The sequence below is a fragment of the Rhinolophus ferrumequinum genome, chromosome 2 (genome assembly GCF_004115265.2).
Source record: "Rhinolophus ferrumequinum isolate MPI-CBG mRhiFer1 chromosome 2, mRhiFer1_v1.p, whole genome shotgun sequence".
Classification (NCBI taxonomy): Eukaryota; Metazoa; Chordata; class Mammalia; order Chiroptera; family Rhinolophidae; genus Rhinolophus; species Rhinolophus ferrumequinum.
Window position 1 is genome coordinate 32414599 of NC_046285.1, and position 72089 is coordinate 32486687.

A 72089-nucleotide genomic window follows, 5' to 3' on the forward strand; every position below is an offset into this window, starting at 1 on the left:
TAAATCCTTTTAGTATTAGAATACAAAAGACTGCTTTAAAAATTATATATAAATATATACGTATATATATGCATATATTCACATATATTTTTATATATGTATATATTTATACATATATTATATATATTATATATAATATATGTATATATATATATACACATATAATTTGTTTGCATACTGTGAAATTAATTTCATTCAATTGTCACATACTACCTTGCCAATTCTAAATTTGGGTTTTTCCAAATTCATACTATTAATCATAAAAGGAGATAGTAAAATAACTGCTTATTTGGTAAACCTTTAGTTTATTCATGGATTTGCTGATGTTGCCTATAATTTGTGTTTGTAAGGAATCTTGCATGAGTCCGACTGCTGCAAAAATTATTACTGAATTATAAAATACAAATCATTTCCCACTGATCAGGAAAAGAAGAATGTTAGAGATAAATTGGGATTAGGTTTGAGTAAAGACACAACTCTAATTAGGTTAATTTTATTGGGAAATAATTTATTTTTCTATCTCTTAAATATCATGTTTATAAAATTATGGAAATTAAATCTAAGTATATGCAACTAAAGCATTCCAGGATTATATAACTATAGCTCTGAAAGAATGCATATCTCAGAAAACGTACAACAGCAAAAATTATTAAATGTAAATTATAGTATTTTGTGAGCGATTTTTAATTTTTTTGCCAATATATCCACTTATCATAATAGACTTGTCTGTTTCAATATCAAATTATATAAAGAGAAATCTCATTAACAATTCTTCTACACTAATTTCATTATAAAATACCAAAAATATGCTACCATTTTTCTTATTTTTTATTATAACAATTCCACTTCCTGTTTATGTGTGAATTCCCTTGTTTCAGAAAACACTGTGCGGTTTTGTAATATCCTTAAGCATCCAGGGATTCCTGATGCACTTAAGAAATGGATTGAATTCCCATTACAGTACTTTATGACAAATCTTATAAAGTTCACTGCAACATATTCTTATTAAAATCATACTAAAGGTAGCATAGCATAATACTTGAAAGTTTTGTTAAAGCAGTGTGAAAATTTTAATATAGATATTGAAACATTTTTAGGGGGCAAATTAAAATGTCAATGAGCTCCTTTATTTTTTAGCTGTATGACTTTGAATTAGTTATTTAAAATCTCTTTGGGTCTCAATTTCTGACCTTTAAAAAAAGAAACTAAAAGAAATAGCATTATATTGTTGTTTTGAATATTCAATAGAATATATGCATATTAAAACATCTCATATAGTGCCTGTAAAAATGCAGATGCTCGGTTATCAATGGATAATATCATGTTTTTCTTTTACATTTCAAAAACTGCAAATAACAGAAAAATCAAGGTGCAGAGAATGAGATTACCTGTGTGTGTGTGTGTGTGTGTGTGTGTGTGTCTGCATGTCTGTGTGTGTGTGTGTATAATCCTTAGAAGAATAAAAACATTTTGGAAATTTTAGGAGCAATCAAATTTGGGAAATAAACAATCTGTACAATGAGCCATGGGCTTTGTCTTCAGCAGATTTTAATTCGAGCACATTCTGCACATTTTAGGTTTAGTATAAAAACAAATAATGAACTTGAGTGCATTCATGAAATAAGAGATATTGGTGTTGAATTCTATGCTTGACTAATTAGCATTCCTATCCTCTCGTATTTTTATTTACCTAAACAAATGGGACTGAGAAAAAAATCAGCATGTATTAATAATATCTCATTGGTGTTTGCTCTGGAGCATTTAATAGTTTTACTGCCCCAAATTCTTAGTATTTGAGACAAGTGCCACATTATACTAAAGTCAGCAAGAATGTAGAATGTAGAATTCTACAGAATGTAGAATTTCAGAAATTTGGTTAAAATAATTTGGTTTTTAATACATTTGTGTTTGAATTATATGGACTTTTTGTATTTCGTCTATAGGAAAAATATATTTTTTTTTCTATTTTATTTTTTTTGTGCTAACCATAATTATGAAATATATGTTATACTCACCAGAAAGGAAAAACTCAGGGGTAACAAACATCAGAAATCCATGATCCTATATTCTGTTAAAATTAAGCATTGTTTACCCATCATATTTACCATAGTTGGCAAGAATTTAAATTTTTAGAGAGGGCAAAAGTCATTTTCCAAATAGTCCCTGTTCAAATCTTAATGATTACGCCATTCAAAAATCATTAAATATACCATGGACTAATTAATTGTCTATAAAGTATCAGAGTTAAATTGCAGCTTGTATTTAATTGTGTGAAAAAAAAAAAAACAAGACTCAAAACACTTTTTAATAAAGTAGTTTTTTGACAATGACTTATGTCATCATTAATGCTAGACTAACTAGAGTTAGACATGGTTGGTAACATTTCTAAGAATTTACTTTTATTAGATTTAATTTATATCAATATTCTACTAGTGTGAAGATAAACCTATTGAGAAGGAAAATCTTTACCAACCTGCTACATTCTAATATGACCCTGTTTTCACCTGACCATAAAGGTTCTGCATCAAAAGGACTGTGGGAAAAAAGGGGACAAATTGGCAAGTTATCAGTTTAAAGCTCTATATTTTGAGAACTAGCAAATATGTTTGAGGACTGATTCTGATTAGCTGGTGGTCTTGGGCAATATACCTGAACTTTTTATGTGGCACTTCCACAGTGAAATGAACAGAATAGTTTCAACTAAAAGCATGTGGGGAGAATTAAAGGAGAAAATGTTTGTAAAGCATTTAGAACATTAGATAGGCATTGTAAACAATAAATGCAAGTTACTGAAACTCATAACACACACACCTTTCTTAGACTCTCTTTAAATTATACGATCCTTGTTTTCTCCTGACAAAAGACAAAAGGCACAGATTAGAGCACTACTTCTAAAATGTTCATGGGTATCTCATTAATAATGCAGATTCTGACTGAGGTGGGATGTGAGTTTCCTCACTTCTAACAAGCCTCCTGGTGATGCTGACACTTCCAGTCCTGGGACCACACCGTGAGGAGCAAGGCAATGGAGCTTCTCCTGGTCTATAAAGTGCAGTAGTCACAGGAAGCTCCACAGATCACAGGCAAATACCTGCACTTCCTCTAAAATCATCAATTTGAAGGATGCTTACAGATTAGGAAAGGTATAAAAAGTTGTAGAAAGCAAAAGGCTCATTTGTGCTTTATCCTCTGTTCCAATGGACTCCTTTTAAGGCAGCTGTGGGAATGATAATCCAAGAGCTGTCCCCTATGGGTGGATGGCAGTGCGTCATATGGCAAAGATTTTTCACTACATTTCCTCCCATGCTGTGTAGACATGCCAAACTAAAGAAAACAAAAACCACTCTGAATTGACAGTCTGGCTTACATATGGAAAATGTTTTAGAACGTATTTCAGCCTCTTAAAACACTCATATCCAAAAACATTTTATCCAAAAATCATAGCTATATGAAGGAGCTGTCAATTGTTTCATCACAGATAAAATCATTCTACATAGAACAACAAAACACATTTCCTAGCATATACATTCAAGTATGTTTATTTACTTTGTATGTGAACAGGCACACTTTCATTCCTGGTGGTGGGGGGAACTTGCCTCTTTAACAAAAGACATTTTAACAACATTTGTTTTAAAATGCTATTTTTAAAAAATATTCTTTCTTGTGGTGTTTCTATAATCTTACTCACAGAACCTTGCAGTTAGATGTAGCCTAAGGAGGTAAGCCTTCCCATTCACCTCTTTTGTCCAGAAAGCAGCACAAACACATACACAGATCAAGGCATCAAGAATCTCGAGGTTTAGGCAGTTGTTTCACTTTCATCCACTATGGTTAGAGCATTTCGCTTCATTTACCACGTCAGAAGGAAAATAAAGGAAACAATGATGACAAAACCACCCCCAGAAAAACAGAGCAACATTCCATAAGCTTTCGTTGTCAGGAATAGAATTCTGCCTTCCCCCTGCAGAGAATTCTTCACTGCACCTGACATTGACTAGCTGTCCCCCTAACATCTGAGTTTTATGTCTACTGATAAATTATTAAAACAACACAGTGCCTAGCAACCAATATTGGGTGAATGAATAAATGTTCATTCAGAGATGGGATGATCAGTACATAGTTTGAAAACTCAGTAACATTTGGAATAAATAAAAGTTTACAAACATTTATTTAGAGGAAATTATTATCCTGAAGTAAAACCATTTATTTATAGTTCTCACTCAGTGGTTTTAGTGTGTAAACTATCTTTCCCAAATGAGAGCCATTCACACATTTGTCAAACATTTGACAAAAGTCTTCTCATAATCTTTACATTTGCAATTTTTCTTCATCATATGGCTTAGTTTGAAGGTACAAGTCTTTGCATACATGCTAACTTTCTATGGGCTTGTGCCAAGTTTAACCATTTCTTACTATTCATGAATTCAGGCCATGTTTTATTTAATCTTTTCCTGTGTTACCTACCTAGCTTCTACCAATAATAATGCAGAAAATTTAGACTATATGGAATCTTTTACTTTGAACTTATAGAAATGGTTCCAGTTTTGAGACCAATGAAAACTTTGTTAATATGGCATTTGTAATGAAGCATATGGATTTGCCCTGCAAGTTTTATCCATAATTATTGTGAGCATGAATTTTATTTCATTCAAACCACCGAGAGAAATTTAGAGCTCTTTAAGTACAGGATCATAAAGCCCCATATCTGAAATTGATTCTAATGATGTTTCAGTATTCTATTACAGTAAATAATTCCATTATAAAAAAAATTGAATGTGCCAAATGTACTCATAACACTGTAAGAACACTAAAAATACTGGGCTGTCATTTCTTAAAAATACTTTTATCAAACTTTTTCACAAAAGAAAACTCTAGTTTCCCATATTTTGTTGTAGTGCTGATTGATGTACACTAACATATAAGCTTTATGTTCACTGATAAATTATTAAGAGATAACATAGTGCCTAGCAACTGATATTTGTTGAATGAATAAATATTGATTGTACTGAATCATGCACACACATTCTATGTAGATACACCTTGTGTTCAACTGCAAGATAGTTAGTTGTCAGGTCAAGACTGCAGTCCCCGAGAAATTTATGCTTTACAAGCTGACTTAGATCCACAAGTGTAGCTCCATTAGTATTAAGGTATTACCAACTTTAATAAATGGTTAGACAGAATGCTTAACACAGGATCAGAGATAGGCTATAAGATTAATAATCTTATATTAATCAAGATCATGACCATCATCGTCATCCTGATCAGGCCTGGGATGGTTATGAGTGAGTCATTTAGTTACGACTTAAATCTTTAATCTTAATTCATAATGGTGTAACTATCTGTTCTATAAAAGACAAGGAGAAGCTGACCTCCATTGTCTTTCCTATCAGAGAATTTCTAACGACCCATATGTATTACAGAGACATAATTGTAGGAGAATAACTCAATGTTTGACAGTTTCCATGGCAAATTTCCTGGATTTTTAGACTTAATTTTTCTCCACACTGTTCTATCATAAAAATTCCTTCATTTTTATTCCATAACTACTGCAGAACATCAGTGAAACCCAATGTCTATATTGTTAATACTTTGCTTTCTTCACAAAAGGGACCAATTTGCAATACATGTATAATTTTAATCTTGGTGTCTGTGGTTGTGAAAGTTATGTTTGTATTGATCAATATGTAAAATAGATAAAAAATAAGTGAGAAGCTGAACATATCAATGTCTAACCTTAAATATGTATGCCAATTTCCAACAATTGCAACCTTTACACCAGTCCTTATTTTCTCCATATCTCCTTCTCAGTGGATTTCTTTGCTTCTTTTCTTTTCTAACCTCAGTGAGCCATTATTTATTTAGTGCTATCATTTCATTTCATTTCTATTTGTAAAAAAATTAGCTCTATTTATCACACACAAGCTTTTCATGTTCCTAGTCTATCCTATCCATAACTTATTGAACAAACTGAAAAATTTTAAAACCAGAAACATATACAGTGATATAAACATTAATATTATATTATATTGTACTATAAGATACAAGTGAGGGTAGATAAACAGTTTGTGGCATTTATTATCTCAGAAGCATTAACCACAAATTGTAATTCATTGATTATAAATAAATACAATAAGTTGAAATAAGTGTAAAGAAAATTCGATTTTTTTTCAGCCAAATGTTACGTTTATTACAAAAGACTACAAAAAAAATCAGTATACTACATTTTTATTTTCATCAGAAAAATTATTATTAGTTTCAGGAGTACAAAACAACACAATGCATAGGCATTTAAACACCTAACAAAGTGATAACCTACTAAGTCCACTACCCATCTGACACCATACATAGCTATTACAGTACCACTAACTATATTCCCTATTCTGTACCTTACATCCCATGACTATATATATATATGCATGAGGTCAGACAATTAAGCTCATGAGCTCATCCTAGAAAAAGTGCTACCATGTTTCCCCGAAAATAAGACCAGGTCTTATATTAATTTTTGCTCCAAAAGATGTATTAGGGCTTATGTTCAGGGGATGTCATCCTGAAAAATCAGGCTAGGGCTCATTTTCCGGTTAGGTCTTATTTTCAGGGAAACATGATACATAACTCATGGCTGAATATCACTATGGTCAACTTTGAAGTACTTCCCTTGGGAATCTATGCAACAAAGCCAGCTCCTTCAAAGCAATTTTGGAACTCTTTTTCTGGAATGGTCATCAGAGCTGTCATCATGTTACCCTTGATGTGCTGAATGTCATCAAAATGTTCTCCTTTCAATATTCCCTTTATCTTCCGGTAAAGAAAGAAGTCATTGGGGGCCAGATAAGGTGAGTAGTGAGGGTTTTCTAATACAGTTATAAATTTACTGGCTAAAAACTCCCTCACAGACAGTGTTCTGTGAGCTGGTGCATTGTCATGATTCAAGAGCCATGAATTGTTGGCAAAAAGTTCAGGTTGTCTAACTTTTTCACAAAGCTTTCTCAGCACTTTCAAATAGTTAACTTGGTTACCTGTTTGTCCAGTTGGTACAAATTCATAATGAATAATCCCTTTGAGATATATATGTGTGTGTGTGTGTATATATATATATATATATATATATATAAGGTTAGCAATATCGTTGCAACAAGTTTGTGAACTTAATTGTCAGACCTCATGTGTGCATGTGTGTGTGCATTTTTTTTAATTTTAGTTCACATTTAGTATTATTTTATATTAGTTTCAGGTGTACAGCCCAGTGGTTTGGCATTTATATAATTTATGAAGTGATTCCCCCGATAAATCTAGAACCCATCTGTCACCATATGTAGTTTTTACAACATTATTGACTATATTCCCCTACTATATTTCACATCCCCGTGACTATTTTGTGACTACTAATCTGTATATCCTAATTCTTTCATCTTTGTCATCCATCCCCCAAGTACCCTCCCATCTAGCAACCATTGTTTTGTTGTCTGTATCTATGAGTTTATTTCTATTTTATTCATTTATTTATTTTGTTCTTTAGATTCTACATATGAGTGAAATCATATGGTATCGGTCTTTCTTAGTCTAAGTTATTTCACTTAGCAGAATATCTTCTAGGGGCAACCATCTGTTGCAAATGGTAAGATTTCATTTTTTATGACAGAGTAATATTCCATTATATAAATGTACCACAATTTCTTTATCCAATCATCTCTTGATGGGCATTTTGGTTGTTTCCGTATCTTGGCTATTGTGAGTAGCACTGCAGTAAACATAGGGGTGCACAACATATTTTTTTTCTGAAATAGTGTTTGTATTCCTTTGAATAAATACCCAGGAGTGGAGTTGCTGGATCATCAGGTAGTTCCATCTTTAATTTTTTGAGGAAACTGCATACTGTTTTCCATAGTGGCCCCACCAACAGTGCACAAGGGATCCCTTTTTTCCACTTCCACACCAACACTTGCTATTGTTTGATTTATTCATGATAGCCATTCTGACAGGAGTGAGGTGATGTCTCATTGTGGTTTTTATTTGCATTTCTCTGATGATTAGTGAGGTTGGGCATCTTTTCACATGTCTATTGGCCATTTATATGTCCTCTTGGGAGAAATGTCTATTCAGGTCCTCCATCCAATTTTTTAATTGAATTGCTCGTTTTCTTTTTGATGTTGAGTTGTATGAATATTTTATAAATTTTGGCTATTAACCCCTTATCAGAGGTATCATTAGCAAATATCTTTTCCCATTTAACAGGATGTCTATCATTTTGTTGAGGGTTTCCTTTGTTGTGCAAAAACTTTTTACTTCGATGTAGTCCCATTTATTTATTTATTTATTTTAAATTTTGTTTCCCTTGTCTGAGGAGGTATATTAGTAAAAATATTATTATGGGTAATGTCTGAGATTTTACTGCCTATGTTTTCTTCTTGGAGTTTTATGATTTTAGGTCTTACATTTAAGTCTTTAACACATTTTGAGTTTATTCTTATATATGGCGTAAGAAGGTGGTCCACTTTTATTTATTTTTTTGCATGTATCTGTCCAGTTTGAACAGCACCAGATATTGAATATACTGTCTTTACCTCATTTAAAAATTTGGCTTCCTTTGTCACAGATTAAATTACTATTATGCAAGGGTTTATTTCTGGGCTCTTTATTCTATTCCATTGATCTACGAGTGTGTGTCTGTTTTTATGCCAGTACCATGCTGTTTTGATTATTATAACCTTGTAGTATAATTTGATATCAGGTAGTGTGATACCTCTAGCTTTGTTCTCCTTTCTCAGGATTGTCATGGCTATTCATGGTGTTTTATGATTCCATATAAATGTTAAGGTTATTTCCTCTAGCTCTGTGAAAAATGCTAACATTTTAATTTTTACTTAGGTATATAAAACAACATAATGATTAGACATTTACACCGCCTCACAAAGTGATAACACCCCTCCCAGTCTACTACCCTTCTGTCATCCTATATATCTGTTATTATACCATTGACTATATTCCTTAGGCTATTCTTTACATCCCAAACAGGCCCACACCAAGACATATCATAGTTAAAAAGTCAAAGGTTAAAGACAAAGAGAGAATCCTAAAAGCAGCAAGAGAAAGACAACTATTTACACACAAGGGAGCTCCTATAAGACTGTCATTTGAATTTTTCTACAGAAACTTTGCAGGTTAGAAGGGAGTGGCAGGAAATATTCAAAATGATGAAGAATAAGGGCCTTTAACCAAGATTACTCTACACTTAAATTTAAAATTTAAGGAGCGATAAAGAGCTTCCCAGATAAGAAAAAGCTAAAAGAATTCATTACCACTAAGGCAGTATTACAGGAAATGTTAACCAACATTTTAACTTTTAAACAAATGCTACTTTTACCACTAACATTAAGGATAATAAACTATTACTATGAACTAATGCATGTCCCCAAATTTGATAACATAGGTGGAATGGACCAATTTCTTGAAAGAAACAATATGCCACTCACACCAGAAGAAACAGATAATCTGAATAGTCCTACATCTATTAAAGGAATTGAGTCAATAATTAACAAACCATCTAAAACAGAAAGTACCAATCCCAGATGGATTCATTGGTGAGTTTTATTAAAATTTAAGGAAGAAATTATACCAATTATCTATAATCTCAGAAAACAGAAGCACAGAGAGTACTTCCTAACTCATCCTATGAAGTCAGCATTATCCTAATACCAAAAATCGGTCAAAGGAATTATAAGAAAAGTATCCACCAACATCCCTCTCAAATATAAGGGGGTGCCAAAAAATGTATACAAGTGGATACTTTGGTCAACGTTGCTCAAGCAGTAGTTTGCCGTAATCAAAAGTGTCTGGATGTTGATGACAACCACTTTGAGCACCTCTTGTAATTGCAGAAGTCAAACGTGACTTGTATTCATCTTTGGCTATCAGTATATATTGAGTAGTATAATTTTAATTTTTTTTTCCTTCTTTCTTAAAATATGTATACATTTTTATGGCACCCTCTGTAGATGTAAAAATCCTCAACAAAATATTAGGAAATTGAATCCAACAATGCGTAAAAATAATCATACACCACAAGTAGATGAGATTTATACCAGGTTTGCAAGGCTGGTTCAACATTTGAAAATCAATTAATGTATATATCACACCAACAGGTTAAAGAATAAAAATCACAAGATTACATCAATAGTGCAGAAAAGCATTTTGACAAGATTCAACACTCATTCATGATAGAAAAAAAAAATCCTCAGAATACTAGAAATAGAGAAAATAGTCTTATCTAAGAGGCTGGAAAAAATTAAATAACAACACAAACAAATCTAGAATTCTGAAATGTTACTTTTAGATGTGTTCACAGAAAAATGCTCCTAAATATATACAAGGATATATGCAGAAGAATGTTTATTACAGTATTGTTTGAGGACAATATTAAGAGCAATCTAAATGTCTATAAGATGGATAAATGGTGATATTTCCATGTGATGGAGAGCCACGCGGCAGTGAAAATACTGAAATAAAATCACATGTATCAATACATATATATCCTCAAAACAAAATGTCCACTGAAAGAAGTGTTACCTAGCAAGATATGCACAATAAAATATTATATGTTTATATTATAAAAGCTCTAGATCTTTAGTATGTAATGCTTGTGGTTATAGCAACATACTATAATTAAATTAAAAGATCATTTGAATTTTCATCACCAAATATTTGTTAATGATTCCTTTTTGAGGGTGAAGTAGAAGACTAGAATGATGAAGGTCTGCATAGGAGGCCTCAATTTTGATTTCATTTATTTTTAAAAACACTTTGTAAACTAACATGGCAGCCATGGATATGCACCTTTCAGATCTGCTGACTCAGCTGCTGTAATCTGAATCCTACCTGTGAGTTTATGCTAATGTGGCACTTCGTAAAGGCCGCCCCTCCCACCAATGATTGAGCATAATAAGGAATAGTAAGGCAAATCTATATGTGGGATATGTGCCAATTCTCTTGTAGGTAACTTGGTTCCTGTCAGACTTGGCAAAGCTTAGAACTGTAATGTAGTCTATGACATTTTGTCCTTCTTTCCTTCTATCTGCTTCTTTTGCACAGAGTTCAAAGTGCATCATGGTCCAATGGCACTCCTGACCTCCTCTTGCTTGCTTCACACATTTTCTCAACACTGTTTTTTCCAACAAATCTCTTACAGGTCTAATTTTATCTTGACATCCTTCTCAGAGGATCCAGATTAACATAAGCAAATATGGCAGAGTTAAGATTTAATTAACCTCTATACTGCATACACTGGTAAATGAGTATTTATTATGTGAAATATTCATAATTTTATAGTTTAATTGTGTAGCTGTTTTATGGGTAATTTATATTTTTCTTTGTAATTTTCTACATATTCCAAACTTTTTTCATTATAAATGCATTACTTGTGATCTGGAAAATAATATTTAAAAAGATGTCCCATATCAAAATAAACCAAAATAAAAATGCAACAGAACCCTATCTTCATCATAACATTATCTTGCTAAAATTTTACAATGTGACATGAATATTTAACATTTTTGTACTCAATTTTAATACTCCTATGCTTTTCCACATATATACTATATATCTGCTGACAGTGGACATTTATTCCAAAAGTTAGAAATTTGGGGCAGAAACACTTTTGTCTCCTGATGTCAAAAAATACTTTCAAATATGTGTACATCTGTGCATATTCTGGGAAGCACTACAGAGACAGCTTATTTGATCCAGGAAACTCAACCAGTGAGTTTGCTTTTCCGGCAAAGTTTATGAGCAATTGCCAGGATGGAAGACTTGTTCTGTTGCCATAGTGCCTCTGGAAGTACAGGTTCTTTTCATATATGAAAATAACTCAACAGTATTTTTCAATTTGTCATTGTTGATTTTTGGAGCCAGAAGATTCTTTGTTGGGGGTGAGGGGGATGTGCTGTCCTGTGCATTGCAGGATCTTTGGCAGCATTGGCCACTGAATGCCAGAAGCAAAACTAAAGCAAAAATCAAAAGTCTTCAGACATTGACAATGTCCTCTGGGGACTAATTGCCCCCAGTTTAGAACCACTGAGCTAAGGGAAATTACAAAAAAACAAACAAAACAAAACAAAAAAAACTAAAACACAAACAAGTAATTTCAAGAAAGATGGATAGGCCTGAATTTGTATCTCAATCCTACTGTAGTTACTAAAACTTATGCTTTCTGATTATAAGTTTCTACATCTGTAATATTTGAGTAATATTGTTCATATGTACATCACTGACTACCACGCATCTAACACTTTTTGTGCCTCTCAGTGTGAATACTTTCATCCTCCAAAAAGAGTAGGAATTCATATCAGGAAAAATGTGAGAAGATAAGAGTGATGGGTGGTCTCCTCCTGCTGCAAACATCTAATGTTACCTGGTGGGGATTTGCACGCATGTTAAGGCATGTTTGCCTTCAAAGACCCCTAAAGGAATGTTTTTTTCCATGAATCAGTGATGTCTCTATAGTTTAAGATTGCCTCCAGTTCAACTGAAGTTGAAAATTTATGAAAACAACATAGCAACTGTTTGTTAGCTCATAAGTAAGCAAAAAAAAAAAAAAAAAAAAAGGAAGAAGAAGAAAAAAAAGTTACATTTCACCCAACTCTATGTAAAAAATGGAGGCTTGTCCTACTGGAGAAAGAATTTCAGTTCATAACCATGACTAAATGTTATAACACTTGTATTTAAAGAAAATTAAAGCAAATAAAAATATATTTAAATACATAGTTCAGATGCAGTTTGTCTTTTTTATACCCAGATGGACTTTGAAACACTGTACAATTTTTCAAAACTTCTAGTCTCAGGAATTTCCTTCTTTTTTTTTTTTTTTTTAAGAGATGTAAGCCTGTATTTCCTTGTTTCACAAATAAAGCTGGCTGAGTCTCAGGGATTTTTCATACCTATTTGTCCATTCTAGGTCTTCAGAGAAAAAGATTTCTCTTTGGCATATAAATAAGTTAACCACCATGTGTAAATAGTTCAGTTTGTGTTATAGTAGTATTCAGGCAGATATCAACAAAATATTATGAACTGCTACCCTGACTTATTACAGTGGAAAAAGGGAGACTAAGAGTAATCCTCAATGAATGAGAAACAGGGATTAGTGGAACAGCAGCTCTATTTTTTTCTATAGATGAAGCCTAAGAGTTTAAAATCTCAGGATACAAAGCAGAGCAAAGAGATAGCAGTAGCAAGTATAGGAGAGAGCACAACAGAAGTTAGAGGACATGTGTCTTTGTTGTTATATCAGACACAGAGAAAGCCTGGAGGACTTGCTGTGAGCGGTAATCTGCATATAAAGTTAAAGATATTGGGAATTAGAAGGTAGAATAGAGGTTGTTTACCTTATATAGAATGCCTTTTCTGCTCTTTTCCATAGGTTTTTTTTTTTTTTTTTGTCTTTCTCTCTTAAGGGTTAATGGAAAAGTTTATCACAGGAGAGTAGATATTCGCTATTTAATCAATTATTTTGCCTGACTTAGGTGGCACTAGTATGATTGCTATGTTACTAACACATACAGTCAGAAGACCTTCATGTAAAGGAAGCATAGTTGTACAGGTGACACATAACTCTTAACATTTAAACTGGTTGGCCATACTTCATGTGTGACTGGCCCTTTAAGTTAATTTTAGCTTTGAGGCTTGTGAGATCTGAGTCTGGAAAAGTGTTTCTTTTTAGGAAATGCAGTGATAGTAAAAAATAATTGAGGAGCATAATTGAGATCTTGCTTCCTGTAAATTGTCATCAATTTTGCCCACATAAACTCTTATTTTTTTTTTTTTAAATTGACTGAGAAGGCACACATGGCAAATATCTCTGAAATCAGTTAACAATTGGTGGTGGAACTGATGTTTAACACTTAGTTTTATTAGAGGGAGAGAGGATATTTGGACAAACTGGATTAGAAACTTTGGCTAGATGAGTGAGAAGTATATGCATAATGTGAAATTGGGCTTATGGTTTAATAAACTACCCAAAACAACTTCAATTGATCATCGCTGTGGAAAATCCTGGGGCATTTTATAATCATCTGAAAAAACTCAACCTTTGAAATGATGTATTCTGGTAACGCAATTTCATGACAAGTTCCAGTCTCTAGCTTTCTCAGTTACTCACAACACCACTGCTCTTTGACCTCATAAAGCTGTTCAAACCATTTAGTTACGCTTTTTTGGTTAGTCCTAAAACAGTCCCATCCTTTCAACTTAGGTTTTTCTGTCCAATGTTATCAACTCCCTTATTGATTATATTGCCTTTTCAGGGCAATCAGGGAAAATTCCAACCCCAGATAAATTTTTCTATCTCCTTTGAAACTAAGCTCTATCCAGAGAGTAATCTACCCACACTCACAGATGGGCACTTTTATATCTTCTTAGTCTTTACCATAAACTGCATCTTGGCAATCCTACTATGTTTATTTTTCTTCTCTATTACATAGTAGATATTTAAAACTTTTCCATTCTTATCAAAACATTTTTTTTACACCCTGTACATCCAGTTTCAGTTTTAGCAGATGTTTTTGCACAATGTTCATAGAGAGAGTTGAGCAATGCAGTGAGAGTGTGAACAAATCTACAATGGATGGACTTACCCCCTTTACTGCTTCTCTGCTAAGGCATACGAGTACTCTTTCTCCCCATTACTCATTTCTAACCTACCCTTCCCCACCACAGCCTTGACTCATCCTGCAATCTTTCTAGCTCATTCAATATGCTACCTCTTCTTTCACCCTATGCATAACCACTTTTTATTCCTCTGTATCAAAAAACTGAAAAGAAAATATGTATTAATAGTCAATTGTTCTACACCTATACATTCTCCCACACTCTGCTGAGGAGTATAACTCACTCCATTTTATATTCAACATCACTAGTCCACAGAACACTGAATGAAATTCCTGCTGCAAACAAACAAACAAACAAACAAACAAACAAACAAGCTGACCTTGGAAAAACAAGTGAAGTGATAAATACTCAAACCACCAGTGGACAAGTAAAGAAAAGCTTGAGAGAAAAAGGTCAAGGGTGAGGATAAGGGTGTCTACATTTAACACCAGAGTAAATATCCATGGACTGTGGATTACTTTTGGATAAAACTATTTTAGTTAATAGACTGCAAGGACAATGCAGACACCATGGAAGTAATGAATTTGAAATTTCAGTTGTTTAAAGATCTTAATTGGATGTTTCATGGAGAAAACAAGACTTATGTGACATTTTTTATTTCATAGAACTTAAGAAATTTAAAATATATTTTCCATTTGCAAAATGAAGTGTTTTGGGTTTTGCTTTTGTGTGTGTGTGTGTGTCAATTAAATTATATAGCAAAGAATTCAATGTCAGCTCTGTCTGAGTGGGTTTAATAATGTCATTTTACACTACCAGTGTAGACTGAATTCCTAGAATAATGTTATTAATTGTGGTACTATAATCAGGAAAGCTTTAAAATTAGTGAAAGAAATATCACTACCAAAACATGTATATCTGTTTATATCATAGCCTCCAATTTTTGTTTGTACAATAACTTCTCAATTATCTGAGAAGAGTAACTTAAATTTTTTAGACTTTCTCTTCTGTTCCTTGTTTTATCTTTTTTAACTTCCTTGCCATGATATTAAGTAAATGAGGTAAAAAGTCACCAATATTTCTGATGATTTTGTTTTCCTTTTTACATCCAATCATTATTAAAGTCATGCCTTAAGATTAATGAGGAAGAGCATACCCCATCCAATCTTAGATAATATTCTTGTTTTTCCTACAAGCAATTATTTTCTGAGTCAAAATATAACCTATATGTTTATAAGGAACATTATAAAGGAAAAAATAAAGCAGCCTATTACTGTATTATCAATTGTTGTCTAAAATCAACAGCTACATTTAGATTGTATATTTGAATTTATCTCGTTCTGACTTCTTAGTGCCATAGTTTTTACCAACTACAAGGTACATGCATTTATGTACACATGTAAACATATATACATATATACACATACACACTCTTTCTAAAATACTGAGCCAAAATTAACTATTATAATATTTTCTTCCATTTAAATTTGTTTACATATTATTAAATCATTAATAATTTTATTTTCACATTTCAATTCAGCTAACAGTTACTGAATGCATTCTATTAATCAAATATTGATATTGTAACAAAAAGGATAAAGATGAATTTTTGTACATGGCCTCCTCGGGAGATAAAAAACAAAGGGAGATAAAGAACTGAAGGAGTAAAGTGGAGGAGATACAAGATGGCAGAGTAGATAAGCACTGTGCCTGTTTCCTTCCGTAAACACATTAAAATTACAACTAAATTAGAGCAACCAACCTGGAGAACCATGTGAAGTCTGGCTAAACAGAAGTTTTGTAACTAAGGATATAAAGAAGCCACATTAAGACTGGTAGGAGGGGTGAAGAGGTGGAACTGGCTAACCCCAAACCTCTGTGTGGCAGTTGAGAACCAGGAAGGATATCTTGGCCATGGAGGTTCCCCACAGAGAAGCGAGGGACCCCAACCCTAGAGTGGACTCCTCACCCAGAGTACTGGTGCTAGAAGAGAAACCCCCACAATATCTGGCTGTGAAAAACAGTTGAGATTCTGACCATCCGGGAGGGATGGTGAGACAACAGGCATCGGGAAACCCAAGCATTCTCTTAAAGGGCCTGTGCACAGATTCTCTCACTCCTAGACACTCACCTTGGGCTCCAGCTGAGGGACAGTAACTCGCGGGGTGTCGTAGACATACAGGAGACAGACTGAGTTGTGTTGCCTTGGGTTGAGGGCTAGAGGAGAGATGCCATTCCCCTGTGAGGAGGCCTTCCTCCCGTGCAGCTGGCAGGCCAGCACCAACTTTTCTGTGTTGAGCTGCCCCACAGACCAAATCTGAATCTAGTTGGCCTGGTAAGCCTCAGAGCTTCAGGCTGCTGACTCCCTGGGACCCTGCCCCACCCAATTCCCCCAAAGCCAGAGGCACTTTCTTAGTGAGCAGCCAGCGCCACCCTCATGGCACTCCTTTATGGAAAACTATTGGAGCTGCAGGCCCCTGGCAGGTGGAGACTGGCCTCGGTGTGCTCTGAGACTTTTGCTGAGTAGCTCCAGGCTCAGCACTGGCACCAAACCAGAGTCTACATTAACCTGGTGACCACAACTCTTCCCACTCTAGTGACTCCCTGAGACCCTCCCTTAACCAGCTCAATTACCGCATGAGGCTTTATCAGTGGCTGAACCTTAAAGACTGCTGGCAGTTGACAACAGGTCTCAGGGTGTCCTGGCTTTTTGCAAAGCTACCTCAGGCCTGGTACTGGTGGTAGCCGTCCTTGGTTCACAGTGTGGCCTTTCCCACACACCTCCACATACCTCCAACTTTAGCACAGGCAGTGAACAACTGTGAATTGCTTTTAGCTCCTACCAGGTAGTCCCCAGCCAGTCACAGGCAGTGGGTGGCCTGGGCTTGCACAGGGGCTCCTCCCAAAAGGCCCCAGGACAAACATACTGGGAGTTTGACTTCAGACCACAGCAGAACACTGCCCAATTAGCCCCACAAATGGTACACACAAAGGGTGGACTCAACAAGCACCAGAGCCAACTAGGGTGAATCCCACTCAGGCGGGTAAGCCCCCCACACAGCAGTCCATAAGCTGTTGACATGGCCAAGCCCCACATCCAATCACCTGAGGGCCAATCCCACCTCTTGAAGTGACAATAGCAATCAAGGCTTGACTCTAACATGAGGGTACACGCAACCTATACAAGAGAAACTCCTGGAGCAACCAGAGCAGGTGACCAGCGAGACTGTGACAGGGTGCCACAGGGCACTTACTACATAAGCCCACCTGGCCAAGATGGGGAGACATAGCAGATCTATCTAATATATAGAAACATCCAGAGAGGCAGCCAACATGAGGAAACAAAGCAATGTGTCCCAAATGAAACAACAGGAGAAAATGCCAGAAAAATAACTAAATGAATGGAGGCAAACGACCTACCAGAGACAGTGTTCAAAATAATAGTTATAAAGATGCTCAAGGAACTTAGTGAGAACTGCAGTAAAGAGATAATAAGCATGACAAAGGACATAGAAACCATACAAAAGAACCAGTCAGAAGTGAAAACTACAATAACTGACATGAAGAATGCACTAGAAGGAATTACCAGCAGACTAGATGACACAAAGGATAGAATTAATGATTTGGAAGACAAGGTAGCAGAAAACACCAAATTGGAACAGTAAAAGGAAAAATGAATCCTAAAAAATGAGGATAGTTTAACAGACCTCAGGGACAACATCAAGTGTAACAACATTCACATCATAGAGGTACCAGAAGGAGAAGAGTGAAAGCAAGGGATTGAGAACCTATTTGAAGAAATAATGACTGAAAACTTTCCTAACCTGGCAAAGGAAATAGACATACAGGTCTAGGCAGTGCAGAGTCCCAAACAAGATGAACCCAAACAGGCCCACACCATGACACATTATAATTAGAATGGCAAAGGTTAAAGACAAAGAGAGAATCCTAAAAGTGGCAAGAGAAAGGCAACTAATAATTTATAAGGGATCTCTCATAAGATTGTCAGCTGATTTCTCAACAGAAACTTTGCAGGCCAGAGGGATTGGCACAAAATATTCAACATAAATGCAAGGACCTACAACCAAGTTTATTCTATGCAGAAAAGCTACCATTTATAATTGAAGGAGAGATGCCCAGACAAGACAAAGCTAAAGGAATCCATCATCACCAAACCAGTATTACATGGAATGTTAGAGGGACTTCTTTAAGATAACAACAACAAAGAAAAAGATCAAAATTATGAATAATAAAATGGCAATAGATACATATCTATCACAATTACTTTCAATTTAAATGGATTAAGTGTTCCAATCAAAAGACATAGGAGGGCTGAATGGATAAGAAAACAAGACCCTTACATATGCTGCCTTTAAGGGACTCACTTCAGATTGAAAGACACACACCTATGGAAAGCAAAGGGATGGAAAAAGATACTTCATAAAAATGGAAATGAGAAAAAAAAATAAAATAAAAACCTGAAGTAGCAATACTTATACAAGACAAAACACTTTAAAACAAAGGCTGTAACAAGAGTCAAGGAAGGACCCAGTAATCCTACTTCAGGGCAATTTATCTGAAGAAACCCAAATGCTACTTCAAGGGGACAGATGTCCATATACATCCATATGTTCACTGCAGCATTGTTTACAATGGCCAAGATTTGGAGGCAGCCTGGGTGTGCATTGATGGATGAATGGATAAAGAGGTGGTGGTACATATATGCAATGGAATATTGCTCGGCCATGGAAGGGAATGGGTTCTTGCCATCTGCAGCAGCATGGTTGGAAATGGAGGGTGTTGTGCTGAGTGGAGTGTCAGCCAGAGAAAGACAGATGCAATGTGATTTCACTTATATATGGAATCTAAAGAACAAAATAAATAAAGCAAACAGAAACAAAGCCATAGATACAGAGAACATATTGATGGTTGCCAGATAGGAGGGGGGTTGTGGCTGAGTGAAAAGGGGGAAGGAATTAAGAAGTACAAATTGGTTGTTACACAGTAATCATGAGGATGTAGTGTACAGCATAATAAATATAATCAATACTATTGTAATAACTATGTATGGTGTCAGATGGGTACTAGCTTTGTTGGGGTGATAGATGGGAGGGTGTTGGGGACAGGACAGGGTGGAAAAAGTGAAGGCATTAAGAAGTACAAACTGATAGTTACAAAATAGTCATGGGGATCTAAAGAAAGGCATAGGGAATATAGTTAATGATAGGGTAATAACTATTTATAGTGGCGGTGAGTACTAGACGAGTCTTAAATTATACAAATGTCTAACCACTACGCTGTACCTTTGAAATTAATACAAAATAATACTGAATATCAACTGTAATTGAAAAATTAAAAAGGGGGGGGGACAGGTGAAGGTGAATAAGTGGTCCAAATTTTCAAGTATAAAACAAATACATCATGGGGATGTAATGTACAACATAGGGGATATAGTCAATAATATTGTGATGACATGGTACAGTGTCAGATGGTTGCTGGACTTATGTTGATCACTTCTTTGGGTATATAAATGTTGAATAACGATGGTGTACACCTGAAACTAATATAATATCATATTTTGGCTGTATTTTAATAAAAAATCTTAAAAAATAAAATAAAAGAAGTAAAGTGAATGAAATGATTTACCACAAAACACGTGAACATGTAAAATTCTAGAAGGGAACAGATGAGTTATTGATGGAATTAAAGAAAGTAGGTAAGTCATCAAAGCTTAAATTACCTACAAAAGAAAAGGAAATACTAGGAAATCATGGAGAGGTTATTGCCTAAGCAAAGAATCAAGATATTTTGTTCCTTTTGTCATGAATGTCAAAACACAACAAATGATAACCATGGAAGTCCGAAGATGGTTTTAAATTTAAAACGGGACAATAGTAAAAAAGTATGGCAAGAGGCTTACACATATTAGGCACTAGAACTTCCACAGCCTCTAGAACAAGCCCATGTGGGTCTGTCGTTCATGTAAACATCACTCACCATGTACATCGTAATAGAAACACCTTTTAGACCCCCACACTTAGAACACCTATAGTAAAATACAAAGTCTTACTGAAATCATACTAAAGGAAAACAGGCCATTATGTTGGCATTTTACGTAGCATTGAATCATATGATTAAGGAGTATAATTTGCCAAAAGCCATGGCCTGTTGTGTGTATGTGTGTATGAGGATGTAATGTACAACATAGGGGATATAGTCAATAATATTGTGATGACATGGTACAGAGTCAGATGGTTGCTGGACTTATGTTGATCACTTCTTTGGGTATATAAATGTTGAATATCAATGGTGTACACCTGAAACTAATATAATAGTATGTGTATATACAGACATAAGCATATGTTTTCGTGTTGGCAGAGAATACTGGAAAAAAGACATTATTTTCTGACCCTGAGCACATGGAATTGAGAACTTAATTTAGGTAAGAAAAGGGAAAATGTCTTCATGATAATAAAATTTTCTTGAAGAACAATAATTAAGCATAAATATATTACTTACACCAATTATTCTCTCAGGAGTTTTTATACCATCTCATTCAACATGACCATGTCATCTTGACATTTTCATGGACTCCTTGATTTCACTAAAGGGTATCTTCTGTGGCTTTGATTGGAATACGCTTTGCTAACTGCTTTACCAATGACCTAACCATAGCCCCTTGGGTGAATAATGCACTATTTTAAAAAATAAAAATAAACCTTAAAATGAAACTTAGGAAATTGAATTAATTATGTTACATACAAACATCAACTTTATATCTGATGCAGCAGCAAAAAAAGTAGGAAATGCAATTGTCACAGAAAAAAATGCTACTGAAAACTTATGAGGTCTTGTCCAAACAAGCAAACTCACCCTTAAAAAGAAATAATTAAGCTTAAACTTCTATTCATAACCATTCTTATCAATCAAGCCTGGTAGGATGCTGAATGATGACTAACAGAGTTAACTGGTGTATAGAAAACAGTCAAGCTTTGTGTGCCGTTTGTTCTTAGCACACTGTGCTTCATCTTAGTTACCCACTGTATCCCTTCTGCTGTCTCCCTTTCCATATCAGTACAGTTCAGTACACCTGGCTTCAACCTTGATTGACTCCAAATGGATAAAAATACAAAACCTCATAAATTCAATAACATATACAACAGTTATGTGAGTAGGAAAAAATAACTATTCCTACTTTTATAACTAAACCATTAGAAAAATCTCTAGAATAGAACTAATCATTTTGCATACTTTTACCATCCTTAATTGAAATATTTATTCATTAGAAATTAAGACAAGTGAGGCAGTTGAATATTAATTACTATGAATGAATTAATATTAATATTAATTAATATGAATTACTGTATTACTCCTAAGAAAAATAAAACCATATATATATATATATTTTCTATTTCTTTCCCTTTCCAAGAATATGTTTCCTACCCAATGCACCTATAGTGTTTCCCCGAAAATAAGACCAAGCCGGACAATCAGCTCTACTGCATTTTTTGGAGCAAAAATTAATATAAGACCAGGTCTAATATAATATAATATAATATAATATAATATAATATAATATAATATAATACAATACCGGGTATTATATTAATTTCTGCTCCAAAAGACGCATTAGAGCTGATTGTCCGATTAGGTTTTATTTTCGGGGAAAAATGGTATAAAGAACACTAATTACAACTTCTCTTTCTCTTGTCTGGTTAGACTGCATGAGAATGATTAATTATTCTACTTTGTTCCCCTGTTCCCCATTAAAGCTCAGCTTGAAAGGAGTAATTAAATATACCAACCACGTTGACTCTATGTGATAGATATTTGTCGTTATTTTTGACGACATGTCATGATGGAATAGTTTTTGTATATTTGAGCATTTTCCCAACGAAAAATGTAGAAATTTGTCTTTCCTGCTAGAGTGCATAGATTTAACTGAGGCTCTACAAATCAGAAGCGATGCATGAAGCTTTAAGCTGGAAACTTGTCATGTGGGAAAGCAAGCAGCACACAGATCATTATCATGGCATGGTGGCTACAGCAATGTTCCACTTTCAGGGCTAGGTTGGCAGGAGTTCTACCAATAGAACCCCTGCCAGGGCCAGTGGCAGCATGTGCAGGGAAAGCTGAAGTGTCTGTGCCTAGCTCTGGCTGGTGTCGGTATGTTTCCACCGGAACAGCCTTGTAGTATCATTTTCTTAACGCTCCTGGTTGTGACTCTTTAAAACCGGGTACTCAGGCATTCCTTAAGATTTTGGGGGCTTCATAATAGCAATTAATAAACACATTTCCTTTTGAAACCATTTAAAGTATGTTTTTGTTGTTTGCAAACAAAAAACCCTGACCATATACTCTAATACAAATTTTAAAGCCTATACAATAATTCATTGCTTCAGTTATTTGAAATAAGTGATAGAGAACTTGTGTTGATAAGCACAGAGAGCAGAAACCATTTGAAAGCAGCACCCCTGCCCACAGATGCAGGGAATAAATTATTATTTTCCCTTTTATTCTTCTAGGAATAATATATTTTTTACCCAGTTCTACACACTCTCTTTTTATATTCTGAAATTTACTACAGCTCAAGTATACAAAGGAAAAATGATCTCCATTGGAAATATATTTCATACATAATTTTAGAGTGTGGCTTATTTTTAAAGGATATTACCTTGCTCCATATGAACACACCATTAATCTTTGAGAGATAGCTGATGATGCTGATGAGTTTCTTTGATTTTTATCTTATCAGGGTTTTCAAGAAACTTTCCAAATGGGCTTTAAGCTTTAGCTTATATGATTGCTTTCTAAAATTATAATGATATGGTCAGCTTGCTTTGTAAGGATTTTAGAAAGAAAACAATTCAGGGACAATGCCATGAGCCATTGTGTCTTGTAGACACCTTTTTTTTTTTAAATATATAAATAATAATATAGAGGAAGTGTCTTGTTTCAGCAGAAAAATAAAATATTTCTAAGATAAAAAACTTGACAGAGATGTATTTCTACTATAAAAAGGGATTTAAGCTCACCCTCATGTGATAGTTTAAAGAGCAATGCTCATCCCAAGTAGAGAATGCAAATAACAGCATAGACACCATGTGTTTGAGTTAGAAGAGAGGTGCAACATTAAACCGGCATCCCAAGGATTAACACGCCACTTTTAACAGTTCTCTGGGACTAGTAATTAGAATCTCTGAAATGGGAAGCAGATATCCTAGAGCAGATGGTGTGGGGGAAAAGTGAGGTAGAAAGTGCAGCAGTGACCTTGACCAGGAAAGTAGAGTCTGCGGGCTACAAGTCTTTAGTCTACAGCGGTCAACACCAATTCTAGAGAGGTAACTGATGACAGAGATTAGAAGCTATTGTGCTTATTTCTTATAAATGGTTCCCTATATGCATGTATAAGTTGTTATAGTTATCTATGTCTCTCTCTCTCTCTCTCTCTCTCTCTCTCTGTCTCTCTCTCTCTCTCTGTCTCTCTCCTCCCTCTCTTTCTCCATATATAAAATCATTATAACTTTTGCCAACTCCATGAAACCTCAAGAAAAAAGAGAGCCTTAATACATGGTTCTATGTCCATTATGTGGTTTAATAGATACCTTACGACAACTAAAATCATGATTCTAGTGCCCTAAGTGCATACTCTTTCTATGTCATTAGACATGTGTGTATATCTGGCTAGTCTTTAAGGGAAACAGTCATAGGGAACTTAAAAATATTTCCAGTATAAAGATCACGTATGAAAAGGTGAAAGAAGCATATTTTTCAGGAAATGGAACTAGAAAGAGTAACATCAGTAGAACATACAAAGACAAGTTTCATTATACATTTTAGTCTGAATAAAAGCATGTGTGTATGATGCTCCATCTGCATGCTGAGATTAGAAACAATCAACATCAGCTTTAAGAGAGAGAAATCAGAGAATAATGGCGTCTGTATCCTATTGCACTTTTATAGTGAGGGAAACTATTTTCTATATGTACATGATTATTCTTTATATATCCAAATAGTTTTATTGGAATATAGATAATACAAATTTGATAACTATGAAATTAAAGAATATAAAAAAGATAAAGCCAATTTCTCTATCATAAGGAATTCCATTTCATATGGGCTTATTACATTACTGCTATAGGCTGAACAGTGTCACCGCAAAATCCGTATGTTGAAGCCTAGTCCCTAATACCTCAGAATGTGATTTATTTGGAAATAGAGACTTTAAAGAGGTGATTAAGTTAAACAAGCTTTTAGGGTGGGCCTTGTCCAATATGACTGGTGGCCTTAGAAAAAGAAATCTGGATACACATAGAGACATCAGGGATGTTCCCACGGAGAGGAAAGTTCATGTGAAGATGCAGTGAGACAGTGGCCATCTGCAAGCCAGGGAGAGAGGCCTCAGAGGAAACAAAATCTGCCAACACCTTGATCTTGGACTTCTAGCCTCCAATTCTGTGAGAAATAAATTTTAGTTGTTAAGCCACCCAGTCTGTACTATTTTGTTGTGGCAGCCCTAGCAAACTGATGTACTTACTATTGGATATATTCTAGTAATGCACTTTAATATAATCTATGCATATATAGTATATGGTATTCAATGAATATGACTCATTTCAGCCTATCACTATCTCTAACATATGCAAATGATTGGTGCCCACTAATTTTTTAATAAACCTTGAAATTTTGAAAGAAAACCAAAAGCCATATCAAAGGAAGAGCAGAAATATAAATATCATTTGTAAAGCTTCATGTCAAAATTACCAATATCTAGTTTTCTAATGAAGAGTATATCAACTATTATTCTGTTTGAATGTTTCCTCATTAAAAATTAAATTATAAAAGAATAATGCAGTTATTATTGCTATCTATATCTAATACCATATAGTATGTTTCAAACTACAAAATATCCTTTATACTGAACACTCTTTACTTTGGACATTGTGCAATAAAATAACTGGATATTATAACACAATTCCATTTGATGCTTAGTGAACATTTTCTTTTCTAATTTCCTTTTCCTGACCTTATTTACCAACTTCCACCCTCAGAATATACCCACAGAACAATACCTACAGAAAAGTGATGGCAGGCTTACAAGTGGGAATACATTTTTGCCCGCTCCATAAGAAAGAAAGAAATCAGCAGGCCTAGAAATAGTGGCTCTACTGAAAACTTTTGGTAGCCATGCTCATCAGTTTTGAGAAAAATGGTTTAATAAACACTGATATGGTGAGAATTTTTCCCAATACTCACCACCTGACATTGAACATGAAATTCTACTTTCAGGAAATCTCCCTAATGCATTGCATTCTAAATTCTAAAATGCATTTTAGAATTTAGCACTCACTGTGGCCCAGAACCTGACACACAGTCAGCTTATATATATATATATATATATATATATATATATATATATATACACACACATATATATATAAAGATATATATGTATATATATATATATAAAGATATGTATATATATATATATGAAGAGCTATATATAAAGATATATATATGTGTGTTTGTGTGTGAAGATAGATAGATATATGTGAAGATATATATGTGTGTGTATATATATATATATATATGAAGCTGACTGTGTGTCAGGTTCTGGGCCACAGTGAGTGCTAAATTCTAAAGTGCATTTTAAAATTTAGAATGCAATGCATTAGGGAAATTATATATATATATATATATATATATATATATATATATCTTCATATATATAAATAATTAAATGTTTTAAAAATTAGTGCAGCATTATAGATTATCACTTAAATATTTATGTATTAGAATATAAGCAACTCAATCAATTATACATAGCTTAGCTTAGGTCTGGATACTAAATAAAACTATGATCAAACGAATCAAATGGTTCATTATGGGCTTAATCGCGCTGCAAAGTGAATTGTAAAACTGAATTCTCGTCTGGATATGTTATCCAAATTTATTACTGACAAATTGCTTACCATAACTTAATTCACAGACAGCAATATATTGTTTCATTTTCACATTAAAATGTGAGATGAAAGTATTGAAACTTAATTCTAATTGTTATCAGCAGGCACCTATGCTCAATTGAGAATTAGTCATGCATTTTAAAATAGAATATATTCCATACAAACTTTTACATACTATTTGAATGTCTCATTTAAGTAAGACTATTTATAAATTCCTGTGAGTTTCTGATGCAATGTGGGGTGTCTCATATACTACTGTTCACACACTTTGTATTAACCCTCTAATCTGGGAATGGTGAGGAAGAATGCTTACCACTGTTTCCTTGCCAGTGACAAGCATCGACTGGAATTTTGTCTCCCTCTGTATATCCTGATTATACATATTTTGAAAATCTTTGAAGACATTCTTCTAATTCTTGGACATTCTTCTAATTCATTTTTTAGGCAAACTCCAAAAGTCAATAAAATATTTCACTTTTGTTTAAATTTGGGGAGTTTTCCTAAAAACTGAAGAAAGAAAAATGCAAAAAAAAAAGGGGGGGGCTACAGATATACTATATGATTTGACAACTATGATGATCGTTCTCTTTAGTATTTTCTGAAAGGATAAATTAAAGATATATGTGAAAAAAATGCCTATTTTTTATATTCCTTATGGTGCCAATTGGATAGCTCTTTGTAATTTCCAAAGTTCATGTTTTGATAACAAAGTATGTCTTTCTAAGTTACCTGAATAAAACTAATACTTGCTTCTTCCCTGTTGGTAGAAATAGAGTTTGTTCATTAATATGACTTAAGAGTAAAAACTTGATAGTCAAATATCAGAGCCCCATCCTTCTTAGCATTGATTGACAGTAAAATGGTCCAATTTTGATAAGATACATAAAAATAAACAGTCTCTTTTCCATGGGACTATCAGTCCATATTATTGCATCTGTCACTGCTTTTCCTATAATGCTCTGACTATGGTATCAAGCCAATGTAGGAAGTAGAGTCATAAGAATGGAATGGCCAACAGATAAATTGGGAAAGGAACTATTATGTACTATGCTATGAGACCACTCTCTGTTTCCATTATTTATAGCCAAAATCCTCATAAGAGAAAAAGATAAGAATAAACCGAAACAATACTATCTTATCACATAAAAAATATACACTCACTCATTACTTATGCTTAAACATAGCATAGTGAGTATTCTTAAATCCTCTCTTCTTGATTTACATTTCTTGTTCAGATACAAATTCTCTAATACCTTCAGAGGCTTTTGTTGGGTAATAGGTCTGTTTATATAATTTTTAGAAAACCCAGATTTGATTTCTTCAGCTTAATTGTACATACTGCTTTCAATCTGTTGGATATATCTACATCTATATCTATATATCTATCTATCTATCTATCTATCTATCTATCTATCTATCTATCTATCTATCTATCTATCTATATTTAGAGAGAGAGAGAGAGAGTTTACAATAAGTAACAGTGATTTTTCTCCTATGGTTCAAAATAGCAATACTTACATTTATTTTCATGATTGCTAATTTTGGAATGTACAGCAATATTTTATATGAATATTCATTGGAACATTAATTACAATACCAGAATATTGAAGTTAAGATGCCCAGCAGTAGTAGGCAATAGATTTTATAAACTACTGTATATCCGAACAATGTAGTACCATGTAAGCTATTCAAAAAGACTGAAGGTATCTATAAACTGATAAGGTGTGATTTCTAAGATATATTACTAAATTAAAAAAAAATCTCTATATATATTATATTTTGTAGGAGTAAAGAGAATAAAGAAGAAAAGAAAGGTAATTATTATTTAATATAATTATTGTTCGTTGAATTTAGGTCTACTAAATTTATTTATCTTTTGTTTTCATTTTGTTTCTCAGTTCCATCTTTTCTGCCATCTTCTGGATTATTTTCATAATGTTAAATTCTATTGGTTTACAGGATATAGTTGCTCTAGGGGTTACAATATATGAATCACACTTTTTACAGTCTGTTTATTGTGCAGGTTGTACCATTTCTATTAAAATATGGAAGGCTTGCAACCATATAGATTATTTTCTCCTCCCTATGCCTTTTATGCTACAGTTGTGATTATCTACCAAATATCCACACATTGTAAATCTCATCTCAATATTGTGCGTATATATCACTTAAATAGAAAAATTAGTTTTTTATATGAAGTCCAATAATTAAGTTCTCTAATGCATCCTAGAACAAGTTCTACATACCTCATTGCTGAATATCTCTATAGTCACCTTCGAAATACTCTCCAGAAGTTATGCACTGATGGCAGCACCTAGTCCACCCTGCAAAGCAATTTTGTAATGCTTTCTCTGGAATGGCCATCAGAGCTGTCATCATATTACCCTTGATGTCCTGAATGTCATCAAAATGTCTTCCTTTCAATGTTTCCTTTATCTTCGAGTAAAGAAAGAAGTCACTGGGGACCAGATCAGGTGAGTATGGAGGGTGTTCCAATACAGTTATTTGTTTACTAGCTAAAAACTCCATTACTGACAGTACCCTGTGAGCTGGTGCATTGCCGTGATGTGAGAGCCATGAATTGTTGGCAAAAAGTTCAGGTTGTCTAACTTTTTCACGCAGCCTTTCCAGAACTTCTAAATAGGAAACTTGGTTAACTGTTTGCCCTGTTGGTAGAAATTCATAATGAATAATTCCTCTGATATCAAAAAAGGTTAGCAACATTGTTGCAACAAGTTTATGAACTTAATTGTGAGACCTCGTATTTATCCAGTTATTTAGCATTTTCTCTTGTTCTCTAATCCCTATAAATCCATATTTCTGTCCGGTATTATTTCCTTGTAGGTGAAAGAAATTCCTTTAAATGTACATGTAAAGCACGTTTTCAGTTCATGTATTCTTTTAGTTTTTTCATAATGTGTAATGTCTTTATTTTACATTCATTCCTGAATGATACTTTCTCAGTGTATAGAATTCTGTATTGGAAGTCTTTTCTTTCAAAACTTTAAAGATGGTGTGCCACTCTCTTTGGTCTACATGTTTTAGGTGAGCCATCTGAGAGATCTGAATTGTTGTTGCCCTGTGTTTATTGTGTCATTTTCTTTAGCTGCTTTGAAGACATTTTTCTTAAGTTTTGGTATTCAGCAGTTTCATACTTTTAGTGTCTGTGTGTGTGTGTGTGTGTGTGTGTGTGTGTGTGTGTGTGTGTGTTTAGCTTGCCCTTTTTGGAGTTCATTGAATTTCTTGAATTCTCTAAATGTCTTTCACTAAATTTGGGACATTTTGACCATTATTACTTCCAATATATATATATATATATATATATATATATATATATATATATATATCCTATTCTAATATATTTCTCCTCTTTTTCTGGGACTTCAACAACATGAATGGTAGTTCTTTTGAGGTTGTCACATAGGACCCTGAGACTCTATCCATTTCATTTTTGTTTTCAAACTATTATCTGTCTCTTCTTTAGATTGAATACATTCTATTGATCTATTCTCAAATCAGTGATTCTTCCCTCTTTCATCTCCATTCTATTACTGAGTCCATCCAGTGACTTGTAAAAATTATATCTATATTTTCATATATATATATATATATACACACATACATATATATATATGTGTGTGTGTGTGTGTGTGTGTGTGTATACATATATACATACATTGTAGTGTTTCCATTTTCTTCTTTTTGTAGTTTGTTTCTATACTGAAAAGTCTTATTTTTCCATTAATTTAATGAAGCATATTTATAATAGTTGCTTTAAAATTCTGTCTGATAATTATACTATCTAGGTTTTCTCAGGTTCAGCATCTGATGTCTATTACCTTACAAATTAGTTAGATATCTCTAGCTGTTGTTATATTGAGTGATTTTGGATTTTACACTGGATATTCTGAATGTTATGTTGGGCAGACTCTCTTTCCTATAAGAATCCTTAGGAGACTCTTGATTTTTTGTTTTGTTTTGTTGAGCTTCAACTGAGTTAGGTTCTGAGAGTAAGTTCTGGCCATACAATATTCAGTTCATTTTTCAAAGTCTATGCTTCTTTGGATTTGTCCTATGCATGCACCACTAAAAATTGAATCTGAGACCTAGGCCATGGCTAAATATCTGCGTAGTTTTCAAACACTTTGCTATGTTATTTTCTTCATGTGCTATGCATGAGCAGCTCATGATGGAACCCCAAACCTGTACTGGTTCATACATAGAATTAGGGTACCACTTTCTCTTTCCTGTGCAGGATTGCCTACAGAATCTTCAGCCTGAACAGGTCCCAATTACTGTTTCTTTTCTTCAAAGATGAAGTTTCTGAGTATTGTGGGCTAAACTACATCTCTCTCTCAAAATAGGTTACTTGTGAATTGAACTTATTTGGAAATAGTCTTTGCAGATATAATAAAAATCTAAGATAGATGATGTCCTACTGTAGTAGAGTGGGCCCTTAATCCAATATGACTGGTATCAGTGTAAGAGAAAAAGAGACACAGAGATAAACACACACAGACACACCATGTCTCTGAAGACAGAGACATAGAAAGAAGATGGCCATGTTATGATGGAGGCAGAGATGGAAGTGATATTTCTACAAGCCATGAAATATCATGGATCTCTTGCAAACGCCATAAACTGGAAAAGGCAAGGAAAGATTTTCCCCCACAGGTTTCAGAGGAAATATGAATCTGCACACATCTTGATTTTGGACTTCTCGCCTCTAAAACTGTGAGGGATTTCTACTGTTTTAAGCCACCCAGTTTATGGTACTTCATTATGGCACCCATTAGAAACTAATATGTTACATGCTTTATCTCTTACAATAATGTCTGCCAGCGGCTCTGTGGCAGTGGCGTACACTCTGTGTAGCTCTAAGAGAGAAAAGGGGGACAAATAACCTGGTAAAATCACCTTTGTATGGATCGTATTTCCAAGTTTTGGTACTCCTCCATAATGTGCTTGCTTTTGCTCATTTTTATAGTCCTTACATAGTCATTAGCATGCAACAGGCTTACAGAAACATACTGATCAAGGACTCGTCTTTAACTTTTAATTTCTGGAATTAAATCCATTATTCTATCCTATGTACTTTAGATTTTATTCCCAAATCATAGCTATTTTTACTCTACATATTTTAATCTTAAAATTTGATAATATTACCTTATCCTTCTATAATTCATTTAAAAATATGGAAAAGGCCAAGAACAGAGAAGTGGAACTGTCATTAAAAATATATCCTTCTCCTAGTTAGATGGCAATATTAATTAGCCTTTTGGCACCAAAGCCATGAGTGACATATGAATTGATTAATTGGTGCCTCTGCTAGCCAACATCAAGGACCCCATAAAAGATTTTTATCAGGGACTTTTTCTACATTCAACACACAACGTATCTGTGAGTTCATCTGCTCTATCAATAATTCGATAGCACACACACATAAAAAAGGAAATAATGCTAGTGTGGTATAACTACAGCATTTCCATATTTGTGATGCTTCTATTCTAATAACCAATGAAAACATAGCTGAAGTTGTGTTTCATTGTTATGTAAATTTCAGACGTTCTGTGCTATAAAATGATAAAGAGATTATTTTTATAAACTGTAGGCATTCTCTGAGCCTTCTTTACATTAATATGAGTAGAAAAATATAGACTAGGCTGAATTTTAGAAACTTTTTTTGACAAGGAATTCTTTTTAGAAGAATATTACTATTTGGAGCAAAATTAGTGTTCTTTGAAACATGTTTCAGAAATACCCTATTGCTTAATCCATATTAACTCCTAATGATACTTACAGTATTTTTCATTTTTAATTTATTTTCCTTAGTGTTCATAAACAATTAAAGATAAATATTTGAGTTTGTCAACATACTTTCAAACTTAATGCCAGGTATTATGTAATTTCCAAACTACATTTTTTTTTTTCAATGTAGAGAATCTGGCAAGAACCACTCATGTGGCACCGTTGCAGTTCATCATTACAATGGCTGTGAACAATGGTTTTTCTAGTTCATTTTAGAATCCCCTATTCCCTGCCAATTCCTGTCATTTGTATGGCTTGGGAGATTTTACTTCCTTGGAAACAACTCTGATTGATATCTCATTATTTCTTCAAATATATTCGGTTTTATTTCACTCTTATTCATGTTGGAGTTGTACTTTCTACATAAGAGATGCTTTCATCATTATACTATTTGCCCCAGCTATGTATTTTTCCTTTTTTGTTTTCCTTAAAATCTCAATGCTCAAATTACTTCCCTTTTATTGGACTTACCTTTATTCTTTTTATAGATATCACTTTCTAGGTTCATATAATTTATTCATATCAACACTTTTATACATGATCTTTTAACATCAGAGATAACTAATTAATTCCATGTTCAGGCATAATAATTGCATTAGATTCCAACTCACTGAAGTAATTGATCTTTGTGTGGTCAGAATTGTAGTTTTGGAGGTTACCATAGCTCTTGTTCTCTTTGGAAATCTCTAATCAAGGAAATAGACTTTTATTTATTTACTTTCTTAAACATAAATATGTTGTGACTGCATTCCTAATAACTAGGGTACTGTCGTGAATGATCAGTGCGTGGATTGCCAAAATCAAAATAGTTTTAGCAATTATTAAAAATTCCAAACTGACCCTACATCTACTGAATCAAATTCTCTAAGGGAGAGAATCTTATGTTTGGATTATTAACAAATATTCCGGTGCTAAGTATTGAGAATCATTGGTCAAGGATTACACCACATTTTTACTCTGTTATTATGATGAGTGATATTACATCACATGGGTCTACCCTATTTGATTTACTTCTTATGAAAAATAACATAAATCATTTATTGCAGTCTTGTATACTATCAAACATGTCTGTGAAATTGCTCTAAAATAATGTTCACCTTCATTTATTAAAATGTTATTTTCTTTCACCAATTAGCCATGCATTTTGTACTCATATAATCTCTTTCATTGGTAGGACTCAAGTATTCTCTTTTTTTTTTTTTTTTAATTCTTATGGCCCGCATAGTGTACCAAATGTTTGCTTATGTACTATCTTTCATGACATTCTAGTAGATCAGTTTCAAAATTCTTTAAGAATGGGAACTTTGTCTTTAGAAACTCATTGTAGAATGCTGGCAGCAACTGGCACAATATTTTGTACATTGAAGATACTCAATATATTTGATGAATTGAATTGAACTGGCCTTCTTTCCCGATAATTTCTCCTCATTATTAAAGGAGCTTGTTTTAATGTCTAATATGCATTCATTCATCTTACTAATTCTTCTGATCTTATGTATGTGGGAATTGTCTTCCCCTGACACTCAAGATGCATGCCAACCTTTGCCAGGAACATCTCTATCATTTTTGTGTCTTGAACTATATGATACTGTTGCTTGATGTACAACTTTTTATTTTATTCCCTGTTTATCAAAATGATGTGTGAGTAGTGGTACTTCAACTAAAAAATTCTGTGCTAATATCAATTAGAAAAATACTGAAATGAATACATTTACAATATTTTTTATTAGAAAACTCCCCAAGTTTTTCAATATATTAATCAATAAATGGATACAGTGGTTAGTCTTTCAAATTTATTTAACCAGGACAAATAAAATAAATAAAGTAAAATCAAAAGAGAATCGTTTTTCACTATATACATCCCAGAACAGTATTACTTTAATTATATATCATTTAGTATTAATAACTCAGAAAGTTATTATTTGGTAAATTAATAAATCGATTTTCAGGAAGGTATTAGAAAGACAAAACAAAAATACTCTTAAAATATTTTCTTGGAAAAACAGGTTATTGAATAAAAAACAAACATAAAAAACAGAAAACAAACACAAATTTCCCAGGGGATTCAGCGGCACTACATTAGGTTCCTAACTCTGAAAAATTAATTCAGCAGATATTTATGTTCCATTTTATGTATAATGATTTCAAGCCTTTACCCCCAAAATTTTTCAGTAGTAATGAAAGATAAATTCATTCTTTGTTAATTTTCTCATGATCAACAATTCAATTATAGAAGATTTCAGACCATGGGATAAGCCATTGTAACCAATTACATTCACCAGTACCAAAACCAACACTGAATTGACCATTTTTTCCCCTTCATCTTCAGGATTAGAAATAATATTTTAAAACGATTTTATTTGCCTAAACTTTTTGCACAGTGCTAAAGAGACATTGAACATCAATAGATACTTGCTTCATTCTCACTCAAATATAGAGTCAACAAATCCCAGATCTGCCCTGGGTATTATTTTCATATACGTAGAGTTTATAACTTCCCTAGTTTAGCATTTTCACAGTATTATGATTTTACATTTATAGAAAACGTATTATTATAAATTGAAAAATTTTAACTACTGTCAATAGCCATTATGCTATCATGTGTGTTAAATTATTCTTGAAACAATATTTTGTGGCTTTCATTTAGTCACTGGGCTAAGTGTCATCATCTTCCTACCCTCTGAAGAGTCCCATCAGTATAAAACCATTCATTAGACCTCTATCTTTCCTATATGTATTACTTTCTTCATGGGGAAATTCCCAGTTCTGTTCTAAGCCATTCATTATAACTTGTTATTGACTCTTGTATATGTGAATTCACAATTAATTGGGAGTTAAATTGAGGCCTGATAATGAAATTAATTTAAAAAATATTGCAAATATAAGCCTTCCTCCTTGGGGACATTGTTAAAAATAAAGCTGACTCCTTTGAGAAAGAGAAGCATTTGTCAGCCATTTCCAAGTCTTAAAAATGTTCTAACTCTATACAAAGACGGTGCAGTCAGCAAATTTGATCTCAAAAGAAATGCTGATCTGAGCTATGTTCATTACTCTATTAAGACTTTAGGCAAATTTTTGGATATAAGTTTTGATTTGTATTTTATTTATAGGTAAAACAATGTATTGTAACATGTCAACTAAAACTTAAAAGGTACAATTTATAACAACGTTTTCAATTTAGGATATCCCTGAATTTTTTTTCATATAATCCTGTAGACCTTCTACATAAACAAAATAGCATTAACTCAATTTAATATTCTTTAAAACCTGTTAGAATATGAAACCTACTTTTACCCAAATCTCCTGTAGAATGCTCTAGCATAAAAAGTGAACACCACATTTTTACAAGATGGATGATATGTGAAAATCCAAAACAAACTCATCCTTTCAGTAGAAAAAATTAAATTGGTTTTTGAAACTAATTCACTCTTTCCTCACTCTAACAACACAGATAAAACATGACAGCAATTTTTACATTTAACACTGTTATTCATACTTTTATCAAGTTTTATTATATTCCTTAGGTATTTATAGTTCCCATATTAAACTGGACAATTCAGCATAATTCTTTATTTAATGAATCAATCAGATTTTTTCTCTAGACCAATTAAGTGAAAATCAACACAAAATTAAAAAAAAATAAAGTTACAAAATTATTTAATCAATCAAATAGTAAAAATAGTTGATGTTTTAATGCATATAGATGAAGCTACTTTACTTCCACTGAGTTTCATTTTTGCTCTGCCAAGTGCTTTCTTCTGGTATTTTTTTTCTTAATTCTGAATACATATTTTTCTTTACTCATGCCATTTCTTGGATTACTTTTGATGCTGTGCCCTTAAGTAATAGAGCTAAGCATACAACAACAACAAAAAATCATCATATTTGTTTAGTAGTAGCTGCCGTTAATGGTACGTGCATTATTTAGAAAGCCTGCATAAACAAGAGATCCAATAACAAACACATTTACAGGAAGTAATCATGATATCTCTACTGAAAAAGTGTAGAAGTTGAATAATTGATCAAAAGAACAATAAACATCTTTATAAAGCATGAAGAAAACATGCATTCTGCCTCCTTGGGGAGAGAGAGATGAGTAAGACATGATCCTTTTTTTCATTAGGAAGGTGCTCTCTCTTTGTGTTGGACCCACAACACCAAGGACATGAATTCATTTGAAAAGTCAGTAACAATAAAGAAGCCATGGTATTGAAAACATCAAGTATAAAAATGTTTGTAGTTATATATTTGTCTAAAGGAAAGCTTGATTTTTTTTTTTCATGATCTCACTTGTATGTGGAATCAAAAATAGTTGAAACAGAAGCAATTATATAGTTGTTTGGATATTATCCCTATGGATGACCAAGATCAGGAAAGAATACTTCATCCAAGTTAAGTCCTTCCTGAAATGAAATGCAATTATTTGGCCTTTCTCCATTATTACAAATAGAATCTGGATCTGAATTTATCTGTTGAAATGATGCATTAAGGTGTCACATACAATGAGGGTTGTTAAGCTTGACAGAAACGAAAGATGAAGCAAAATGAGGCAGAATGGAAAGATAATTAATTCTAAACTGAAACGTTTTCTTTTTGCTTTTATTATTTTTTAATTAAAATTACTTATTAAATTTATTGGGGTGACATTGGTTAATAAATTATATAGATTTCAAGTGTGCAATTCTATAACACATCATCTATATATTGCATTGCGTGTTCACCATCCTAAGTCAAGGTACCTTTTAAAAATTCAAATACTTAAAAAACTGATGCGTTTCTTTGAATGCAGGAAATAATATATTTCATATCTACTATAACATATTCACCATTTTCATGAATTTCAAAAACATCCAATAAATAAATATTGTCTAATAACGGTAGATTGGATGGTGTAAGAATTTTAATTTCTTAATTCTCTACTGTTTTATATCATTCAACAAATCATTGATGGATATGCCAGCAACATAACTAATAGTATATAGGAGGGCTCATAAAGAATAGTTCTAAAATGTTTACTAAAAGAGACAGATTCTAGAAGAAAGAAATTGTTAAGAGTTTATAGTTCCCATGCTAGGGCAAACACAGGAGTTTAAAATACAGCAATCTGGTTCTTGTATCAAGGCATGTGGCTAATTTGCATGAGGCCCTAAATTGGAAGATAACTGAGAGACAGCATGTGACTTCAAAGGTAAAATCTTTAACCAAACTATTGATTTGGTTAAAAGCTGGAAACTAAATTTGAAGGTGATGTTGTCAGAGTGATGCACCTAGTATTCCATCACTGTTGATCCTCTGAGGGAAAAAAAAAAAATCACAATAAGCAAAGCAGCCAACATGCAAGCACTGAGAGGAAGGAAAAGCAGCCAAAGGCATGAATTATCCTTGCACTAAACTGGAGAACCAGCCACTGAATAATTGAGAATTGACTTCAGGTGGAATGTTGAATTTTCAGTGTGCATGAGCTCCAGAGCCCGTAGGTAAAGATTTGATTTACACAGATTAGATTAATAAGTAAATGATAAACATAGGGAATAAATAAAAACCCATCTTCACCTAGAAATCATGTCTTAAGGTTTATTTAGTTTTTATTTTTGGTTTTTTGTTTTTTTTTGGTGGGAGACCAGCAGTCAAAATCTTCTGGTTTTCAAAATCAAGGATCTAACCTACATTCTTCTGTAAAAACAAAAGGAAAATTAACACACTGCAAATAATTAATTTCTGCACTTAAAAACTATTTTTCACACTCATTCAAAATGCAGTTTTAGAAACAAAATAAACTATAACAGCAGTAGGGTTATAATTTTATGAGGTATGTCTTTGATCAACTTAATAATGTTTGGGTTTTTTTTCCAGTTCAAATATTATAAAATTTTACTTGGAATTTGTTTTTTTCATCACAAGTTAAAAATTTTGTGATCATAATAAATTGTTCCTACTATAGCTATTTATTATAATTTTTATGGCCAAAGTCAAAAAAGAACCAATTGTTCTCTTGTGTCACAATTGTTTCATTTTTAAAATATTGTGGATTTGTCTTAGAATTTACTTTGCAATTTATTTCATGAAATTCATGATAGGGAAAAATGAAATTATTTCAACAGGCTCCCATGTTATAAAGTCTATTGCAGAATGAAAATTAAAACTGAATTATAGGCTAACTCTTCTGGAAAACATATACAAATCCTTTCAGGACCCTTTATACTTACCTTCTATTGCTAGCCAATTAGCTATACATATTTAAAATCCACAGATGTTTTACTAGGATGAGGCTAGGTCAGAATGAATAAGTACAAAAAGTTTGAAAGATATACAAAACCCCAAGAATATTACTAGTTCCTTACCTCTTTCAGGCACCACCTATATTTTTCTTGCTTTTTTTTTTCTTTTGGTCCCAATTTCATACAAAACATGATTTGTTATATTACATCTGTACAATCTCCATTGACTGCAAGACTTTTTATTCTTTATGATCACTATAAACACTACATATATATATATTTATATATATATACACACACACACCATATGTATATATAAACTATATATATATGTATACATGTATATATATAAACGATGTATACATGTATATATATATATATATATATAAATTATATATGTATATAATTTTTTTCCTTCTCTGGAAAATTTGCCATTTATCTAAAGTTTACAGACAGTAATACTGTACATAATTTTGCCATTTTCATACAATATTTTGTAAGTAATAAATAAAATTATTAGGACTACAATGCAATTGTAAGGAAACATATCTTTTTAGATCTTTAAGTGGTCTTAACATCTCTAGTCCATTCATTTTGCCTTCTGATGAACACAAACAGGTTCATGGAATTTGTAAAATTTTCATGTTTAGCTAAGTTAATAAAATAATCAAATTTAGAATTTAGTCCTCCCAATTTTTAAGTTAGAGGTGCTAATAAAGTAATATTTAATTGTTTGTGAGTTTTATTGATAATGAGAAGACATGGGATTGAAGGAGTAATTAGTAGCAGAATGCTTCTCAATCTTTTTTATCATGGCACATCTAGGCAAATGGGTGACTGTTCCTGGTAAGAGAAAAGACCCAAGGGGTCCAGCTACCTCCTACAAAACCTCACTACCCCAAAAACTGTATGAATAAATATCTCAGTACCTCTGTATTCTACTCAGCTCAGCATGAGCATGCTGTGGCACATCATTTGAGAAACTGTGTTAAATGTATAAAAGATTATAAGACAAGATTTTAACTCAATCTAAAGGATGTTTTAGGATTTTCATTCTCTGTAAATTAGGACTGCTGAACTAGAAATGAAAGTGCAGTGACCTTAACAGTTTAAAACATTATTGAGGATTACATGAAGAGCTCCATTCGGCTATCATTTTCCGTCTACCATCATTTCGAAAGGTTGTGATATACCATAGATTAGGTTAGTATGGGGGATACAATAGTAGCAACATAAAAATTACAAATAATAATTAGGTAAAAAGGGGAAAGAATATAGTCTGAATGCTGTTTGAAGTTTAAAGGGAGTTATGCTCATAATTGAAGCTAGAGCTTGGGTCAGAAGGCATTAATAGACATGTCAGGGAGTTTGAAAATGCAAGAAAACATAGAAATCTTTGTAAAGAAAAAGTAGCAGTAACAGATCTGAGTTTTAATAAGATTATTCTACCAAACTACACAGAATGGATAAAGTAGGAACAAGCCCACAGACAAAAAGACCAGTTAAAAAGCTATCATAGCAGTATAAATACAGCAATTATAGTTACTTAAATTTATAAAGTTAATACCATTGGTAGTGGAAATATTTGAGAGATATTTTGGAGGTGGATGAAATGTGGAAGAAAAAGGAGAAAAAAAGCCAAATGTGGATTATTTTACATCACACTGTTACCAGCAGGAGGCAAGTTAGCGGACATACATTAGAAAAGAAGAGAAGAATATGTATGAGTGAAGAAATTGATGAAATAATTTAAATATTTGTTTTGAATTGATTTGGGGATTATTAACTAAGATAGTAAGCAGCCAGACATAAATATAGGACAGAGGTCAAGATTCTGTAGCCAGATCTCACAAGGAAGAATGCTTAGAAGTTGAGGATAAGTGAGAGAGAAAAGTCATGAGAAAAAACAAACAAGCAAACAAACAAACAAACAAACAACAAAATTGAGATGAGTGAAATAAAAGTAGCCTACAAAAACATCTGAGGAGGAGCCATAAAGTTCATAAAAAGACAAAACAAAAGAAAGGTAAGCTTTCAAATAGAGTAAACTCAACTAATCACCCATTGGCCTGTACTAAGGTCATTCGATTCTGGTTTAGACAATCATAAAAGTTAAAATAGTAATGACTATTAACATTTATTGAGCAATCCCTGCGTACCAGGCAGTGAGCAAAGCTTCTGAAATGCAGTATTTTAGCTGTCTCCCAAATGTCTAAAGAATGCACACAATTATTATTTCTGTTGTACAGACAAGGAGACTTCAAAAATAATAAATAACTTATTTAAAGTCATATAGAGTAGAAATGTATATCCACATTTGTATGCTCCCCAAGTCTGCACTTCTTAATTGCTTTTCCAAGCACGGATTTTAGACAACTTACAAGTATATCAGAACCACCTAGGATTCTGCTAGTAAATAAATAAATAATAGTTTCCTGGGCCCCACCTTAGAACTATTGAAGAATTCAGACATCTGTGGTATGACATTTTAATAAGCAGCACAAATTATTTTTAAACTTTAAGAAACATGATAATACTCATAATAGTGTTTCTCAAAGACCGTTATGCAAGTCATTAAGCTTCCTAGTGTGACAAAGGATTTCACCAACTCTTTTGACAATTTGGTAAATGCAGATAGAAAAGTATTAAAAGGAGTTTAAAATTTTTTTTTCATATATTTGAAAATAATGCCTAATTGTGATTTTCACACAATTCTATTTTTTTTAATTGTGATATTTTTAAATTATGTAAGTAAATTTTAAGGACTGTGTCACTACCTTCCAACAAATATATATTTATGCCATTTGTGTTTGTTTACATTTGTGAAATTTGAAATAATCATTGTTTTTTTATATGGATTATGATTATTTGTAGAAGGTTGGATAAATTTGTAAATATCTTGGGTTTCACAGAAGCAATGAAAAGAAACAGAAAATTAGAAAGTGTGAAAATGACCAAAACTTGATTTATTAATACTTAACTCTAATTTTTTGTAAACTTTTTATAAAACAAATTCATCAATGCTTTCAATTTACACACTTTGTAAAATTGAGATTTCCCAAAAGTATTTCAATGAGGAACAGATGCTTTTGCCACTAAAAGACGAAAATAGCAATTAAAGAAACACTAAAATGTTGCATATGCATACATCACAATAAAAAGAAGTATAAGGTATAGTAATACCAAGAGGAGAGATTCTTGATACTACATGAATGAGAAAAGTTACATCTGAACAAGAAACATTATTCTATTTTATTTATTTTATTTTATTTTGAGAGCAGTTGGAATTTAATTGTGGTGAAAATGTCAATCAAAAGAGTTTTGCTCTCTCCTTTACTTGATGGTGTTACTGGCACACCAAAGATAAAAACTGATAAGACATTATTGGGCAGTCTTATAATTATACACAAATGCTGAAATCAAACATGAAGAAACAGTTTCAGAGTTGAATCTGATGACGAGAGAGAGAGAGAGAGAGAGAGAGAAAGAGAGAGAGAGAGAGAGAGCAGAAATATGTTCACCTATATCTTCCAAGAGGAAATGTTTACCCTTTCATACTTTTCATGTAATAGTCTCATTGACAAGTGACTGATCAGTGAAAACACTCTTGAGTGAGAAAATTTTCAGTAATTTTTGAATCAATTTTCAAATGAGCTATCCAATCATATCTAATAGGGAGACCCAACATTACTTTCTCACCAGCCTATAATTTTAAACAAACACTTAAATACAAATTTAAAGAAACAAAACTAATCAAATATGGACAGATATTTGGCTTATCGCCACTGAAATATGCATCCCACTTGCATAAAGCAATCAAACTCAGGTGTGATCTAGAATGTGTTGGGTGAAGATTTATAGTTAGAGATATCAGAAAGCCTACTAATCAAATAGAGTGAGCATGAGGATTATCAAGTGTTTATATTAAAAAAGAATATTTATGTCTGGGATTAACTACATACAAAACTAGATTTTGATCGGTGAGCACACAATAGTGTATACAGATGTTGTATTATAAAGTCGTACACCTGAAATTTATCTAACGCTATTAACCAATGTTACCCAAATGAATTTAATTTAAAAAAAGAATACTAAAGAAAAACAGAGCTCATCCCCATAATATAAACACTTCTTTATACACAGTGCTAAAACAATGTTCAAAATAAGTCATTCAAAATATAAAAATACAGAGATGACAACACAGTACAAATAGCAGTGCCAACTTATAAAAGACGAGAGTTTTTTTTTTATTATGAATATTTTATTTAATTCTGTGGTTTGCCTTTTCTTTTTTTTTTTCTTTTTTTTTCTTTTTTTTATTAATTTATTTTTAATTTATTGGGGTGACAATTGTTAGTAAAATTACATAGATTTCAGGTGTGCAATTCTGTATCACATCATCCATAAATCACACTGTGTGTTCACCACCCAGAGTCAGCTCCCCTTCCATCACCATACACACAATTCTTATTTACAAAAAGACCTATAGCCCTGCAATTCTGGAAACCACCACTGCATTCCCATTCATATCCATTAGAGATATAAAGGGGTCTCTCTTGAGAGACTCCTTATCATGCAATGAGTGTGTGTGCTTTTCCATCTTAGAGAGGAACTAGGAGAAGCTTCCTACAGAGTTTCAGTTGTATTGTTTCCATGATATTTAAGAATTCTCATATATCTGGCTAGAACATTCATTTTTTATACGAAGGTTATTGACTTTCATGTATAATTTGTTAATAGAGAAAAGGTCAGGAAGAAAGCTAAGGTGTGGGAAGAATGGGTGTTGCCTTACAGCTGCCAAACTGATCGTTTCCCTGTGCTCTTCCCAGGATTTCACAGGGAGTGCCTCAGCAAACTGAGGCCCGATGGAGAGATACCAGAAAAGCTCCTTTGAGAGGAAGTCTCAGCAAACTGAGACCGGATGGAATCACATTGGTCCCTCCCCTTCAATGGATTCCTTGGAGTTGTGCATGTGTGAAGGCAAAGTACAAGCTGGAACACAATGGGAACTTTCGGAAAGACAGCCAGCAGGCTACAAAACACAGAGATCTTGAGAATGACAATTGTTCACCTCCTTAGAAGTTAACCAATAAAAGCTATGCGTTGGCCAGATTTGGGGCTCAGTCCTTAAGGTTTGAGTCCTTTGGCCCCACTTGCACTCTATTCTTGGCTACTGTCTTTTCTTATCCCTGCGCCGCCCTTCTCGCTTCCCACAGCTCTTGTCATGCTGGAGTCGACAAATGGGGTCTATCTAAGAAGCAAATGGCTAAATAACATCAAAACCTTTTTCATATGACCTGCCTTATTATAAAATATAAATACCAGGGGTGCCAAAAAAATGTATACACATTTTAAGAGATGTTAACACTTTGGTCAATGTTGCTCAAGCAGTAGTTCTCTGTCATCAGAAGTATCTGGACGTTGATGGTAACCACTTTGAGTACCTCTTGTAATTGCAGAATTCAAATGTGACTTGTATTCATCTTTTGTTATCGGTATATACTAACACAGCTTTTCCATTCTTAAAATATGTATAAATATTTTTGGAACCTCTGTAGATGACATAATGATTATCCGTTCTCTGACCTTAGGAGGGCATAACCAAGAAATAGAGAAAGAGCAAATAATTATTAATAGCAATACGATTCTGAATTGCTTTTCTAAGAAAACAGCTTATAGTTAATTGGTCATTTCTCTGCATCAATGCACCTCAGGTACCATTCTTTTTCTTTTTGTTTTTAATTAAAGTTTATTGGGGTGACAATGGTTAGTAAAGTTACATATGGTTCAGGTGTACACTCTGTAATGGCGTACACGAGGGTGAAAGGGATCAATTGCTATTCTTATCAAATGATTAGGAAAAGAATCTACAATGGACTCTCAAATTTGAAAATGGTTCATATCCCACATATCAGTGAAATCATATGGTTCTCTGCTTGTTCGGTCTGACTTATTTCACTTAGCATTATAATCTCAAGATCCATCCTTGTGGTATATGAACCAAAAACAACAAATAAACAAGACAAACAAATGAGAAACAAAAACTCACAGACACAGACAATAGTTTAGTGGTTACCAGAAGGTAAAGGGGGAGGGATGTGGTAGATGACGGTAAAGGGGATCAAACATATATTGTGATGGAAAGAGAACTGACTCTGGGTGGTGAACATACAATGTGATTTATAGATGATGTAATACAGAATTGTACACCTGAAATCTACGTAACTTTACTAACAATTGTCACCCAATAAACTTTAATTGAAAAAAGAAAGAAAATGGTAACATTTCAAATTCAATAGTCTAAATAGTGAGAAAAAAATCGGACCTTTGAGAATGATCAGGATAAACAATACTTCAAGATAGATAAGGATGTTGGAAAATTATCTAAGGTAACTTCATAGTACCATGTATTCTGTATAAGACTATTATTACCTTTTACTTTCTAAAACTGATTATAGGTGAAAACATTAGCTTCAGAAATATGTTCTATACTTCTAAAAAATATAGTGGAAAGCAAAGCAAAATATTCTCTTCAATAAGACTACATGTTTAAAACAAAACAAAACAAAAAACATGTTTCTTCTCTGTATTGTTTTTTTCATTTCCTTTTTTTGTTGATGTGGAGTGATGGAATTTTGTATAAAGTTGTTCCATGTCATATGTAGAATCGAAGCTCAAATACACACACACACACACACACACACACACACACGCAAAATATTAAGGTCTGACAATTAAGTTTGAGAATTCAATCTAGAAAAAGTGCTACATATTTCATTGCTGAATATCACTAAGGTCACCTTTGAAGTAGTCCCCTTGGGAAGTTATGCATTGACACCAGCACCTAGTCCACTCTTCAAAGCAATTTTGGAACTCTTTTTCTGGAATGGCCATCAGAGCTGTTGTTGTATTACCCTTGATGTCCCGAATGTTATCAAAATGTTTTCTTTTCAAAATGTCCTTTATCTTTGGGTAAAGAAAGAAGTCATTGGGGGCCAGATCAGATGAGTAGGGAGGGTATTCCAATATAGTTATTTGTTTACTGGCTAAAAACTCCCTCACAGACAGTGATGTGTAAGCTGATGCATTGTCGTGATGCAAGATCCATGAATCGTTGGCGAAAGGTCATCATCTAACGTTTTTCATGCAGGCTTTTCAGCATTTCCAAATAATAAACTTGGTTAACTATTTGTCTAGTTGGCACAAATTCATAATGAATAATCCTCTGATATCAAAAAAAGGTTAACAACATTGTTGCAATAAGTTCACAAACTTAATTGTCTGTTTATGACATCTCTGATGGTCATTCCAGAAAAAAAGAGTTCCAAAATTGCTTTGCAGGGTTGACTAGGTGCTTGCGTCAGTGCATAGCTTTCAAAGGGGAGTTTCGAAGGTAACCGTGGTGATAGTCAGCAATAAGGTATATAGCACTTTTTCTAGAATGAGTTCACAGATGTAACTGTCAGACCTCGTAGTAAACGAGGGTTTTTAAATACTGAGGTCTTCTTTAGGATTTTTTTACTTCATTAAATTGTTTCTTGGAACACCAACATTTTGAATGACTGACCTAAGTAATTATATACAGAATTTATTAGGTCTCATTTAATGATGTCTTTTGAAGTTAAAAGAACAGCTGTTTGGGGAAGATCATTGGAATTGAATTGTAAAATATATCAAATATGGGATTCTGGACTTGGGAATATTTTGTATGCATCAGGACACCATATTTCAAGAGAAACAATGTTCTTCTGTTATCTATGCCTTAAAAATCTCAACTCTCTGCACATCCTCACTTGTAGGTCAATATTTCTAAAGGAACATCACATAGAGCTGACTGGGCTCACTTGAAATTCATAATCATGAATCTCATAGGAGCACTCAATACTGTCAGCAGCCCACAAATATATTTGTCTGGTGATCTGTCCTTCCCAATCCCTGAGAAGGTTATTTCATACCACCTACTCTTACCAAATCACTACCCAATCCCTCATCAGTTCTCTCAGTTGATAATTTTGCCTCATATTTCATTGAAAAAAAAAAACAACAACAAAAAAGGAAATTTAGAAAAGGCCACATTTTCTCACAATCAAATCAATTAATAACCTACATCTGTGCCAAACAATTTTTCCTTTGGTTCTACTCAACTGCTCTAAGTTTCCATTTACTTGATTTCTGAGTTCCATCTTCACTAGGACACTCAATATCTTGGTTATGGTGATTACATTGTTTCTGTTCTGTATCATCATTTTTTTTCCATCATCAGAGTCATTCTATCAGAACACAGTATATTTTATTTTTAGGTGTTGCCTATTTATAAACAAGCTACTGAAAAAGATCTCTCTTGACCCCATTACATTCTTTAAAAATTATTTCATTCCCTTACAAGAAAAACATTCAAAAAAGAAACCAAGTCGTGTACAGACAATGTCTCAGCTTTTTCACCTTATAGTCTTTAATCTTTCCACTTCACCATCTCCAAGTCAATGAAACTGTCTTTTCCATCATCACTGACATTCATGTTGTAATATCCAATGCTCACCTCCAAGCAGCATACAACATAGTTGACCAATCTCTGTTTTCTTGAGGTACTGTTGGATTGTGGTTTCCATAAGTGCCTCTACTCTGATTTTCTTCCTATCTCACTAGCTCTCCTTCTCATTGCACATTGTTTCCTCTTTCATATGATCATATTATACATATTGACATGTCTTGAGACTTGCCCTGTAGTTCCTTTTCATCTCTACATCATGTTCAGAAGCACAGAGAAGGTCAGTGAGGTAGGATAACATGTTCTTGAAAGTCAAGCTTTGAAATGATGCTTTTGTAAGTTTTCATCTAAAACTAGAATGATCATTTTATTATTCAAAATCTGTAACATCTGTATACTTAACCTGGACTAAAATATAAACACCTTATAAACTCCTTGGCTGATGATCATATCCTGTCGGTGGCTCCAACTTCACATCATGGTATGGTGTTTATTCTTTTTGTCTGGTAAGAACTTTCCTCAGATCTTCACAAAGTTGGTTCCTTTTGAACTTTCAGATCCTAGCTCAGCCCCTATCCTTAGGAGGAATTAACAGACTACTCCATCAAAGATATCAATTACCTTCCTCCCACCATTACTACGCTTTATTATATCCATCTCTTTTACTCCTCTTAGGACTTAATTCTTTTGAAATTATCTTTATTATTTACTCACCTACTTTTCCCTTCTAGAATGTAAGCTTACCTATTTATATTACCAACATTTAGAAAAATGACGGGTAAAGCATCTGGAACATAACAAACAGGTGATCAATATTTATATTTACTAAATAAATATTAATAGCTTGAACATTCTAAAATACAAATATTGAGACATTACAATTTCCATAACATGAGTAACATTTTTGAGGCTAAGAAAATAAAAACTAATATGCTCATATTCTAAAAAAAATTTATGTAGGGCATGATTATAGTAAATATTATCTTCTTCACACTTTCTTGAAATAATAATAATAATTTCAGGGGTGTATTCCATGAACTTTACCTCATTTACCTACAGGTAAATTTAGGGTACAGCACATGTTGAATTGCAGATTAGGAAACTGACCTGTGACAAGTAAGATACTCCACACATAGTAGAAATGAAAAATTAGGATGGTTAGCTTATATTGGAAAGAGTCTTGAAATTAAATTTGATATAAAATAATAAAGGATCATTATAGGTTTTGAGCTGCAGAACACATGAAAATATTAAGTGAGTGATATTTCAAGCATAAGTTGAGAAATGGATTGGAAGGAAATCTGAGGAGAATCTCTGTATAATAAGTTTACAGCAAAGTCTTTACTTAGCTCTTACAAACTTAACTGAGATTGGGTACTTATTTGGGACATGGAAAAGGCAGATAAAATTATAAATGGACATAAAATTTTTAAGACTTACTGATAAATTAGATGTGGAGAAGAATGAAGACAAGGAGAATAAGAGATTTTAGTTTTGAGCTTGGGCAACTAGAGAATAATCATACCAGTGACAGTGAGAGGGGAGAAAGATGATATCCAGGAATAATGATATCTTACAAGAAATATGACAGATTCCATTTTGATGTCAATCTTAAGATTTAACAGTACATTAAAATTAAACTAACATCACATGTGACACAGAATATGAACAGTGGTGACATAAGGAAAAGAGGGAAAAGAGAATGAAGCTTTTCTTCTTTTCCATACCCTCCAGGCAAATTCAAACGCTGGCTGGCTCTCCATTATCCTATCTTCCTTTTAAACCACTTTTAAAATTTTCCCATTATAGTGTATCAGATATGTGGTAAGCACTCTTAGGCACTCTTAAAAGTTACTTAACTCACTAAAAACATCACTTTCCCACAATTATATTACAGCTAGCTTCAGTACGGTAATGAGATAGCTACTGTATTCCAGTTACTGCTTCTTTTCTCATCAGAAACAGAGTTGTAGGTTTCAGGTTGATTACAGTCCAAACAGGTTGGCTTTCCTTTAAAACACTTTTATTTTATCAGACTTTGTTGATCACGAACCCTCCCCAGAATCTGAAGCATCCCCCTAAATCAGTGTGTTTCATAGGCATAGGTATCAAATCATCAAATCACCACTAAATATTAAAAAAAAAAAGGAAGATGATCTTGCTCTAGTTGTTTAATCCATCTCCACCCATGTGTGGATACACACGCATGTGCGCGCGCGTGCGCGCACACACACACACATACACACACACACACACACAGAGAAAAAAATAAATAACGTGGAGAAATATTTTATCATAGAGTTACAAGCTACAACGTGATTTACATTAGAAAATGACTGAGAAATATAAAGTATTACACTGAAGAGTACATTTGCCCTAGAGATTCCTATGTACTGAAAATTCAGTACATAGAGCAAAATTGTATTTGTTTTGAATCATACTTGAAAATCTCTCAGGGAATCCATGTCTGATACCAACACTGACTATTTTCTTTATTGTTGCATTGAATCACTATTTCTTTATTCGGCAATGCCATGTGATAGGTGTCTTCTATTTAGGTATTTATCTAAAATCTATTTTAAATTATTCAACATTTCATGCATAATAAACACATACTTTTTACAAATACAGTAAACACCCATCTGCACAGATGGTTTCTCCACATGATTTTCACCATACTCTGTGATTCATGGGTTACATGCCCCAGAAGAAAGAGTTTTTTATGATCACTGCATTAGCACCACTATTCCACTTAATTCAGAGAAATTATGATGACATTAGGAGGTGAGAGGCAACTATGACAATTGATAAAATAGGAGAACCAGAGATCCCATCCCATCTATTATATCCTAAATTCAATGAATGAAGAATCACGTAGAATCAATGATGCTATATAAATTATTCTCCCTTTCTCTTTCTCTTGTTCCAGAGTATTGGGTAAAATTTACATTATTTACTTGTTATGATGATGTCCCTTTTCTCCAAAATCCTGCAGTTGTACTACAACAATATATTATAATCTATTTCTTAAAACACCAATCACAGATTAGGAAATAAAATAAGGGAAGTGTAGGAGAGTATGCTTAGAGTTCGAATGGCCTGTCAGAGCCAGAGAGAGAAATGAAACTGTTAAGTCAGGGAAGTTATAAAATTCCTCAGATTCAATAGATGTTGCGGGTATTCACGGAAATCATTTCCTGTAATTTATAAGATGTAAGACATAGTCCATGTTCCAAAGAGAGAATGGTTATGGGACCACTAGATCACTCCTTCTTTCCCTTCCCTTTCATGATATGCTTTGTATATCCATTCAATATTGACTTGTTGATGCTATGATGCTCCTTATGTTGATGTATGAATATTACTAGATTTCTCATTTCAAGGACTTTTCAGTTTATGCAGGAAATACAATATGTAAACAAATAATATTATTTAAATGTGAAAAGTGAAAATTGCTTGGGGGACCTAAGGGTTAGGGATCACTCACCAAAATGAGGTGTCTATAGTTTTGAGATCTGACAAAAGTCTGAGAAAGGATGATAATTTAATATCAAGACTGGCTAAAATTAGTGGTAAGAAGAATCATTCTCGGGATTTCACAGTTGGCATTTCCCCTAGTATCAGATTCCTTTTAGAAAGAACTATCTTTGTTTATAAAAATAAAAGTTACTGTCCATGAAAAGAGAGGCTTCCCAGTCAGAGACTAGAACCTTGTAGGAGACACCAAAACTAAAAAAGTGTTGGTTTCCTCTGTTTAAACAAACAAATAAAAACGTTGGGTATTTATTTATTTTCTCTTTTATGTATTTTTTTCATCTAATAATTAGGAAGAATAGATAGAGGAGCAGATGATGGAGAAATATGAACTCTAGAGACCAAATTTTATCTTTTTAAAAAGCTGGAGTATGAAACATTCAATTTTATGTTGTTTGTATTGCTGCAAGTCATAAATTTCAAAACAGACTAACAGTGTTCTAAGTGCATAAAGATCATAAGAAATACTTTATTTTGTGTAAGCAAGAAAAAGTTCTGGTTTAGAACAGCAGTTGCAAGATAATGAGATACCTATACATTTAACAAATGGAAGCAGGAACTCAGAGCCAGAGGTGACATGAGAACAAAAAGCTCCTGAAAATTTACCTTTCCATAGTACGTAGTATGGGTTTGAGTTTATCTTCTCTAGATAATAAGGGGTAGATCCCAACTTGCGTCTGACATTACTTTCCTCTGGACCATTAAAAAGGATAGTTAGGGTAACAACACTACTCCTATGATATTAAAATGTTAATGTAAGCAGTCACATTTACTTTGCTATTATTGTCCCTCTAGCTACCTTGTACTGCATTTCTAAACTTTGCTGGTAGCTTTGTCTTACTGCTGACAATATTTTTATTCAAGACAGCTGTCTTCTGAAATGGATACCACTGCAATCAAAAGCTTAAGGCCAGGTATTTACACTATATTGCCCTTAATTCTTTAGTTTCTCGTCTACTATTTTAACTGCTCTCACAAAAGTAAACAATATTGTGCTAATCACCAAATATTAACAGCCTATATTAGACCTCATTCTTCATGACACCCAACCCTTCTGTATAAAGTAAAATATAACATAAATTAGCCTTCATGGAGCACCATAATCTGGCCCCAAACTATCTTATTCCTGACAGATCTTTTACACGAATGATCTGTTCTAGACACATTTTATATTCACTACTAGCAAAATATATCTTTCACTCCTTTGTTTTCTATGTACTTTTTTAATAGCATCACCGTCCTTTTACCAATAATCCTATCAAATATGTTCTCTCTACTCCAAATATCTAAATTTCCTTTGACCTTTAAATATAGCTCCAAAATAAATATTATATGATATTTATATAATTGCCATTTCTGAAGCTGGAGCATTAAGATCCTGACTACTTGTACCCTTCATTGTATCACACAAAACAGTATTTATTTATAAACACTAATAGATTTTATAAACATTTTTGATAATTTCAATGTGAATGAATTTGAGGAAATTTGGAAGTATTTTATTATATTTATTTTATTCTCAGCAGCTAGTACCAAATACTTTCAAATACTGGAACTTTGAACCAGACATAGAAGAAAATTTAGAATAAAAAATCACCCCCCACCCCAAATAATAATCTATCCCAAACAAATATATTCCCAACATTTATAAGCAATAAATTTGTTTTAAATGATAGACTCAGTATATGGTAACTAAGAAACATAAAATACTCAGTTATTTTACTTTGTACAATACTTTCTTACTAAAAAAGAGAATTATTATAAACATATATGTCTGTGATGTTAAATAGTTTATGTTTACAAAAGTGTTTAGCATTGCAGCCTACTCTTATGAAGAATACTTTACCCTTGATGTTATCTTTCGACCACTTAAAAAATTCCCATTATTTTGATGTTATCACAGCATGTTGACATCTTAGAAGACCTGTAACTTGCCAAACAAATTCATGACAAATTGCTAAATGTTAAATGGAAAAAAATTGGAATGTGTGACAGATGGGTATATAAAATGAACTCTCCTGGCATGCCTCATCTTATGACATTTGAAAAATTGACTAAACGGGCTGTAAATTAGATCATCAGTAAAATCATGAGGAATGGAAATTCTATAGAGCAAATTTCATGTAGTCATCCTGTCACATCTGAGATCATATGGAAATCATTGCTAATAAAATCTGATGATCTTCCACAAACCTTCATTACTGATTTTCTCATTTATTATTATTTAATCACCATTTGTTACCATCATCACGATTTTCTCTGATTAAACATCAAATCTATAGGCAAATATAAATATCTTAAAATGTGGTCCTTTAAGAAATAACTATTTTCTTATCTGGTTAATTATGTTTTGATTCTTTATATATTGAGTCCAAAGAAAATGCAATGCCAAGAACAAAGTTTCTATGTAATAAATAAATAACAATTATGTCTATCATTGTTTTTAATTATGCTTTTGTTCAAATAGAATTTTGGAAAAGATTTTTATTCTTAGGTAATTCTGTCTTCACTTTAACAGGTTCGTGCAATCCTTGCAATCTATTATTGCTTATGGCTGATTCAAACACAAGTACTGAAAGAATAAATGCAGTACATGTTTTACTTTGGGATAATACCAGGAACAGTAATTATAATGAAAAGAACCCAACAGCCTAAAATATTACATAAGCCTAGTTATTTGCTCTGTGTATTATAATCTAAATTCATCCAATTTTTCAATCATCTTATTCTAGTTATATATTTTCAGTTTACTATTCATATATATAAAATATGAAATATTTATTAATATATTCAGAAATGTTAAGAGATCTCTGGTTACTCTGTTTCAAGCTATGACATATTCTCAAAAACTGTAATAATTATATTAAAGGACTGTTTGCATTTCCATTATACACTCTAATTTTTTAGTACTTCATAAATTGGGTTATAAAAAAAATGCACTTCAGGCACAATGTAGGAAAGAATGATTTTAGATTTAAGAAAATATTTATTTTTTAAAAAGAAATTTAAAAGCCGGTATTCTTGGTGTTGTTAATTGGATTATGCAGTTACCAAAGTTACTATTTTTATGCTTATATTACTAAATATACCTCCATTTGAAGCACAAGTGAAAGTGTCACTTATTGGAGACAAAGGCCACTTTAGATCTTCAGTTATTTCAGTGGTTTGTAATCCAGGGCAAACCACAGAAAGATTCAACTTGCTGTGTACGGAAAGGAAACTAGTGCCTCCCTTCTAGCCTGACATGACAATTTTGAATGCAATGATGCAAAGCCATAAAAGATGGGTAATCACTCATCTCAGGAATGTGTCATTAGATCTTTCACTTTAGTCACCTCCTTTAGTGTTACTCCTGAAGGAGAAAATCTTTTTTGAATACTAAAAAAATCCAAGTGTCCTGTATACTCTTGTTCCCATTATTACCTTATCAGCAGCCTGTCAATAGCAAACAACTTCAAGTCCTCAAGCAATGATTTTCTAAATGATTAGCAAAATACTCACATAATTTCGTAAAGACTTACATGCACTCCCAAGTTATAATCTAATTTGTGACATAAAGTGGTTCATCTTGAGAGAGACCCCCTTCCTCTATACATTCATTAAGTTTTTATTTCTAGGAAATCATTCCAATATTTCTTTTAATCAGCAAGAACTACTGGGACATGCTAGATGTTTAGACATAGGGAGTCATTAAAGAGAGTACAAAGATATTTAAGAAAGTCACTATCACTTAAAATTTTAGTTGGTAAAATAAGATTTAAATACCTAAAGCCATTATATGTCAGTGTAAATTTCTAAACTTGAGTAGGGCTCATAAATAAACTAAATTTGGGCAAAGAATAAGAAAGTGGAGAGCATTCTAAACATTTAGAATAGCAAAGTGTGCTGGGGGTACAATGAGAACAGTACACAAAAGACAGAGACCTGGCCTGACTGGGGCTGGTACTGAGAGAACAGGCAGAAGTTGATGAAAAACACCTGAACTGCAGTTACAAATATAATATTACGTTCTAACTTTTGCCTATATTTTCAATACTGCATTGCCTGAGAGTAATGAGGCTTTCTGATATTAATCCTACACTGTTAATTCTTCAGAATCCTTTCCCAGCCCTCTTTTCCAGCCTCTTCTCCCACAGCTCTCTTCCTCCTTAATTACTTTGTGTCAGTTACTCAGAATTAATTACATGTTCCATAATGAGCCATGCTCTTTACAGATCTGTGGATCTGCCGATGTCACTGTTATATCTTACAACTTAATTCCCCTGTCTTTAGCTTGCAACCAACTCTAGTATTTCAAGATTCTGCTCAAATATTTACCCTCTCAGAACTTTTAGGAAACATGATTTGGGTTTCTCTATTTAGTTTATTAGCTTATATGGTAAACTTTATCATGACACTTTCAACCTTGTGCCGAACTAATTTAGGGTTGTTTTTCTTTTGTTTGTTTTTTTTTATTTTTCCCACCTGGATTCTGCAAGCTTGAGTTCAAGGACTCGTCTGTCTTATCCTCTTCTTCTGGTGGAGACATGATGCCTGCTTGGTGTATCGTAAATATTCAGCATTTGTTTCCTAAATAAGAAAACCTTATCCAATTTCCCCGACATTTCCATGAGATAAAAAAGGTGGGTGGGGGGAGTGGGTGCTCAACCGGAATGAGAAAAACGATTCTGATAAATAGGCCATGGCTCCATGCTATTAATAAGCTACTCTGCAGGGGATCAGAGGAAGTCTCTGAAAATTAGAAACTGTATATATGCTAATGTAATGAAAGACTGATCCAAAAGAACAAACTTTTTGTATTAGAGACGTTCAAGCAGAAGCTTACTAACTGCTTGTGTTCCGAAAGGTAATTTGTGCTTCAGGTAAGACTTTAATTTTATTTTTGAACTTTTAAGTTTTTTTTTCAAATTTTACATCTCAAATTCAAGAAATATCTGTGAGTTCTATCATGTGTCAGGCACCATGTTATTCTATGAAATTCCCAACATACTTATGAGGTTGTCAGATTCCAGACTCAATATTTTAGTTCCAGGGTTAGAAGGTCAGCAGAAAGTTTAATAGAAAGAACTTCTAGGAACAGAAATGAAGATGCCAAACTCAAAATAAAGAAACATGGAAATCATTCCCTTCAGCGGGAATATCAACATTTTTATATCAGACTATATAAAGTATATGCAGTTAGATGTTTAAAACCACTCCAGACAGTTTCGTGTACATACTCTATGAAATGGAAGCTTAAAAGGGAAAGAGTAATGTTGGAACAGGCAGACAGTCATGTTTATTTTGTGGAAGAGGCTTTTAACACAAGGAATCAATCAAACAAAACCTAACTATGTCCACAATGAAAAAAAAAATGTTTTGTAATTTAAACAACTACTTTGAATTTTCATCATTTGCATGAATACCCCTACTTTGTTAGTCAGATTGGCACATGGGCTGAAAGGATGCCATATTTTCCCCCATTTTAGAGGAACAATTATCTTTAGGATATTTTTCTTTTCCCTTTCAGTCTTCCCTGAAAACTGTGGTATATATATCAGTTATCTTTTGATGAGGAATACTACACAGTATTTTATATATATATAAATATCTATCTATCTATATATATATATATAGATAGATAGATATCTATCTATCTATCTATCTATCTATCTATATATATATATATATATATATATATATATAGAGAGAGAGAGAGAGAGAGAGAGAGAGAGAGATACACACACATACAGTCATAGTTACAATTTGTATCTATAAGCCTGGAGATTGTTGATTTCATATTCATAGAGCAAATAGCTATTGTCCTCTAAGTAGTCAAAATGAAGTAATTGATAGTTTCTCACTATTGATTGGCATTTGCTTGTGAGTCTAACATGCATAAATACGCTGAGGCAGCGATTTACCCATTTCCTAATCAAATAGTTTTCCCTTGAATTATTTATAAGAAAAATACAATTTAAACACAGGAAATTAACGATGACAAAGGATTGATATAGTACATATACATAGGTAGTCATTCCATTGTAATACTGTCCTGCCAGTAGCCCAAAGTGATTTCTCCTTATACATGACACTGGGTACCAATGAAAGATTTAAATACTACCTCCACTCAAGGGCCAAGGGGATTTTTTCTAAATGACTATTTTACAATGTCCCATGAACAAATTAAAGAAATAAGCTTATGACATAATAGCTATATGTGTACCTTTTTATTAATTATATAACCAAAGAGGAAATATGTCAATTTCCTCAACCTGGTACATTCCTTAGCAAATAGAAAAAGATAATAATAACAGTCAATATTTTTATGTTTAAGATAAGACTATCCATTTACTTTTAGTAATTTTAATTTTGCCACATCCATAAAATTCACAATACTATAATAGAGATATTACCCTTTCTTATTCCTTTACTAAGAGCAACTTGAAAAACTCAGCAGTGACATAGGACTTAGGTTACTCCAATTCATTAATTTTTCCAGATAATAACTAATGTATTTTGAACTGTAAAAATGAAAGGAAATTATATGCCTGCGGTTAAATGGAATTATGTCATTCCATGTGGGTCCTTTAATCCCTTTATTTTTTTAATTGTGTTTTCTTCTACATGTTGACAAATTTGTAAAATTCAGTAATCTACAAATTGTTTCACCAGTTATTACTATAGCAGCCAATTTTTTTTTGGATTTTGAAGCTGACCTTTTAGTCACAGCATCCTTCCAAATGAGTTTAAGGTTTGAGCCTACAATCATTTAACAGGCATAAAAATTGCACAAGAAACTAAATTGCACCCACAAGCAACTAAATGTGTAATTAGCCCCTGGAACTCCATGCCAAGAGTACAAATTAGCCACTCAATTGCACCTGCAACTGGTCACCTGAAGGCTCAATTAGACACACATAGTTTTGCCTGGATAATACATATCTGTCACAAAATAACCAACTTACATTTTTAGATCACGAAAAGGCACTTGGCCTTTTAGAACTTCCCTGAAGAATTCAGTTTTGGAATATTTTCTTATATCTAGACATCGTCTGCTCTCAAGCCACATTCTCCAAACAATTTTAAAATGTAACATATTATCTCTATGCTTTCTTTTCTCATATCACTTGTTTAGTTTAGTGGACCACTGCAGAGTTGTCATAATCTGTGATGCTGTACCTCACAGTTGCCACATCTAAGTATCTTTGTTCTACAGAATTATGCATGTTATCGTTCAACACAAACTGATTAGTGATTTCCAATGCTTGCTCCAGTAACACGGGGGTTTTCTAAGCAATACATTTTTTCAAGGAAAATTTATATATCCTTAAGGCACACAATTTATTTCAAAGAGATCTAAAGAAAGACTGTGTTCATGAATCGTGTTCTTATTTTTTTAAATTAGAAATTAGTATGCTATCACTAAATCCATGTATAAAACACACTTTTCTTGTTTTAGGGATGACTCCACCTTGTTTTAAAGGCTTAAAAAAACCCAAAAAACTGATGACTCATGTTCCATAAAAAAAAATCTAATAAAATTATGAAATGATTTCTATGTGCTTTTCAAAAACTGCATTGTAAAACATAATGACACAATAGGCAAGAACCAGCTATATAACATCATTTCTGTCTATGTAATAAAACCAAGCATTACAGGAAACTATCAAAACTTGAAAATAAGCAAAAGGATCAATTTAAATCCTTTATGTTAATCTGTAGGTATGTTCTTTTATTTGATTTGCTACTGTCTACTAATTAGGGTATTTCACAACTCTTTAAGGAAAGATGCTAACTTGTAGAAAATTAATAGCAATGCAAATAATTCTTGCCTATTTCATTCAGTCAAAATGAAAATTATTTATAGAATAAAATAACCTCCAGAATTTAGTTTTATTGCTTTATAGGACAGACACTAGATTTTATCTAAATTAGAAATCTTATTCAAACTTACTTCTTTCAGTCACTATGTATACTTTTATCTTTCTCTTTGAACCTGCCTTACCACCTTGCTAGATCCCTCATTAATGAGCAAATTAAGTCTGACACTATCTCAATTTGTACTTTTTAGAGTCATTTTTTTAAATAACTTTATTTTACAATAGTTTTATATTTGCAAAAAAAATCATGAAGATAGGACACAGAATTTCCACATATTCCTCACTCATTTTCATTTGTTAGAATCTTGTATCATTATGGTACATTTTTCACAATTGATGACTCATTTTTGAAACATTATTAACAAAAGTTCATACTTTATTCATATTTGCTTAGTTTTTCCCTAATATTATTTTCCTGTTCCACGATCTCATACAGGATATATATGCAATTATCATGTTTTCTTAGGGTCCTCTAGACTGTGAGAACTTGACTTGTTTATGACTTTGGCAATTTTGAGGAGTATTAATTAGTCATATTTTGTAGAATGTCCTTCAGCTGGTATTTGTCTGAATTTTTTTCATGATTACACTAGGATTATGGGTTATTAGGAAGACTACTGAGGTACAGTGACATTCTGATCTCATCATACTGAGGGTACATTCTATTAACATAATTTACTAGTGTTGTTGACCTTAATCACCTGGCTGAGGTAAGTTTTGTCACATTTCTTCCTTGAACAGTTAGTCCTCTCCCCCTTTCACATTGTATTCTTGGGAAGGATAGCAGCCCACACACAAAGAGTGGGGATTTATGCTCCACCTTTTGCAAAGGAAGTATCCACCAAAATTATTGGGGATTTTGCACAGGATATTTGCCTATTCCTCCCTATTTGTTTATTTATTCAATGATTTATTTATATGAGTATGGACTCACAGATACTTATTTTATACTTTGGATTATAATCCAATGTTATATTATTTATTTTGTTGCTCAAATTCTTCCAGTTCAATCATTGGGAGCCCTTTCCCTTTGAAATACTGTGTGTGTGTGTGTGTGTGTGTGTGTGTGTGTGTGTGTGGTGTGTGTGTGTGTGTGTGTGTGTGTGTGTGTGGTTTTGAGCATTGCCTTATTTTCTGGCACTATAAAATGCTCCAGACTTATCTTACATATACCTGTCTCAGCCCAAGAATCAGTGATTTCCTTTTATTGAAGAATGTTATTAGAAACACACATCTGGAGTGGAGAGTCATTTTTTTTTCATGTTTTGCAAATTATAGTTTTACAAAGTTAAATGGATTTTATTGAGGCCATGGATTATTTATAGAAGTCTGTTGTCCAAGCCTGTTATTTGTGGGCAACCCAAACATAAGGAAGTTATGATTTTCAGCAGAAGAGCAGACTGCCTAGAGCAACCACCAGAATGGAATGTAAGCAAGACTTGATGAATCCCTAATGTTACCCAAGGTTTTATAATCCACTAAAATAGAGCAATGGAATAAATCTCGCATAGGTATAGAGATAGTCAGACAACTTTTTTTCTTTCTCATTCTTTTATGCCTGTTTTGCCTTTATATGTGGCGCAATTTAAAAGAAATAGGAGAGCTAACATCAGGTGGAAAAACACTGAAAACAAAATTTATGTAACTCAATCTACACTCATTGAATAGTGCATTTAATTTAATGTTGGAAGTCTTGTCTCTCAGGTGGTATTCATCTGCTTCTATTAATTCCAATTTGTAACCACTGTAAATCCCTACTTCAGCACATACTTTTTGATTAAATTTGTCTATATTTATTATTTTGGATAGGGCTTCACAGAATAAGAATTAGATCTGATATTTATTAATACCATTGATGTGCTACCACACAATTTGTGCATAAGTATATAGAAAAGATGTCCTGCCTTTGTTATGCCATACCCAAATTCAATACCCTATAGAATTTAATTATATCCCTGGATGGATATGCCCGAAGAGTATGACAGCAAGTTAAAGCTCAGATACCAGAGGTCAAATATTAATAATAATTATATATATTATATATATAAATTAATATATAAATATAATATATAATAAATATATAAAAATATATATTATATATTTATATATAAATATATATTTATATTATATATATTTATATATATAATATATATATAAATATTATATTATATTGTTAGTTGGTGACTCCTTTGTATTTGCTGTTTATTTCACTATATCCAGTTCAGCTCCACTTTGGAAGTACCAGGGGTGCCAAAAAAAATGTATACACATGACTTGTAATCATTTTTTGTTATTGGTATATATTTACTATTACAATTTTAATACAGTTATTCTTCCTTTCTTAAAATGTGTATACATTTTTGTCACCCTCCATATAAAAGAATTTCCCTTCTCATTGACAATAGAATATAATAAGTACTACCGTGTTTCCCTGAAAATAAGACCTAGCCAGACCATCAGCTCTAATGTGTCTTTTGGAGCAAAAGTTAATATAAGACCTGGTATTATATTATATTATATTATATTATATTATATTATATTATATTAACTATCTTATATTATATTATAAAGATGTGGTCTTGTATTATAGTAAAATAAGACCAGGTCTTATATTAATTTTTGCTCCAAAAGATGCATTAGAGCTCGTGGTCTGGCTAGGTCTTATTTTCGGGGAAACACAGTATATAATTTTTCTTATATTTTTCATCACTTATATATTTTTTTATCACAATGTCCATTTCTATTGACCAGAGTGGTGCCACCTACACACTTTCTATGCATTAAATGCAGAATTAGAAAATCTGGAACAATGTGGTTCTCAGGAACATTTCAGATTTTTAATTCACAAACTAGGAGCTTACAACCTCAAGTCCACTCTAAACAATTTCTCACTCCCCTTCTTTTCAGAGATATACAATGTCAGGCAGTAGGTAAATAGTATAATAAATTGTGCCATTATTTGCTATTAGTGGTACTAAATTGTTTAACAACCTTTCTAATTTTGTTTTAAATTTCGCATGGCTCAGAGACCATTGAAGTCCCCTTTAAAAGAAATCTAGCTTTCAACCCCTTGCCACTGCCTCTAAGTGCCGATAATGTACTCCTGGGAACCCCTGTAGAGGTAAGAGCCTTACCAAATACATTCACTTCCCTCAGGAGAGAAACTTGATAAGAGGCATGCATATCTTCATAAGAGATCACATAGCTCAATTCTTTTCTAATGGATGAAAAGAGATTAGGAATGTCATATTACGTATACCTCTTCACAATATAGCCATCCTTTTAGTGCCAGATGTGTTTCCAGAAAAGCTACTAGTTGGAGCAGGTCAGTGATGCACCTGAATTTGCCCTTTTAGAACAAGATGGCTAATCATGTTAAATACCCTGTGCAAGGAAAACAGATAACTCATGTATACTTTCTTAAATTTCAACATTTCAAATCTTTTAAGTACCTTTCGACATTTAAAAATATACACCTTTCTATTTTTGAAGAAGTTTAACATCTTTGAAGCCTTGTAGTTTAATGTAGGATACAAAACATTCTATGCATTGCTACCTAGATATGTGTAAATTATTAGGGAGAGGAATAAAGATCTCTTCTTGTATATACTTTGAAAATCTGGGGACAGTCAAGCCCACAAGTCGAAAGTTGTGTCTAATGTATATTAGAAGTAAACATTCTTCTCAGGGCTTTGCTTTTTCCTACCTTTCTTGTCTTATTCTTTCAAAATTCCCAGATGCTTTTTCAGAGTAAATAAACTAAGCTTATGTTTATAAATGTGGAAAGTTTTTTTGATGCATTTCTTATGTATTTCTATTGGTTTTTCTAGTAAATTTTACTGAGCTTGCCATTTACAACTACTATATCTAAATCTATTACATCCAGTCATATTTAAGGCCATTTAATATTATATTTCTAGCACTCATATCTTATCCTCTCCCAAGGGAAGAATAAAAAAATTAGCGACTACCTAAAGGTTTAGTACTTTTAAAATAGGTTTATAGTCAAAACATTGCTGTTACTTTATCTAGGCAGCAGAGAGCAGTACAAAGTTAGCCCTATACAAACACATTTTATCACCTTAGCGTGCAATAATGCAGCCAGGACACAAATGCAGAGAATGACTATATGATCCACATTTCTTGCTTGCTTCATAACATCCTTTCCACTCTCCCCACTTGCCCAGTTTAGAAAATAGTGGCCCAGGGGGACTTAAAATAATACTGTAAGACATTTACAACCCTTACAAAGTGATAACATCTCCCCAAGTCTACTACCCCGCTGACATCGTGCATAGCTATTATAATACCATTGACTATATTCCTGTGCTGTACTTTTCCTCCCGTGATTGTGTGTGTGTGTGTGTGTGTGTGTGTGTAAGGTGTGATAAAAAATATGGTGAATGTTTAAATTAAAAAAAAAATTATTACAGTAAAAGACACATTGGCATTAATCCCCCTCAAAATACTCCCCCACACTTTGAACACGCTTATCCCTTCATTCTTGCCACTTTCTGAAGCAGTTCTGGAAGTCCTCTTTTGTGAGTGTCTTTAGTTGCACTGTTATGGCTGCCTTAATGTCCTCAATCATTTTGACTTCAGGGAGGAGAAATCACATGGTGCCAGATCCAGTGAATAAGGTGGATGAGGTCATACTGTAATGTTTTTATTTGACAGAAACCGCCATACCAGAATCTATGTGTGATACAGAGCATTGTCATGATGGAGGATGAAGACACTCACAAAATAGGACGTCAGAACTACTTCAGAAAGTGGCAAGAATGATAGGATAAGTATGTTTGAAGTGCAGGGGAGTATTTGGAGGGGGATTAATGGCAATGTGTCTTTTACTGTAATAAGTTTTTTAACTTAAATATTCACTATATTTTTCACTAGATTTTATATATATATAATTATGGTTGACATTCAATATTTTTTATATTAATTTCAGGTGTACATCGTAGTGGTTAGGCTTTTATATAATCAATGAATTGATTCTCCCTGGTAAGTCCAGTACCCATCTAACACCCTACCATCTTTACAATGTTATTGACTATATCCCCCAGGTTGTATTTCAAATCCCCATGACTATTTTGTGACTACCAATTTGTACTTCCTAATCCTTTCACCTTTCTCATTCATCCCCCAACCACCCACCCATCTGGCAACCATCAGTTTTTCCTCTGTATCTAAGAATCTATTTCTATTTTGTTTGCTCATTTATTCTATTCTTTAGATTCCATATATAAGTGAGATCATATGAGGACTTATTGTTTAATGGGTACAGAGTATCTGTTTGGGATGTTGAAAATGATCTGGAAATAGATAGTGATGGTGTTTATACAACATTGTGAATGTAATTAATGCCACTGAATTGTACACTTAAAATGGAAGAAAAAAAAATCCCCCAAAACAAACAAAAAACTTATGTCAAAAGCTCAATCAAAACACTGAGGAAAATCCCATCTTGTTCCCAGAACTACTGCATTGAATTAAATATTTGAAAAAAGAAAAACAAAAACAGTACTATAACAATGGAACCCTACTCTTTCTTTCAGAAAATTGCCACCAGCATGGAATAGTATTTAATTCAGGCAACTAATCAACAGAAACTATTTTCATATTAACAGTCTTAGAAAAGAGGTTTGCTTTTTGTTTTTGTTTTTGTCCAATCCTATTCAGAGATACTAATTTTAATGGGTAGGTCCATGCAATTTCTATCTAATCGTCTGGAATGTAGCCGAACTAAACCAATTAGAAGGCTATATTTGAGAGTATTACCAGATTTCTGGGATTTCCTTGTAAAAGCCTTTAAAATCATTTATATTCTAAATTCTGGTGTCATTTCACTGGAGCTTTTAGCTTAAGAATGCCTCTTCAAGGAAGTATGGCCTCATGAAAGTTAAAAAAAAAGAAAAGAAAACTAAAAATACTGAATAGTTACTTTACAAAGAGTTTAATTTCTTCTTTGAAGCACTAAATTCTGCTTTTCAGGGTTAGAAAAGATGAGACATTTCATAATTTATTTATATTATTTACTCTCAGCCACATAAGATGAATAGATAGTGTCATTTGATAGAATTAAAGTTAATGTGTTATTTAAAAGTAGTATCTGTAGCTTTGAAACTTTATGTGGGATACAAGTTGGAGTCCCAGTGATACTGCTCTTTTGGGTTATCCTTTGATCTTCACTTATTTTATCTCTTTTCCAATCTAGTCTGAATTTGCTATAGCAAGCGTTTAAAAACTTCCATTATGCAGTGAAATACTACATCTGGAAGTCTCAGGCTGTAAATTGACATAACTAAGAATTAAGAAGGCATGGAGGAAAAATAAAAAATAAAACAGTTTACTGTTCTTACAAAAATTAGTGTCACTGTAAATGAACTCATGTCTTTTTAGTATCTGTACTTTTTAGAACCTGTACTATTGTCACCTGAGATTATATAAGAAGTCAAAAATTTGAGAGCAAACCTAAGCAAACATGTTATAAAGAACAGTGGTGGATTTAACAGAGAAATGGAGGCTTCCTCTCAGAATTTCACTGTTTACTCATGTTTGAAATTCTTATTCCTTTGAAAGCTCAACTAACTTTTTTTTTTCTTTCTGGCAATATTGTGTGGTAGCATCAGCATAGATTTTGGACTCAGATTTTATTCCTGAGTCTATCATTTACTATTAAAAAAAAAAAAACACTATATGATGGTTACTGTGCTCTGAGCCTTAATTTTCTCTCAATAAAATTGGAAAATGAATACTTTCTTCACAAAAATGCTATGATAATTAAATAATATAACATTAGTGAGCTATATGACCCACAGTAAATGCTCAAAAATATTGGTTACATTTCCTCTATCTCTTAAGTTTATACATTAGTGAATTAAAGTTTGAATATTGTTTTACTTTCTGAGAATATTTGATCTAAGGTAACTTAATCTCAAATTTTGGCATTTCCACAGTATTTCTCATATGAATTATACAGGGAAGAGAGGATTCATAACATAGCTCTGTAAGGCAGAATCAACCAAATTCTTTCTATTTGTATGCTTTTATTAAAATATTTTTTTTCTCATCCGTTGATTTCAAACTATTAAAGAAACTATCAATTTGTGTTTGACAAAACTTTTATTTCCAAGTCCCAGACTGTATACACTGTTACTTTGGGTTCCCCAATGAATGGCCCTCTAGTATTCATACTCTCACATTGATTCTGGGCTTGGCAGATAATTAACTGTGGCCAGTGAATCACTACCGAATATGATATATGCTGACTTGATAAGCACTTACACATTGGGGCTGGTTCTCTTAGCCTAGTTCTTGTCAAAATCCATGGTAAAATGAAGCTGAAGCAGCTATTTGGAGAGGTCTACTTGGAAGATAATCAAGGCCTAAAGCCCCAGTTGAACTCCGAGGTATTGGCTAACACAAACATGGGTAGCTGAGAGAGACAGGACGTTTTGGACCCTGTAGTCGTTTTTGTAGCCAGTCAACACCACATGAGGCAGAAGATTCACTCAGTCAACCCATAGAATCATGAGAAATAATATATATATATATATATATATATATATATATATATATATATATATTTTAAGGAGAGCACAGTTCACAGTGGCCCATGTGGGGATCAAACCGGCAACCTTGGTGCTATCAGCACCAAGTTCTAACCAACTAAGCTAACCAGCCAACTTTTTTTTTGATTTTTAAAATGTGCTTTTTATGAAAGTTTATTGGGGTAACAATGGTTAGTAAAGTTACATAGGTTTCAAGTGTACAATTCTGTAATACATCATCTATATATTACATTGTGTTCACCACCCAGAGTCAGTTCTCCTTTCATCACCATATATTTGATAAAATAATAATTTTTAAATTGTGTAATCTACAACAATGGAATACCAAATATCACATAATAGGCCTTAAAACATTGGTTGTATTTAGGATGGTTATCAATTCCACCTATGGTTTGGATGAAATCAATAAGAAACAAAAAGATAAAGGATTAGCATTTGTGGTAAAAGAGAAAATTTAAAGAAATTCTATTTGTTTTAGGCTCAGATTTATTGTTTTGTTGTATGAGGAAAATTAATTTGAATAAGAACAAAAAATAATAATAGAATGAATATGTACTAGAAAAGGAAACCATACATGTCATGGGAGAGAAAATCCCCCCCCCCCCCAGTTGATGGGGGAAATTAAAGATAACACTGTAAATGTGAATATATTTTAAAAGTATAAAGAGCTGTAGATATTTTTTAACTTGAATAATTATTTATTTATTAGGTCTTAGGAAAATAAAGATGACTAAAATAAGGTCTTTGCTGTTAAGGATTTTAGAAAATAAAAACTGTCTAGGATTGTCTTATTAGGGAGACCACTTCATGGACTGTGTAGATGCCTGACTACTGCACTGCACACCTGAAGCTGAAGCTGAATAATATTGGATGTCCACTATAATTAAATATATAGTACACCTGAAACTAAAAATAATAAAAATAATAAAAAAATAAACAACAACAACAACAGAACTGTCCAGGAATCCAGTGCCATAGATCATCTACTCTTAATTAAAACAAAAAAGAAAATCATATTTTTTTCTTTTTAATCCCATCAACCAAATTGAAGGCTCAAAAATTTGCAACAGCGATTTAATTATAAGCCAAAATATATTGTTCATCTTAAAGTTGTTCATTTTTTCCCATATGAAAAGCAACCAAGTACACGTCTAAAATAACAAAATATGGTGTGCTTAGAATTGATTACAGCTGTGTTTTATTTTAAATCAGTGACATTTCTAGCTTTATTTATCTATGTAAGCTGTACATTCATTTCTCTAGGACCCATGAGCCATAGCCACAAACTCCAACTCATTCAAAATAATCATCCATGGCCTACAAGATCCAACTACATTTAAGCATTGCGGCTTTAGATAGTCAATTTTCCACCCAACATGAAATAGGAATGGGATTTTTTTGTTATTCTGTAGCTTTTTACATCTGTGAAAATCAATAAGGCTTTATTCTAACATGTACAATCTCTCTTGTGTGTCTTAGGCCAATATGTAATTACAAATAACATAGGAAAGTTTATTCAACTTGAATACAAAAAAAAACAAACAAACAAAAAAAAAAACCGAAAATATTGCACTGAGTATTGTGGCATTATTAAATGCAAATAATAATTGTAAATTATTTCTGGGATAGGTTTCGGAGTGTTACATGTATCATGTATTAAATAATATTAATTACTTTAATATGGAAGATTATTTTAATGAAGGAAAATTTGAATCAAATACAATAGAAACAAATTAATTTCCTTCCTACAACAAAACAATAAATCTGAGCATAAAACAAATATAATTTTTTAAAGAAGTAAAATTGCAAGATTATATCCAACTTAACTATATATATTGTCCATACATACACATATATGCTCCACTTCTTGATAGTTTATGCATGTATTCTGCTGTAAAGAGTTATTTCTGTGCATTTGGAATAATGCTTTGTTTTATGTGGGCTCTTCCCAAACAAGTGGCAATAAAATCTTTATAACACCCTACAATGACATATTTTATTTATCGCTCTTGGCTTCTTTCCGTTTTCCGTCTAAACCACATAAATCAACATGGAAATAATGAGATCATTGACAAGAATTTAGAAGAACAGGTTCAATTCAGAGCATTTAACTTTAAAAAGATCAAGGAAATTAAGAGATGAAGTAATATGTAACATTATCCTCCAATGGATGATTACCTGTACCTCAATATCTTACACAGAAAAATTTCCTTACATCTAGGATTTTGAAAGCAGATTTCAATATTTGTATATATTCCTCTCAAAAGTGACAAACGTGGCTCTGATTGAAAGCATGGTAATAACGGCAGCAAATGCATTTTGGTTTAAATGACTAGTGAGTTTGGACAAGACGTGATCCACCCTCATCTCCTTTTTCTCTCCATATTTTATCAATTATACTATTTTGGCTTTGTAATTAGCCTTTAGAAGGAATTAAGTAATGAGTCAGATTTCTTTTCATGAGTCACTTGAACTCACATTTTTGCTTTACCTCTTCATCGTTGCCCACAATTACCCATTTCTCTAGGTTGGTCAGTTCACTGTAATTCCTCGAAAAATTCCAAATTCAAATCTTAGTATCCCTCTGTCTTCTCTGCCACCACTCTAGATCAGGTTCTATCATTTCTTTGCTGTATATCTAATACAACACCTATATCGGGGTGCCAAAAACATGTATACACATTTTAAGAGATGTTAACACTTTGGTCAATGTTGCTCAAGCAGTAGTTTGCAGTAATCAGAAGTGTCTGGATTCTGATGGTAACCACTTTGATTTGAGCACCTCCTGTACTTGCAGAAGTCAAATGTGATTTGTATTCATCTTTTGTTATCTGTATTATTAATACATTTTATTTCCTTTCTTAAAATGTCTATACATTTTTTGGCACCCTCTTTATTTTACCTTAAAATATTTAAGCAGAAAAAAATGTAACTTTTTGCATGAGATAAGGCTGCCACTCGGGCATTGGAAGTTCTAATCAGGAATTAACTCTTCAGAGATAGCAAATTAGTGTGATATTAGTAAAACTTCACTTCAAATATAGTCACTAGGCCACTGTAAGTGTTATTTAGCCATATCTAGAAAATAAGAAATGGTTTTATTTATTACCATGATGAATATGTAAATGCGTTTGTTAATTAGTATAATCGCTACTACAAATTGGATCTTATTGGTAAATTTTAAATGCTTATGATATATGGATTATGAACATATTTTAGAGGTAAAACCTTCCTTTTTATGAACAAGGTATGTAAATTTAGTGAGGTCTATATCCTGTATCCTTGAAAATATTGCCTGAGTCTTGATTCCCAAGTAGAATTATAAATTATATGTATATATATGAGATTGTATGTATACATACATATGAGATAATTTCTTATTGTGTTTTGAATAAAATAATCCTGTCCCTGAAATTTTGTCTCATTGGCCTCATGAAACTTTCATATCAGAGGTGGGGAGAACCAAAAAGGAAAAAGTGCTGGGACTTCATTGAGTTTTCAGAACAGGTTGGTTTTTTGTTCATCAAAGTTTGTTTGATAAAATTTAACAGAATTTCACAGTCACCTTGTAACAAATTTATTTAGGAGTCACTAATCTTACTCAACTAGAAAATTTTCTCATTACCAAAAGAACCTAAATGCTTTGCATGACCAAGTCGACTTAGATTAGTTCTTAACCCCATCTCTAGTATAATCATTCTCTTCCATCCACTATGCTTCCTTTCAAGCATATTCTCCACACAAACGTTTGGAAATTTTCATATTACTCTCTTGCTTAAATTATTTCAAAGAATTGTCAATGTTCTTAGGATATGATTCAAAATCCTTCCTTGCTTGATCAGATCCTCACCTTCTCTTCACCCTAATCTCAGGCCATTCTTGCCCTCAATCACTACTTTTTGTACATCTCCACCTTCCTCTTTTATTTATTTATTTATTTATTTAGTTAGTTAGTTAGTTAATTACTTAGTTATTTAGTTATTTATTTTGCATTTCATTTTCCACCTTCCTCTTAAGGGTTCTTTCTACTCCTAAAACATTATCTTTTCTCAAGCATTAGTATGATGTACATTTAAAAATCATATATATTGATATATGTTACGGACTATAATATGGTCTATCTTGTTAAAAGTTATGGGTACACTTAAAAAATATTGATGTTCGTTGTTGTTGGGTGTAGTGTTCTGTAAGCGTCAATCAGGTCCATTAGATTGATAGCATCGTGCCGCTTCTATAGCCTTACTAATTTTCTTTTCACTTATTCTTATATTATTTGAGATAGATGTTGAAAACTGAGTATAATTATTCTCAACTTTTCTTTGAGTACCGCATGTATGTATTATGTATGTATGTATCTATCTATATGATGCATGTATTTTAGAGCTCAATAAAGGTTTAGTATTTCCATGTAGTTTCAATAATTGATCTCTTTATTATAATTAAATACTCTCTTTCACTGGTAATATTATTTGTTTTGAAATCTACTTTGTCTGTTGTAATTGAAGCCGCTCCAGCTTTCTTTAAAGTTAGCATTATATGTTTTTCTATTCTTTTACTTTTAATCAATTTTTTCATTATACTTAATGTAGTCAGCATTGTACTACTGCTATCTACCTACCAGTCATACCTTCTATACATAACTTAATGTATATAGGAAGCAAAGAGTTGAGACTTGCTTCTTATCCAGTCTGAAAATATTGCCTTTAAATTTATGTGTGTAGATCATTTATAATTAAGTGATTATTAATATGGTTAGATTGGGTTTTTTGCCTTATATTTTCCAGCTTTATTGAGAGATAATTCACATATAACACTGTGTAAGTTTAAGGTGTTGATTTAACTTAAACTTACAATGTGTTGATTTGATACACTTAAATATTGCAAAATGATTACTATCATAAAATTAGCTAACACCTGTATTCCAACACAAAATCACCATTTCTTTTTCTATGGTAAGAACATTTAAGATTTGCTCTCTTAGCAACTTTATGTATATAGTACAATACCAAATAATTACTATGCTGTACATTTGATCCAAGAATTTATTCTTATTTTATAACTGGAAGTTTGTACACTTTAACAAATATCTCCCTATTACTCCCACACCTGGTCCCTGGTATTCACTATTCTAGTCTCTATTTATATGAATTCAGCTTTTTTATATTCCAGATATAAGTGACATCATACACTATTTGTCTTTCTTAGTCTGACTTATTTTATAATAGCACCATGTCTTCAAGGTCCATCCATGTTCTCATGAGTAGCAGGATGTCATTATCTATCATGGTTGAATAATATTCCATTGTATATATAGGTCACGCCTTCTTTATCCATTCATCCATTGATAGACACGTAGGTTGTTTCCATATCTTGGATATTGTGAATGATGATGCAATAAACACAAAAGTGTAAATATTTTTCTGAGATCTTCACTTTATTTCCTTTGGAAATCCCAGAATTGGGATTGCTGTATAATCTGGTAGTTTTATTTTTAAATTTTGAGGAACATTCCTTACTGTTTATCATAGTGGCTGCACCAATATTACATCCCATCAACAGTGCACAAGGCTTCCCTTTTCTCCTCATCCTCGCCAACACTATTCTTACCTTTTAAAAATTTTTTCTTAGATTTATTTAGGTGACATTAGTTGGTAAAATTATATAGATTTCAATTCTATAAACATCATCTGTATATTGCATTGTATGTTCAATACCCAAAGTCAAATCTTCTTCCATCACAACATATTTGATCACCATTTTTACCGTTTTCTACCTCTCCCACGTCCCTTTTCCTCTGGTAACCACTAAACTGTTGTCCGTCTCTATGACTTTTTGTTCATTTCTTTGTCCATTTCTTCATTTGTTGCTTTCATTTTTATCTCCTACTTATGAGTAAAATCACATGGTTCTTGTCTTTTTCCATCTGACTTATTTCACTCAGCATGGTTTTAAGATCCATCCACGTTGCTGCAAATGGCATTATTTCATCTTTTCTTTCAGCCGAATAGTATTCCATTGTTCATATGTTACCGCATCTTCTT